The sequence below is a fragment of the Benincasa hispida genome, chromosome 8 (genome assembly GCF_027475165.1).
Source record: "Benincasa hispida cultivar pf3 chromosome 8, pf3_genome.v1.1, whole genome shotgun sequence".
In the NCBI taxonomy this organism is placed as follows: Eukaryota; Viridiplantae; Streptophyta; class Magnoliopsida; order Cucurbitales; family Cucurbitaceae; genus Benincasa; species Benincasa hispida.
The window spans coordinates 50,555,187-50,618,936 of NC_143485.1; the positions used below are offsets into that span (position 1 = coordinate 50,555,187).

General features: G+C 34.7%; 7 protein-coding genes and 1 long non-coding RNA gene across 12 annotated transcripts; 6 read left to right on the top strand and 2 right to left on the bottom strand.

Annotated features, from left to right (window-relative positions):
• The first annotated feature begins 1,501 nt into the window (after positions 1–1,501).
• Positions 1,502–2,831, top strand: LOC120083780 (uncharacterized). The gene is made up of 3 exons (XR_016531329.1): positions 1,502–2,204; positions 2,285–2,431; positions 2,601–2,831. It is a non-coding gene; the product is annotated as an uncharacterized LOC120083780 (long non-coding RNA).
• A 2,352-nt stretch (positions 2,832–5,183) lies between these two features.
• Positions 5,184–12,540, top strand: LOC120082523 (DNAse I-like superfamily protein). 2 transcript variants are annotated; one of them, XM_039037726.2, is made up of 10 exons: positions 5,184–5,692; positions 6,961–7,053; positions 7,534–7,678; positions 8,326–8,527; positions 9,084–9,162; positions 9,690–9,751; positions 10,088–10,174; positions 10,787–10,890; positions 11,707–11,798; positions 12,217–12,540. In XM_039037726.2, exons 1-9 carry the CDS (start codon positions 5,465–5,467, stop codon positions 11,784–11,786), a joined length of 1,080 nt encoding a protein of 359 aa, XP_038893654.1. In that variant the 5' UTR covers positions 5,184–5,464; the 3' UTR covers positions 11,787–11,798; positions 12,217–12,540. The 2 variants fall into 2 exon arrangements, with proteins under 2 accessions (XP_038893654.1, XP_038893653.1); XM_039037725.2 differs by lacking the exon at positions 12,217–12,540 and having other exon boundaries at positions 5,221–5,692; positions 11,707–11,974.
• A 6,211-nt stretch (positions 12,541–18,751) lies between these two features.
• REF6 (relative of early flowering 6) lies at positions 18,752–26,943 on the top strand. The gene is made up of 7 exons (XM_039038015.2): positions 18,752–19,921; positions 20,853–20,931; positions 21,207–21,274; positions 21,453–21,597; positions 21,938–22,611; positions 22,717–23,409; positions 24,552–26,943. The coding sequence occupies exons 1-7, from the start codon at positions 19,057–19,059 to the stop codon at positions 26,672–26,674; spliced, it is 4,647 nt and encodes a 1,548-aa protein (XP_038893943.1). The 5' UTR covers positions 18,752–19,056; the 3' UTR covers positions 26,675–26,943.
• A 785-nt stretch (positions 26,944–27,728) lies between these two features.
• Positions 27,729–33,125, top strand: LOC120083148 (Zinc finger C-x8-C-x5-C-x3-H type family protein). Its single transcript, XM_039038747.2, has 6 exons — positions 27,729–28,813; positions 29,961–30,026; positions 30,570–30,689; positions 30,852–31,106; positions 32,034–32,294; positions 32,602–33,125. Exons 1-6 carry the CDS (start codon positions 28,304–28,306, stop codon positions 32,803–32,805), a joined length of 1,416 nt encoding a protein of 471 aa, XP_038894675.1. The 5' UTR covers positions 27,729–28,303; the 3' UTR covers positions 32,806–33,125.
• Positions 33,126–33,359: 234 nt separating this feature from the next.
• LOC120083149 (RPM1-interacting protein 4 (RIN4) family protein) lies at positions 33,360–35,420 on the bottom strand. Of its 3 annotated transcripts, none has more exons than XM_039038748.2 (3): positions 35,236–35,420; positions 33,711–33,908; positions 33,360–33,631 (listed from the first exon to the last, which is right to left on the bottom strand). In XM_039038748.2, the coding sequence occupies exons 1-3, from the start codon at positions 35,242–35,244 to the stop codon at positions 33,608–33,610; spliced, it is 231 nt and encodes a 76-aa protein (XP_038894676.1). In that variant the 5' UTR covers positions 35,245–35,420; the 3' UTR covers positions 33,360–33,607. The 3 variants fall into 3 exon arrangements, with proteins under 3 accessions (XP_038894676.1, XP_090172410.1, XP_038894677.1); XM_090316284.1 differs by having other exon boundaries at positions 33,711–33,905; positions 35,236–35,417; XM_039038749.2 differs by having other exon boundaries at positions 33,360–33,628; positions 35,236–35,417.
• A 7,821-nt stretch (positions 35,421–43,241) lies between these two features.
• On the top strand, positions 43,242–45,283 carry LOC120082582 (phosphopantothenoylcysteine decarboxylase HAL3a-like). Of its 2 annotated transcripts, none has more exons than XM_039037821.2 (3): positions 43,242–43,406; positions 43,600–44,007; positions 44,753–45,283. In XM_039037821.2, exons 2-3 carry the CDS (start codon positions 43,663–43,665, stop codon positions 45,044–45,046), a joined length of 639 nt encoding a protein of 212 aa, XP_038893749.1. In that variant the 5' UTR covers positions 43,242–43,406; positions 43,600–43,662; the 3' UTR covers positions 45,047–45,283. The 2 variants fall into 2 exon arrangements, with proteins under 2 accessions (XP_038893749.1, XP_038893750.1); XM_039037822.2 differs by having other exon boundaries at positions 43,280–43,406; positions 43,529–44,007.
• A 975-nt stretch (positions 45,284–46,258) lies between these two features.
• On the top strand, positions 46,259–48,025 carry LOC120082478 (GDSL-like Lipase/Acylhydrolase superfamily protein). The gene is made up of 2 exons (XM_039037664.2): positions 46,259–47,127; positions 47,315–48,025. Exons 1-2 carry the CDS (start codon positions 46,495–46,497, stop codon positions 47,840–47,842), a joined length of 1,161 nt encoding a protein of 386 aa, XP_038893592.1. The 5' UTR covers positions 46,259–46,494; the 3' UTR covers positions 47,843–48,025.
• A 679-nt stretch (positions 48,026–48,704) lies between these two features.
• Positions 48,705–53,031, bottom strand: LOC120082479 (E3 ubiquitin-protein ligase AIRP2-like). The gene is made up of 4 exons (XM_039037665.2): positions 52,803–53,031; positions 51,918–52,060; positions 48,996–49,224; positions 48,705–48,872 (listed from the first exon to the last, which is right to left on the bottom strand). The coding sequence occupies exons 1-4, from the start codon at positions 52,892–52,894 to the stop codon at positions 48,836–48,838; spliced, it is 501 nt and encodes a 166-aa protein (XP_038893593.1). The 5' UTR covers positions 52,895–53,031; the 3' UTR covers positions 48,705–48,835.
• Positions 53,032–63,750: the final 10,719 nt, after the last annotated feature.

Genomic DNA, 63,750 nt, shown 5'->3' on the forward strand with positions numbered 1-63,750 from the left:
GTGTGTTCAATCACATGCATTGTTGTTTACTCCCCAATTAATATTGATTTCTATTTGTTGGACTTTCCTCATATTTCAAGCTCATCAGTGAAGGGGAGTGTTAGATGATATACAATTAAACTTACATTCACCCACTAACTTAAGCTTTTAGGTTAATTGATAATTTATAATACTAATTTACAATTTTAAACTAGGGAACTTCAAATAACCTGAACACCCCTGACTATGCAACCCAATATGTAAGAGTTGGGTTGAGTTAGTTTTGTTCTTGGATTGGGTTGGGTTAAGTTCTTTCTATATTAATTTTTGTTTAGAGTTTGATTACTTTGTGTTGATTAAGGTGTGAATTTTTAATATGTTTTCTTTTAACGTTGTTATGATATTTGTCTTTGTTTAAAGTTTGCAATAAATATCATAGATATTTGGTATTTAGCAATTGAATTTTATGATATTTTAGTTATTAGTAATGTATTGTAGATAAATCTGCATATTTTTAATTAAAAAGAAATAACTTATAACTCGACAACCCAACCCAGCCCAAATTTTAAGGGTTGGGTTGGAGATTTTACCTTGGTTCTTTGGGTTACCGATCTAACCAGCCCAAATTTTTGGATTGATCCAAAAACATCCTCAATCAATCTAACCCAACCTATCTACATCCTTGTTTTAAACGTTAACCAAATTGAAAGTTTTAAGCAACATAAACATAGATCAACTAGTATAAGCTTGTCCTATTGACTTTGAGAGCTTGATCTCACTCATAAAAAAAATAAAAATTTAAAGGAAATTTTCATAAAATAACCCAAAAAACAAAAAAAATTCTATGGATGACCTATTTCTAAAAACTTTTATATACCTGACCTTTTTCACGTGTGAAATACCAAATATACCCTTACTTTTTAAAACCAAACAAGTGCCTATTCTATCTCGTTTACAAGTGTATATATGCACATTCGAGTACTCCTCCAGCTTTCTCTCAATGTCTCCCTTCGTCTTCGACGTCGTTCATTGCCCGTCGATTGTATCTACTCATTTTTGCCTTCGTTTCAACTTCTTCTCTACTGTTCCAGTAATTCGAAAGGTATGGTACTCTCGTCAATCGTTGTTTGAAATCGTTCAGTACATGGGTTTAATTAGGGTCTAAGTTTCGTTTAGTACATGGATATAGACCACATATCTTTGAATAATCGATCGTATAACTCTATATAATTGATCGTATAGCTTTATATAATCGATCGTATAGCTTTTAATATTAGATCGCATAGATTCATATACTAGTTCACGTAGATTTATATAACCAATCGTATGGCAAAAACTGATCGATAGTATAGCCAAAGCTAAAAAATTGTTTAGCTTAATTTAGACAATCCTTTAGAAAAAGCTATACGATCATTTAGCTTTTGCTATAAGATCGTTTAGCTTTTCATACTCGGTCCTATAGCCTTTTATACTCGATTTCATATCTTTTAATACTTGATCATATATGTTTGTTATATTGTAGATGGCGCACTCAGTCCCAGTTGAGAAATATTTTCCTACTACTAACTTGCTTGGCCCACATTGGCAAGACGAATGCACTGATTAAGAAGAATTTAACAAAAACATAGGGCGTGTTCCAGAAAACGTACTTTGGTCCACTATTTGATGTCGACCTTGTATTCAATGGCCAGCTTATGCCTCATTTTCTTCTAAAGGAGGTCACCGATGAGAATCTAGATGTCGTAAGCTTCAACATCAAGGGGAAGAAGGTAACATTCACACAATATAATTTTAATTTGGTTACTGGGTTGTGGCCGACAGAGGAAAGATTGGAAAGGGATACCAACTGTGAGAGGCCACGACATCTCATCCTCATACCAAAGGTAGATAGCAAGCCAATTCTTTGTAAGGATGTGGAGGCTGCATTTGAAAAATTCAAATTTTCGAACGACGAAGATGTCGTGAAGGTTGCATTGGCATTGTACATTGAAATTGTGATAGTGGGGAAATACAAGAAAACCCAATTCAATTTGAAGACATTTAGGATCATCGATGACACTGAAGTCTTCAGACATTATGGCTGGTCCTCGATCATATATAAATGAACATTGGAAAGTCTGATGAATATTTTGCGCGGCAAAAAGGAGGTACACAAATTAAGGAGACAATCAAATCCCAAATATGTCACATGTTACTGCGTAAAGGGATATGCACACGCATTTCAGGTACGTATTGTTCCAATTTATTTCAATATCAACTGATTTATATGTTGTATACTAACAATGTTGTCTATTTAATTGTATAGGTATGGACTTATGAATTATTCTCCACATCTAGTAAGTTCATAGCTACCAAAGTTAGCAAGAATGCAATCCCACGTATTTTGAAGTGGACATGTTCGGTAGCGCCATCCTGGAACCTGCTACAAAGGGATGTCTTCCAACCCAAAAATGTAAGAATGTACTTCTGTATACACTGGGGTTTACGTGAAATTGTGAAATCGTTTAGTATAAGCTAAATGATCGTATAGCTTTAAGTATCTGATCGTCTATCTTACACTGTGTGACTGTGTAATTGGCTGAGTAATCTTTCATGCTAATGTTAACTACTTTTATATACAGACTATTGTTATGCTAAAACTTATACTGATGGAAGATGAGATAAGGTACAAAGAGGACCAACTATTAAGGCTTGATGTGACCCTTTGAAGAAAGAAGAATGATTGATGAAAAGGCGCCAGTTTATCATGATGAGGCTACTGTGGGACATGGTGATCATGATGAGCACCAAATGACCAATTCTCCTCAAATTCTTCAGTCTCATACAGAGCAGTCTGACACACGTAAGAAGAGGTTAGTTAAACATGCAGAGAAGCACACAAAATCCTCATAAAAACACAAGAAAAACAAGTCTGATAGGGTTATACGTGAGGAACTATCAAAAATTCGCAATGATTTGTAAACTTAACTAGCATGGTTCGTCGGGTGAAGAGCTAACAGAAGTTCACAAGCTCTGCATCTAGAGTTTAGGGAAGATAATAATTGTGTGTTGGTGAAGTCAACAATTTTGAAGTCAAATTAGACTTTTGACTATTTTGAAGTCAACAATTGACTTTAATCAAATTTTAATTAAATATAATTTTAATTCAAAATTAATTCAAAACTAATATTTGAACTTTCCACTTAGTGAAGTCAACTTTTGACTTTTGACCTTCAAAGCTTGGTGAAGTCAATATTTAACTTTGACCAACTTTGATTAATTCCATTTAATTTAAAATTAATTCAAATAATTAATTTTAAATTAAATTAATATTAAATAATTAATTAAAATTTTAATTAATTTAATTTAATATTCAATAATTAAATCCAACATTAATCTCGATGAATCCTTATTCATAGTTTTGTAATTTAAACCTTATTTAAATATCTTTGACTCTATCTTTATTATTCAATTCCAAATTGAATGATACGTCTTTAAATATATCACATATATTCCCTAATTCGAATATGAACAATTCAAACTCTCTCATCACACTATTCGAAGGTTTAGTCCTGAAGGAACCGTTGAAGGTCCTTGAACGGAAACGGGGACCAACCCAAATCCCAATTTTACAGAAAGTAAACAGAATGTTATGTATTTTAAATAAAATATACAGCCTACTAAAACAAAAATAAGAGAAAGAGAGAAATTAGGGTTTCTTACCTTTGAAGAACTTTTCTTCATTTCTCCTATGTAAAATGGCCAAGAACAAATCAATCTTCAAATGGCCACCATCACAAATGAGTCCTTTGTATTCTCTAGGATGAGAATTACGTAAGTTTTATGGGCTCTATGATTTGGGCGAGGGAAAGATTGAGAGAACAGATAGTTCTAAAATTTTGTTATATCTTGTAAATATTTTCAACAATTTTACCTTTTGAAATAATTTTCCTATTTTGGAGAGTATTTTTTATATTAGCATAGTTTTTTAAAAAATTAATTAATGTGATTAATCAAAATTAGGTGTCAAAGTCAATTTAATATGTGATATTATTTTTTATTTTATTTAATTAAAATTATTTTAATTAAATAATTTCTAAAATATGAAAATAGTATTTAATATTTTGTAAAAAAAAATTACTATAAATCTTTTTAATAAAAAATTAGTTAGTGGAAAAATCCAGATTTTCCCACTAACTAAGTGGGTTTTGAGGTGGCTCTTGCCAAGCTTGACACCTATCTTTTTCATGCTAATAAAGTTTGAGGTGGAACTCTCTATTTTTGAAATTAATCTTTCTCAAATTCTCTTTGACTCTCCAAATTAATTAACGAAACTCCCTATTTTTCAGTAAAAGTTTCGGTCCCACAACCATATTCTTCAATCGGAGAATAGCAAGGATTTACCATTGGTGGTGCCAATTGCTCGTGGATTCGTGGAAACTACAAAAACTTTATCTCTAACTCTCTTTACATGCGTAATCCTTAGTTAATTATTTGTAATTAGAGCATTATGATTCGTTGCTTCCATTGTGCATGCTACTTATTTCCAATACAAAGATGCATGGTAATGTCATTGATATGCAATACACCAATTATAATAACCGATCAAACATTGAAATTACATAACTAGAAATATGTGTGGTAAACGATCGTGTACCATGATGTATACGACCGTATATACAATGGTATACGATCTTGTACGCTCTAGTACACGATCGTGTATACAATGATATATGATCTTGTATGTTGTGGTACACGATTGTGTATGTTGTTGTATAAGATCATATATATGGTGGTATACAATCATATACCTAAAATATACGATAAAAAATACAACGGTACAAAATTGCATATATAATGATACACTTACAGTATTTGTTTCTAGGTATGTAGAAGGATTTTCTTCGAAGAATACTCGTTCTAGACCCATAAAATAAATTGATTGGAGTCGAAAGCGATTTGTGTTCAACTAAAAATGATAGAGCGATAGAGAAGATGATAGTGTTTGAGTGAAACTAAAGAGGCGTAAATGATATTCTTTTACTTTGTCCCATGGTTAAGATCCAATAGCATTGAATTCAATGTACAATGTTGGTTGAGAATAAATAGTTGCATTAAATTGTAGACCATCAATTGTAAACCATCCGTGGTTAAAAGGGAAGATCAAAGGATGAAGAAAAGTAGGAGAGAAGCTTTTAAAAGAGGGTAAAAATAATATTTCACACGTATAAAAGATCAATGAGAACAAAATTTCTAGAAACCCTAGCAGGCGGGTCACACTTACTATAACAATCATTTGAAAAAAGAGATCATCTATAGAATAGTTTTTGTTTTTGGGTTATTTTATGAAATTTTGGGACCAACTTTTGTAGATTTTGCAAAAAGGAAAAATATGTAAATAGTTTGTCGTCAAGTCCCTGGCTTACGGCTTTGACTGTTAGTGAAAAGCTTCAGCTAGACTAGAAGCTCCGGCGAAGCATATACGGCCATTGGAGGTTAGCCAAGGATGAAACGCTTCTTTAAACCAATTGAGAAGGAAGGGTCTTCGAAGAAAGCGGCTCTCTCAGCTTCGCTGAAAGATGATGATGATTCGGAAGCATCAGCGCCCGACAAGAAAGAGCCTCTTAAATTTGTAACTTGGAATGCAAATAGTTTACTTCTCCGAGTTAAAAACGACTGGCCGGAATTCACTAAGTTCGTCACCAACCTTGATCCGGATGTTATTGCCATACAAGTGAGTAATGCGTCAATGCCCTCTTTGTTTTACCTTGTGTGGACATTGATGTTTTATTCACTTTTTATTTGGTTTTGATTGTCTTGTGAATTTTCATGAATGTGTGTGTTCGAAAGTTGGCCATATTCGGACCATGCAAGATATTTCCCTAGTAAATGCGAGTTCCTAAATTTCTTAATGGGCTGCGAGGAAGTGGTAATTCCTGGAATGTGCTGGTTCACTTGTTTAGGTTTCGCATGATTTATCATTGTTTTAATTTTTTGACTGCAAGAAATCAGTAACTTGAATTACCGAATGTGTTGGTGTAATTGGTTAATTTGGTATGTTTTATGTCTGCTATCTCTCTCTTGCTTCTTTAAGGAAGTTTATGCATTAGCTCTCAAAAAAAGTTATGACAATGAAAATCCTGTCAATGATTTTCTTTTAAGATGGGTGTGGATGCATCTGCACTTGATGATATCATTTTGATGTTTCCAGTACATTGGAATCGCTACTTAAGATGTTTTACAAGACATGTTTGAAGGTCAGCTGTAATTGCTAATTTCAGGACCCTGATTGATGTTGTGCCCTATACCACGTACACACAGAAGATGAACTGCATTGAATCTAAAAGAAATGTAGAGGAAAGACAACAAAATTTAGAGACCTTAAGCATAAGATAAAATGGAAACTGAAGAATGCTGTCCTCTTTGCTGAAATTTAAAGGAGTAGCTTCAGAATTCCCTGGTAACTTGGAACCGATTCAAAATGCCAACCCTCATCCAATTCCAAATTTCTATTCTAGATCCTCTCTATAAATTGTATAGAAAATTATCCTATTTTTCTCTCCCAAAATCTCCTTTAAATAGCCAAAGTAGTCCTAATGACCTATCCAGGTCATTCTCTTTTTCTTTTTTTTTTTTTTGAAACATCCCCAGGGGACATAAAGTCGTCCACTTCATACGTGAAAGAAAAGGGAATGATTATGCTATCAATATCTTTGAGGCTTGAGGCATAGGGAGGGTCGGAGAGATTTTTGTTTTGAAGTAGGCCCCTTCAATTGAATCATTAGATAAGTTTACAGGACACAGTCTTAATTTCACTTTCCCACAGTCTATGATTTAACAATCATATGGACTATCTAGATTGCAGTTAATCAGATCAGTTATTTATTTGATGAATTCATCTGATACTGTTCGCGCTTCATCTGATACGTTATCTTGTACTACGCATGACTCAAGTTATCCACTTGCATGGACTATAAACTTATCGACTATGTTTACAACTAGGAAGTAAGGATTCCTGCAGCAGGTTCAAAAAGTGCATCTAAAAACCAAGGAGAGTTGAAAGATGACACAAGCACATCACGGGAAGAGAAGCAGGTAACAATGTTTTCAGTTACTTTTTATTGAATGAGACTCTAAATGAGTGGGAAAATTTGACATATCAAGCAGAAAGGGAGACGATTGATTGTGGAACATATTGATTATAGTCTTGTTCTGTGCAGTTATTAAATTTTTATGTGAATAAACTTATCAAGCATAGCATGTGAAGATGGGTTCCAAAACTTATTTGATGGAGTTGATGAACTAATAATGATCCAATTCATGAAAAGAAGAGCAAAATGATTTGTTTTTATTACTTTTGTTATTTTAAGGCATAGAGTTTTAAATTAATTCTTTAATTAAGTAGCAAAGTTGGAAGTCTATTGGGTGCCTTGAAGTTCTAATCTAATTAAAATTTTAGTTCAAATCTTGGGGGATCTGTAGGTGAGTTATTGTTTTCTGTAATTTGGCTGATAAATCAGTGTTCTTGGTGGAAAATTATGATGATCACTTATAATGCAACCCTTAAATATGCAGATATTGATGCGTGCTCTTTCCAGTCCACCCTTTGCAAATTATCGTGTTTGGTGGTCTCTTTCAGATTCCAAGTATGCTGGAACTGCATTGTTTATAAAAAAGTGCTTTCAACCAAAAAAGGTTTCCTTCAATCTAGACAGAATAGGTATCTTCTCTCCTTGATGTATTATAACATTTGATGTAGTGTTCTTCTATTGATGTTTTGATGCATTCTCTTTTTAAAGATAGGCCTAAGAGGAAAACACAAAAATTGTTGTTCTCCCAATTCCTAAGTGAGTTCTGCAGTCCTATGAATCCATCCATTAAAAATTTCTTTCACTCCTTTCTAGCTGCAGCTCCCAGAAAGCAGCCAAGTATTATTAAGCAATGGTTTTTATTTTTATATAAAATGTTTGAAGGAGACAGACAGACACGATCATTTCTCTGTGAAATTTTCAAATCTCTCTCTTCTGCAAGTTTCCTCAGAACTATGAGTTGACCCTAGAATAACATATATTTTTTTTATAAAAAAAAAAAAAAAAGAAAAAAAAAATACTTTTGTCGATAATCAAGACATGCTTTGTTTCTTACTTTTTCTTTTAATGTCAGTGGGGGACTTCCAAGTCGTGTATTGCAGCTTGTCTTCTTTACTCTTCACATCAAATACCATTGCCCCCTTTTTTATGGACGTAAATGGTTATGAAACATAAATAAATGTGTCTATTCATGTCCTCAAGTTTAGGATATTTAATCTGTTATTTTACATTTGCACGAGGAAGAGCTATTAAATGATAGAGGTGTCCCTGTTTGTAGCTTCAAAGCATGAAGTGGATGGTCGCGTAATTTTAGCTGAATTCGAGACATTTCGTTTATTGAATACATATTCACCAAATAATGGATGGAAGGAAGAGGAGAACTCTTTTAAAAGGAGAAGAAAATGGGACAAGAGAATGTTGGAGTTTGTTATCCAATCTTCTGATAAGCCTCTTATATGGTGTGGTGACCTGAATGTTAGGTAAGTGTTCTTGATTAATTTGAAGATTGGTCCATGCCATGATCTTTCAATTTCTTTCATTTATATTGTCATCTATGTAGACTATGTTCTATTCATCATTCAAGGCTAAGCTATTCATTTGCTTCTACCTTGGTTCTTGCGACCAGTTGTCAGTCACAGGATATTGTTCTGCCTCCATGAATCAAACTTCACACAATTTTTAACTTCGCTTATAATCTTGCTTAGTAAATCGTTGGTTACCACGAGCAATGCCTTTAGATCCAAATTTGTTTTGAAAGGAAAGAGAACCTTTTAAGAGCTCATATTATACAAAATTCTTTAATAAATTTCATGAAGCAACAAAAGTTCAAAGAATTGTATGCTAAAAAAAAGCAGCCAAAATGATCAAGCATCTGAAGAACCAGCTTACACTACAAAATGAGAACCTGTTCAAATTAAGACTTATTTACAAGAGTATACCTCCTTCTGTTGGTAACATAAAGCAGTAGAAAGTTTCCAACGGATTGTATTTAGATTCACTCAATTTTGATTTTGTTGCATTAAATTTATTGTGCAGTCATGAAGAGATTGATGTGAGCCATCCAGATTTTTTCAGCGCAGCAAAACTTAATGGGTATATACCCCCAAATAAGGAGGTACTGAAGCTTGTTGTGTAGAACTCTGCCACATTTTTTTCCCCTAGAATTTTCATAAATGGCTGTCTCTGTTGCTCTATTAATACCAGTGAAGTTTTTCAAAAATAGCCGGATACACTTTATCTTTTTGGACTTGCATTCATTTAAAAGTATTTAATCTTATTTTGCTATTCAGTTGTTTGGCCGTAGTATAGAGTGTTAAAATGATAGCCACCCCATCAATAATCTATGAGAGAATGAAAAATTTTATGGTGCTCCCAAATGGAAGTCATTGATTAAGGGATGCAATATTTTATGATGTGATTGAGAATTAGAACAAAACCAAGAACAAGTCGAGAGTCCTATACTGCATTGGTTTATCTTGAAGATTTCACTTAAATTATTGTTGTATTTTGTATTTTTTTTCCAAATATATATATTCAAAAAGATTATAACTAGAACGAGATCATGAATGTCATCTATCACTGGCTTGGTGTTGTATTTCCAGAATGAAAAACAATCTGAAAATTAGTTTCTTGATGGTGCAGGATTGTGGGCAGCCTGGCTTTACCTTGGCTGAAAGGAAGCGTTTCAATGCTATATTGAAAGAGTAAGCAATTTCAATATAAAAGTTCTATTTTGTTGTTTCTTGCTAGCATTCTCGTGGCTCCTTTTAATTATCTTTTCGCTGCTGGTAGGAAGTCCATTTCAAAAGTGAGCTATGTTGAGTTGTTATAACTTAAGCCGTTACTTATCCTTTGCCAATCTCACTTCACCTAATTCTATCTCATCTTTTGACCTTTTGATTTCTAATAAACACAACAACAGGTTTTACAATTTTCTTATTTGATCAAAGGAAGAAAGAAGTATATGAATTTTGGTTTCCTTTCTTGTTATGTTGGGAAAATGGCTATGTCTTTTGCCTTTTTTGTGTATTATGTTCCAGGGGAAAGCTGATAGATGCATACAGATTCCTGCACAAGGAGAAAGACATGGAGCGTGGCTTTTCTTGGTCTGGGCACCCCATTGGAAAGTAAGAAAGATACTGCATGGCTTGCTCTAAGTTATTACTTTTTATATATATATATATATATATATATATATCCTTGAGTATCCAGGATAGCTTACGCCCACCTCGACTAATCTCGACCCTACAATATTTGGTGTCAAGAAAACCCATAGAATATTAAATCTTAAGTAGGTGGCCACCATGGATTGAACTGAACTCATGACCTCTTAATCCTTTATCAAGGTCACGCACCCCTACCTACCACTAGGTTAATCAATGATGATTTGCTTTAAGTTATTACTGATTTAACTAGAAGTACCAATATCTGGTATTTTATTACTCCGTATTCCTTGCCTTGACAATTATCATGTAGTGGTCACTCTACCCTTAGAGCTGTTAGAGAGTGCTGGCATGCTTTAGTGCTTATATATGACTGAAGCACATATCTTCTAAATGACTAGTGTTTAGTAAAATCCTAATACAGTTTTTAACTAATCAAATGTACTTTTTAGAACTTTGGGAAAGTTACACTTTGATTTTAGAGTTTTGGGTTTGGTTTGTACAAGTGACATCTTGTTTTCACCTATATGAAATTTCTGTTTCTTGCTAAAAATAAATGATTACATATCTTTTCAGGTATCGAGGCAAAAGGATGAGAATTGACTATTTCTTAGTTTCTGAGAGTCTAATTGGTAGGATTGCTTCATGTGAGATGCATGGACAAGGGATTGAATTACAAGGTGTCCTCTCTTTCTTTTTCATCATATATGTTTCTTGATATAATTCTTAAGCTTATAGTATTAGTGCCAAGTTTGAAATTTCATGACAGGACCTACAATTTTCAAAACCATACTGATGGTTATATGTTTTTTAATAAGTCTATATTTATCTAAAACTTGCTACAGATGCAGTCCATTATTCTTAGAAATCTGACTCATGTAGTTTTAGTTATACTTTTATTGACTTCTGGGGTAATGACTAATGGTTTTAGACTCTCATTGGTTGTCTTTTTTAGTCAAGCAAGCCTAGATTTGATACAAATTTGCTTTTACCTCAAATTATGAATTTTCTGATCCTACAGATTGAAACAATAAAAATTATGGAAACCAAAGCAATAAAAGTTCAGACTTTTTGAAACTCATTCCTTTACATAGTTCATTGTATAATTTGTACTCATAGTGAAGCTCCAAACTCATGAACCAACAAAATGTCTTCTGGGAAGACAAACAATATGATTACTCTTATATTTTCTTTTAGTGTATGTTTGGGAGTAGTTATGAAATGGTTAAAATCAATTTTGGTGTTTAAAATCACTCCAAAACACACTTTTTAATCACTCAAAAGTCAAAATCGATTCAGTTTTTAATTTTACACTCTTAAATGTATTCTTCATACTATTAAAATTGATTTCGAATGATTAAAAATATTTTATAAATGATTTTAAAAAAAATTAAAAAGTGATTTTTAATCATTTTAGAATCACTTCCGAACATGCTATTAATATGACAAAAAAAAAAAGTGATATTACTTTTGACCGTAATCTTGAATTCATGCAGATTTCTACGGAAGTGATCATTGCCCCGTTTCTCTTGAGCTGTCAGAAGCCAGTTCTTGCCCTTCGCCTCAAAAAAACTGACTGCTTCATTTAGTAAGTTATTAGGAACCTCCTTTTATCGTATAGTTAACACTTTAACATTTATTTTTTGTATAGTAACACTTCCTGGAGTACGTGTATGAATACAACAGATCTAAAACTGTAATGCTGCTGGGAATATTGTTCCATTAGACTTTTTCTTGCCAAAATTTTAGAGTTCTTGAAGTTCACTTCTGTTTTTAGGCTACAAAATGAAGATCTCTCAGTTTTGTTATCAGTTGAATGCCCTGGTTTCTACTGAGGGAATTTTGAGTCGTTTTCATGGGACCAATTTTCATGGGTTTTGCTATGATTGGTGGACAGACACTTCTGGAATCCCATGATTATTTATTTTATCACCTTTATGCTGTTTTATTTTATTATAAATATGCAATTTTATATTTTATAATTTAGTTCTCTCTTTTCTGGTTAGATATTCGTCAGAGTTGCCTATTGAGCTAAAGACATGGTTGCTCCACTCTTGTTCCAATGCTCATTAAAATGGTTGCTCCACTTCATCAGTTCTGATATTCCATGTTCAAATAGTTTATTTTGAGCTATTTTTTAGTTCGTTTCTGTCAATTATAAACTTGTTTTTCACTTGTGTTTTTAAAAAGCCTCTCGAAAAAAATCAAATTTACTAAACTTAATGTAAAATTCCTTGTATTCAGGGTTGTGTTTGTGTTTAGTAGCACACTTCAATTCCTTAAATTTATTCCAACCTGAATATAATTAGCCTAACGATAATTAATATGTATTTATTTGATTGAGATTTCATATTTTTTTTTTATATTAAAGATATATAAACACAATGCAACTAAATTAAGCGTCTATTTTACCTTCAAAAGTTTTCAACTCAATTCGCGGTACATGGAGTTGAAAGGTTATATGTATATTAAAGAGGGGTGAATGAGACAAAGAGGAAAAGATAAAGGGTATTAATTTAATTAATGCTTGGCTGGTACACATTCATGTCAATGCTGAAAATACATTGTTAAAAATATTTTAAAATTTTTTTTAAAAGAAATGTTATTAAAAAAAAAAAAAGAAAAAAAGAAGAAGAAGAAACATTGTTGTTTGTCTAATTGCTCAGACATGTTGGATAAAAACAACTTAGTTCTTCTGTTATTTTATTTTATTTTTATTATTATATTTGTGAATGTTGCTAATTTGCGCCTTGACTATATTCTTCCTTTTCATTGTCTGTTTTTAGTGTAAATTTTCCTTTCAAAGTTCATCAAGAGTATTTTGTGGTTTGTTTAATTCTAGTTTGAAAATTTTAAATTTCTAATTTTAATGTATGTAATTCCAATAACTCTTAAATTTAGTCTCTATCGATAATTTACAATTAGATATTTGAAAGTATACGTATTAAAATTGAACGAAGTCTAAAGTTTATGACCAAAATGATATTTAACCGTAGGTTTAAATCAACAACTTTTGAAATGGTAATAGGTAAATTGTATATTAAACTATATTTGAATTGACCTATTTATTTATTTTAATGAAAGTCACTATCATTGCTTAGATAATATTTTGAATAAAAAAGTGGGGACAAATATCAATTTATACCCTTTTGTATCAATTAAAACACTAAATTAATAATTGTATCATTTAAATCCTGGACTTTCATGAGCATATCAATTTAAATTCTCTATAATGTTTTATTTGATAAATATCGTGTGACACTTATAATTTTATTAATTAAACTCTTAACTTATATAACGAATTAATTTAGACTCTTAATTAAGATTTTTTCGAAAATTCAAATTATAATTGTTCTATTATGTTAAATCGCATTTGAAAAAGTCATATAAGAATGGATTCATTTAAGGTTTTTAAATATAATCTCCATAAAGGTTTTAAATCGACTCACTTCTAATAATTTATAAGTGTAATTAAAAAAAAAAAAATGTCTCGCATGATAGCATTGGTGTAAATTGATACCATCATAAAAGTTTAGAGTTTAAATTAATATAACCCCAAAATTTAAGGGTATAAATTGAAATTTTCCCAAAAAATTATATCAATACCCCAACTCAACTTCCTCTATACTTATTGTTTTTAGAGTAATTTCATGTTTATTGTGGCTAAGGGGAAAATAATTTTTTGGTCCCTTGATTTTGGATCTAGTTTTCATTTGATCTTTAGGTTTCTAAATGTTAGGTTTTGAGTTTGATTTCAATTTAGCCTCTAAGTTCTATAAGTTACAATTTTGTCTTGAGTTTTGTTACAACTTGATCTTAAGTTTTAAAATTTACATTTTTTACCTCTTTTTTTTTTTTTTTTTTGCTAAATAATCATCTTCAGTCTTTCATGTAATGCTTATTAACTAATTTAATATAATTATGAACTGAACTCAAATTTAAAACTTAAAGTCTAGAAGTATAGCATTTTAAAATCTATAGACCAAATGTAAATTAAATCAAAATCTAGGGATCAAAAAGATAAAAAAAAAATTCTCTCGATTAAATTAATAATAACTTACTTCTTTTTTTAATTGTAAAGTAGCATGCTAATATCCCACTTGTGTTCTTAACTCATTAAGGGGGTGTTTGGCTCACAAACATAAGTTGATATACCAACTCGTTGTTTAACCCACTAACTTAAAATGTTGGTGAAGTTGAGTTGATATATTCTACTAACTCACCCTAACTCTTTCTTATTCTCATGTTTTCAATGGCTCCACCCATTGGCCATTGTCACACTCTGAGAACTAGGCTTCGACAACCACCTCCGATGACAACTTCAGCAACTAACTTCGGGCTCTGACAACCACATTCGATGAAAATTTCGACGATGAAATCCGGATTTCGACAACCATCTTTGATGACAGCTCTGGCGACCAACTCCGAGCTCTGACAACCAATTCTACCCTCGGATAACTACCTCCAGTGACCCAAACTCCAACGACCACCTTTGTGCTACCAACTTCGACAACCAATTGGCTCCGATGACCAACTCCAACAACCACCTTCGTAGGCTCCGACAACCACATTTGACTACAAACTCGGATGAAAATCACCTTCGATGATCGCCTTTGAGCGAGCAACTCTGACGACCAATTCATGACTTCGACAACCACTTTCGACGATAAACTCTAATACCACCTTCATGCAACTAATTTCAGGCTTCAACAGTCACCTCTGACTACAATCTCTAGTGAAAATCATCTTCGATGATCAAATTCGACGTCCATTTTCACCCGACCAACTCCGAGATTCGAAAACCACCTCCGATGATAAACTTCAACAATCAACTCCAATACACTTTCATGCAGTCAACTTCAGGCTCTGACAACCACCTCCAACTACAAACTTCAGCAAAAATCATCTTCGATAATCAACTTCGGCGATCACTTTCGATTACTATAAGACCGATGACCAAGTATGTTGTAGAGTTGTTGATTATATAAAAAATATTATTTTTTCCACATTAAGTGCAATATCTATACTTAATGAATTCACATATCAAATGAGTGTTAAGAATATTTAGATGAAAAGTATGTATGAAGTTGAAACGTATGTAACATATAACAACAAAAAAAATACCATAAAATGAAAAAAAAAAAAAAATTCCTTGAACATTTTCCAACAATAATTAATGACAAATAAAGTTTTGTTCTCTGATGATCTTCCAAATTTAGAGGAAATGAAAGTGAAACTGTTGAAGAAATGTAGTGACATTCAATTGACTATTACGATTACGAAATAGATTTAATTAAAAAAAATAATGACATAGTAAAAATATAGAGCAACAATAGGAAGAAAAAGAAAAAGAAGAAGATAATAATGAAATTCATTGAGAAAAATTAGCTATAATCAAAAGTTTTGATTTCGCTTTAGTTTCTCATTTTATTTAACCATATTTATACCTGAAATGTAATGGGTTCATTGCCCAAAAAATAAAGAAAAAAAGAAAAGTTTTAAAAACCAAAAGAAAAAAATTGCAAACCATATTTTATTCAAACAAAGATGGGTAGAATTGTTTAATAAAAAAAGTTTCAAAACAAAAATAGTAATCATAAATGTATATTATTTAGAATTCAACAAACTGCATCAGATACCCAAACATATGAACTCACCCAAACACAGACATGTAAACTCAGACTAGATAACTTGCACCCCAAACACAGACATATAAACTCTACAGACATATGAATTCTACGGATATATGAACTCCAAACATCCTATCTCAACTCGGTGCTTTAAATAGCCCCTAAATGACATATATAAACTAAAAGGTCGAATCTCAAGTCAAATTTTGTAGTCTCATTATACCTACTTACCACCTTTTTTTATCGTTGATGCTTGTAATTTGTACAAAAACATTGTTAATTATTTTTATTAGGGAAAAAAATCATTTTTGGTTTTTAGGTTTGGGGTCTAATGGGTGAATTTAGATCTCACAAGATATGTGAAAAATAAGGAAAAGATAAATGAAGATAAATACTAGATAAAGTTAATTTATTTAATCATATCTCATCCTTACTTAATAGAATTAAGAAGAATTCATCTCATCCTTATTGTAAGAAGAAAAAGTAAATTTTGTCTCATTTTTCTTATAAATACATCATTATAATTCTACAAAGGGGGGAGAGATTTTGATCTTGATATGGGATATAAGAACTTCTTACTTCTTCTCTATTATTTAGCTCCCTTAGTGACTTAGGCATCATAGCCATTTTTATTTGTTTTGTAAGTTTAGTCTTAGGATTCAAAATGTTGCATTTTACCCTTCATTTGAATTTTGTTTGAATTTGATCTATAGATTTCAAGATTTACATTTTAATATTAATTTTCACTAAATTCTCATTTTTTGTATTTAGTGTTAATGCAAAAATAATTAAATGAAATTATAATTAATTAAGTTTCACTATTTTTCATCATTTTTAAAATTAAAATTTAAAATTGTACTTAATAAATATTTTAAATCAATAATAAACATTCATGTCAGTGTTTGCAAATGAGTATTTAGCAAAAAATTGAGGTTAAATGTAAAATCTTGAAATTTAAGAACCAAATTCAAATAAAACTCAAATGTTAAAAATAAAATTACAATATTTTAAAATTTAGAGACTAAATTGAAACCAATTTCAAAACTTCATTTTGAAATCTAAAGACGACATAGAAATTAAACCTCAAACCTAGGGACCAAAAAAAGTATTTTTTTTCTCTTTTATTAACATACAAATACATGTAAATGTAACAAAGTCGTTTAAAAAAAGATCTAAAATTATGAAAATAAATACAAATATAAAAATCTAAAAGTTAATTGGGTTAAATTCTTTATATATTTCCCTTTCCTAGCGATATCAAAATATGAAGGAGTTGATAGGATATCCGGAGTTCATATGTTTGTATTTGGGTTGCAGAGTTATTTGGTCTGACTTCATATATTTGTGTTTGGGATGCATAATTGAGTTTACATATATGGGTATCTTATGTAGTTTTTTCAACTCTAAATAATATGCTTTTATGATTACTATTTTTGTTTTGAAACTTTTTTATTCAATAATTCTACTATCTTTGTTTGAATAAAACGTGGATTAATTTTTTTTCTTCGTTTGAATAAAATGTGGATTGTAATTTTTTTTCTTTTAATTTTTAAACTTTTATTTCTTTTTTTTTCCTCCATGAATTTCATTATCATCTTCTTCTTCCCATTGCTCTCTAATTTTACTATGTTATAATTTTTTTTAATTAAATCTCCCACATCATGTTAACTACCAATGGAATGTCACTACATTTGTTCAACAATTTTACTTTCAATTCTTCTAAATTTGGAGTATCATCAAATAACAAATCTCTACTTTAAATCTTTCATTTTATGGTTTTTCTTTTTGTTATATGTTACATACTTTTCAACTAGATATATACTTTTTGTCTAAGTATTCTTAATACTCATTTGGTATGTGAATTCAATTAAATAAAAATAATTTTTAACAAATTTTTACATATAAATATTGCATTTAATGTAGACAAAATAATATTTTTTATATAATCAACAATCCTACAATATACAGTCACCAGTCTTACAGTAGTCAGAAGCGGTTGACAAAGTTGATTATCAAAGTTGATTTTCACTGCAGTTTGTAGTCGGAGGTGGTTGTCGAAGCCCGAACTTGGTCATATGAAGGTGGTATTGGAGTTAGTTGTTGAAGTTTGTCATCGGAGGTGGTTTTCAAATCCTAGAGTGGTCGGAAAAAAGTGGTTTGTCGAAGTTGATAATTAAATATGATTTTCACTAGAGATTGTAGTCGGAGGTGGCTGTCAGAGTCCGAAGTTAGTTGCATGGAGATGATATTAGAGTTGATTGTTGGAGTTTGTCGTCATAGGTGGTTGTCGAAGCTCCAAGTTGGCCATCTAAGTTGCTCGCTCAAAGGTGGTCATCGAATGTGGTTTTCATCAGAGTTTGTTGTCGGAGTCAATTGGTCGTGGGAGTTGGTAGCGCGAAGGTGGTCGTCAGAGTTGAGTCATCGGAGGTGGGTGTTGGAGGTCGGAGTTGGTCGCACGAAGATTGTCGGAGTCCAGAGTTGGTCATTGGAGCTATCATTGGAGGTGGTTGTCGGAGCTTGGAGTTAGTCACTAGAATTTTCAATGAAGGTGGTTGTCAGAGCATGAAGTTAGTTTTCGGAGTGTGACAATAACCAATGAGTGAAGCCATTGAAAACATTGAAAGAAGGGAGAGATGGAGTTGAGTTGGTCCAACATTTAAAGTTGATGGGCTAAACAACCCTCCCGAAAAGATAAGTTATATAACCATTAGAAAAAGAAAAACAAATAAAATAAATAAATAACCACTAGGATTGGGTAACTGCGAGACAAGATTGCAATTACGAATTTGTAGAGTTATTTTTCTGGAATTGAAAGTATAGGTGGCAAAAACGTAAATTAATGGAGAAAGAAGCGTGATTTTGAGAACCGTTCGCAAACCCAGAATAAATCCCCCCACTCACATGTCTACTCTACTCCAACCTCTCACTCTCCTCTGCCCCCAAAATATAAAACTTTTTTTTTTCTTTTTTCTTTTATTTATTTATTTTATTTTATTTTCAATTTTTGCTCTTCTTCTCTTTCCTTTCCTCTGTATGATTGGAGAAACAGGGGAAATTCAAAATTGTATTCGGCAAGATTTCCAGAAAGAAGAAGCAGAAAATTTGAAACAGGGAATGCAAGAAGGCTGTTTTTTGTGTTTGATTCTGTGCATTCGTTGAAAATGGGTCTTGCATGAGAAACCCTGCTGTAGTTCACCTTCAACTTTGCTTCTATTAATGGCAGCCACAGCCATGGCCGCAGAGCCTACGCAAGAGGTACTTTCTTGGCTCAAAACCCTACCGTTGGCTCCTGAATATCACCCAACTTTAGCAGAGTTTCAAGATCCAATTTCATACATTTTCAAGATCGAAAAAGAGGCTTCCAAGTTTGGAATCTGCAAAATTGTGCCCCCTGTACCACCTTCACCGAAGAAAACTGTAATCGTCAATTTCAATAAGTCGCTTGCAGCTCGTGCCCCCTGTTCTGACTTGACTAATTCCAAGTCTCCGCCTACATTCACAACTCGACAACAACAGATCGGGTTTTGCCCGCGGAAACCACGACCGGTTCAGAAATCAGTGTGGCAGAGCGGTGAGTACTATACATTTCAGCAATTTGAGGCTAAGGCAAAGAGCTTTGAGAAAAGCTATTTGAAGAAATGTACGAAGAAAGGAGGGCTTTCGCCTTTGGAAATCGAGACACTCTATTGGAGGGCCACTTTGGACAAGCCCTTTTCGGTGGAATATGCAAACGATATGCCTGGTTCAGCTTTTGTGCCTGTAAGTGCAAAAATGTTTAGGGAGGCAGGGGAAGGAACGACGCTTGGGGAAACGGCGTGGAACATGAGAGGTGTGTCTAGGGCGAAAGGGTCTCTATTGAGGTTTATGAAGGAAGAGATTCCAGGAGTTACTTCGCCGATGGTCTATGTTGCTATGATGTTCAGTTGGTTTGCTTGGCATGTAGAAGACCATGATTTGCATAGTTTGAATTATCTGCATATGGGGGCGGGAAAGACATGGTATGGCGTGCCTAGAGATGCTGCTGTGGCGTTTGAAGAGGTTGTAAGGGTTCAGGGATACGGAGGAGAAATCAATCCTCTTGGTGAGTTGATGGCTTCATTGAAGTAGGAAACTACTACTCGCAATTTCCCCCATCTTATATGTTTTATGGTTACAGGAAGAAAGTTAGTTCTGAATATCATTTGCACTCTCACCCTACCAAATTAACTTCACTCCTAAACTTCATCTGGATCAGTTCTGGTCTACTACGCATGTTCAGTTATGTTCTTGGAAGCAATGTTATAGTTGCATTGGTTAAATTGGATTGATGTAACTGAGTATGTGTTTTTAAGCGGATAGCATTATTATAGACATGCTACTGAATGGGATCTTCCTCTGATCATTATCCCTTGCATAACGAGGTGTATAATTGTATATGCTATTGGCATTTGACTGTTCAAGGGAAAATTGGGCCCTGTTACTTGTCAGACCAATCACATTGTGATAGGTTCTGTAATTCACTTGACTTTTTAGGTTCATTCTTTTACCAATCGGACTGCCTGCACAGTTCCTTGTTTCCGTCCATCAATGCTTCTTGTGCATTTTATTTTTCCCTTTTGCGTTTACATTGGTGTTTTCTCCACAGAACTCTGTTCAACTATTTTCTTGTTCAAAATTCTGTACTATTATCTATTATTTATGATAATGATGGCTCCCCCATGTGGAACTTGTAGTTAAGTTTTGATTATAAGAGTGCTTCAGGAAGTGGATCATTCTTAGCTTTTCCCACTTTTTTCATATGTGTGTCATATATAAGTAGTACAATCGTCCCCTGCCCTCCTCTTTTCTCTTTCCACAATCAATATTTTCTTGTTATGTCATTTTTCTTTCTCGATGAAGATTTTTTTTGGAGTCGTCTTCATTTAATAAATTAAGTTCGTACAGAATGGCTATAATTTCAATTTGCTCCCAAAATGAGCATCAGTTTTGGATTTTTTTTTTCATAATCAGTTATTCTTCCTTTTTTCATCCAGTAACTTTTGCTGTTCTTGGTGAGAAGACCACTGTGATGTCACCTGAAGTTCTAGTTAGCGCTGGAGTTCCGTGTTGCAGGTAACCAGCATTATGTTAACCTTTTGACTTCCTTGAGTTAGGTATTGTTTCTCTAGGGTAGGCACCTGGGAGTTAAAACATCAGTCATTACAAATGGTCTTACTCTGACCAGTTGATGATATTGGCCCAAAAAATATTGCCATTTCTATTGTTACCACCTGTTCCCCCTGTGTGGATGTGATATTTTTCCCACTAATAGGAGTTCCTTCGCATCGTCATTTGATCTCAAAAGTAGTCAGAACTGTATACTCACTGCTTTAATTGATTTGCATCAGGTTAGTGCAAAATGCAGGTGAATTTGTTGTCACTTTTCCTCGAGCTTATCATACAGGTTTCAGCCATGGTGAGGTCTCTACCATAGTTTCATGATGCATATGTGATTGGTCTCTGCCGTTCATTTTATAATTTTTGTTTGTTTTTTCGTGTAAAAAATAATATATGTTTTTTTGTTGTTTAATATAAACTCTAAATCATAGTTATATCTGTTTCATGTATTATGTGTATTTGGTACTTTCCTCTAGGATTTAACTGTGGGGAGGCAGCCAATATTGCAACTCCAGAATGGTTAAGGGTTGCTAAAGATGCTGCTATTCGTAGAGCTTCGATCAATTATCCTCCAATGGTCTCTCATTATCAGTTGCTATATGATCTTGCTTTAAGTTCCAGGTTTGTTTTGCCTTTTATTTGTAACATCCATTTTACCAAAATGGTTCCTTTCATTTTCAGTTGCTTTCTTTGTTCTTTTAACTTTTTTGAATTAATTTCAAGTCTGATGAAATGTAAAATACTTGCTGTGCTAAAATTTGTTATCATTGCTGCATCAACTTTATGTTCCTTCTGTATGCTATTTCGAAGGTTTAAACATGTGTCATTTGGAAATCTACTAAGTAGCCATTGTTACAAATTCTTCTATCTTATCAATATTGGTCTTTTGGATTTTTTATCGCTCCTAATATATGACTTTCTCGCTCACTCGTTTGACTACATCTTATGTTTTAACTTACAGAGCACCTCTGTGCACTGGTGCTGAACCAAGAAGTTCACGACTAAAAGATAAAAGGAAGAGTGAAGGAGATACAGTTATAAAAGAGTTATTTGTACAGAATATTGTAGAGAATAACAGCTTGCTGGACATTCTTGGAAGAGGAGCTTCAGTTGTACTTCTTCCCCCAGGTTCTTTAGAATCTATTTATTCGAGACTGCGTGTTGGATCCCACTTGAGAGCAAAACCTAGATTTCCTGCTGGTGTTTGCAGTTCTAAGGAAGAAACGAAATCTCCTCAAAGTTTTGATTATGATAATCTTGCACTAGAAAATAGCCCAGGAATTAATCGAGTGAAAGGTTTCTATTCAGCTAATGGGCCATATTCTACTCTATCTGAAAGAAGTATGGACAATTTATGTGCTTCAAGTTCAAGGTCTTTGAATGCCAAGAATGAACGAGGTGGTAATGTTCAAGGCGATGGATTATCAGATCAAAGACTATTTTCTTGTGTCACGTGTGGTATTTTAAGCTTTGCCTGTGTAGCCATCATCCAACCCAGAGAACAAGCTGCTAGGTACCTTATGTCAGCTGACTGTAGCTTCTTTAATGATTGGGTTGTTGGTTCTGGGATAGCCAGTGAAGGGATTGCTATTAGAGATGGGCATGCAGTTAGCTCTCAGCCGATTAGTAACAGTGGTAGGTTTTATAACTAATTAATATTGTAGTTGGCTGCCTTTTTTAATTAATAATTTTGTCGAGGTTCCATTCTCTCTTAGAACGCTCATTTTACCAACAATGCAGGAAAAAGAGATATGTGTGTTTCTGATGGTTTGTATGACGTCCCAGTCCAGGCTGTCAATCGCCAGCTTCCAGTAGTTGATGAAAGTCATGAAGCAAATTTAAATACTGAAAAACGGAATGAGACTTCTGCCCTTGGCATGCTTGCATTGACTTATGGACATTCTTCTGATTCTGAGGAGGACAATGCTGAAGCAGATGATGCTAAACTAATGATTTGTTCTTCAGAAGACCAATATCAGTTTGAGAATTCTGGCCTTACTTCTAGTGAATATTGCAAGAACACTGCACTTTCGAATCACGATCCCTCGGCATTTCGTGTTAACGCTGCAGATCAAATGCAATTTCAAGTCAATGACTATGAAGAATTTGGACGAGCTAAATCTGATTCCAAAGACTCGTTCAATTGTTCTTCTGGGTCTGAAATGGATGGCATAGGTTCAATAAAGAAAAATGGCTTGTCAACTAGATATCAAGATTCACATGTGAATGGCAGATCTTCCTTAGATGCTGATACTGAAAAACCAGTGTTTGACAAGTCCACTGAACCAGTGGAGATTGAGAATATGCCATTTGCTCCAGATATCGATGAAGACTCCTCTAGATTGCATGTATTTTGTCTAGAGCATGCAAAAGAAGTTGAACAACAACTTCGGCCAATTGGAGGAGTACACATTCTTCTACTTTGTCATCCAGGTGCAATATTTAGTCATATACTTGTTCTGTGATATAGGGTTAGACGGATTGAACCCTGGTCTGTTCCACGTAACCTGCAAAATAATAATAATAATTATTATTGTTATAATTGTAACAACTAATTTTAATGGTAATAAACGTAAAATTTTTTCCTAAAATATCTTCTGCTTATCACTGATTTGTGATTTGATTGGTGTTTCAAACCATTTAAGTGGTTTAGTAAGTTTTCCATTATCTATGGAGGTGTTATGATATGATGGAGTCATCCCTTCAGAAGTTTGAATTTCTTTGGATTTTGGCACTGAAAAGGTTCCTTGTGACTGGACATTCAAAGGAAAGGCCTCCTCTTTCTTTCTTCTCAGTTGATAATGTGTAAATATAATGTTGAATCCTCGAATCATTATCTTTCCTGCTGGAGTTGGGTCTTGGCATCTTGCTACATGAGTTTTATGTTTTTTAGGTTTTCTTAGAACAACAATTTCAATCTCTTAGTTACATCTGGAGGCCTCTTGAGAAGGGTTACTTCTTTTGCTGCAGTATTTAAATCGTAGTTTTGGGTTTTGTGGTTGGGGACGAACATGGAATATTTTCAAAACAGGATCAAAGATCTTGGGTTAGTTTGGACTGGTGTCAAGTTCTGTACTGGCATGGAGCACAATGTCAAACCGCTAATTAATGTCAGTTTGATTAGTGTTATGTGGAGGCTTCTATGTAAAGATCTTGGTGACTTCTATGTTAGTTTTTCTTGTTATATGGAGCACAAGGTCAATTTCTTTGTTTTTCTGTTAGAATTCTTCAAGCCTTCTACCTTTCTTTTTGTGGTTTCTGATGTTGATGAGTCACCGAGTTGTACTCGTCTCAGGGCCATCTAGAGGTATTAGTCACTATTGCTAATGCTACAACTTTGAACCACACACCCTCAATATTTTTCATTTATGCCTCTACTTCCAATATAGAATTATTTCATTCTTATTCAAATATATCAAGTACGTTATCGGTAAATATATACGATTACTGTTCATAGAGTATGTTTTGGATTTTTATATTGGTTATTACTGTTTGTTAGTTTTTCTGACTATTATGCCAAAGTTGAAAATTTTGCTGCATCTAACATTGTCTGCATTACTGAAAAATTGTTACAGACTATCCGAAGATGGAGGCAGAAGCAAAACTGGTGGCACAAGAATTAAGTATGAACCATCTTTGGACCGATACAATGTTCAGAGGTGCCACCCAAGATGAAGAAAAGAGGATCCAGTTAGCTTTAGATAGCGAGGAAGCAATTCCAGGTAATGGAGACTGGGCTGTAAAGTTGGTAATAAATCTCTTTTATAGTGCCAACCTTAGTCACTCTCCTCTTTATAGTAAGCAGATGCCATACAACTCTGTTATTTATAATGCATTTGGCCGTAGTACTTCTGCTAATAACTCTTCTGGTAAGCCGAAAGTCTATCAAAGGAGGACTGGCAAGTTGAAAAGAGTAGTTGCAGGGAAATGGTGTGGGAAAGTCTGGATGTCAAATCAAGTTCATCCTTTGCTAGCAAAGAGAGATCCTCAAGAAGAAGATGTAGACATCTTCCCTTCTTGGACAATGTCAGATGACAAGGTTGATAGGAAATCAGAAAATATTCAGAAAAATGAGACTGTTATGGTAAATAGAAAGTCTGCTGGCAAGAGAAAAATGACTTATGGGAGTGGAACAACTAAGAAAGCCAAAAAACCTATAGAGTCAGAGGACATGGTTTCAGATGCTTCGGTTGATGATTGTATCCATCAGCATCATAGTATTCTACGGAACAAGCGATCCAAATTTGAAGAGAGCAATGATGCTATGTCGGATGATTCTGTGGAGGATGATTCTTATAGAAAACATGGAGTTCCCATCAGCAAGGGAGTGACATCTTGTGGGACAGATGATACTGGTTCAGATGATTCTCTTGGAGATCGTCATAATCTGCACAGAGGGTTCTCTGGATTCAAGCTGCCCAAGTGGGGTGAGATAGAACCTTCAGTTTCTGATGATTCCTTAGAGCACTATTCTTCTCAGCATCGGGGGAAAAAGATTAAAAGCAAGACATACATTGAGAGACAAGATGCACTTTCAGATGAGTGTCTGGAGAGTGGTTCTCTTAAGCAATATAGAAGGATTCCGAAAAGCAAACAAACCAAAGTTCTTAAAAAGAATGCCCTTTCACATGATATACGGGATGATAGTTTTCTTTGGCATCATCAAAGGCCTTCGAGAAGCAAGAAGGCCAAATCTATGGAGAGTGAAGATGCAGTTTCAGAGGACTCCCTAGAAAATAATTCTCATCAGCATAGAAGTATGCCTCAAAGAAAACCAGCCAAACGTACTGCACGGGAAGATGCATTTTCAGATGGTCCAGATGAAGATGATAATTCTCTTCTGCAGCATCGGAATATTAGAAGAAACATGCAATTCAGAGAAATTACATCAGATGACCAGCTTGATGATAGTGCTAATCAATGCAGTAGGAGGGTACTCCGAAGTAAGCCAGTCAAGACAGAGACAATTTCGCAAATGAAACAAGAGATCCTGCGACCCGCAAAGCGAGGAACCTCCCAAACTTTGAAAGAAGAATTTGCTCAATCTTTAAAACGTGGAGGCCGCCATACATTAAAATTAGAGACCCCTCAGCCACAGCATGCGACAAATAGGCGGGGTAAGCAAACTAAGAGGAATGGTAAATCGACTGATTTAGAATCAGAGGAAGAGCAACCAGGTGGACCTAGCACACGTCTTAGAAAAAGAACTCCAAAGCCTACAAAACTTTCAGAAGCAAAACTGAAAGATAAAAAACCAATTGGCAAGAAAAAGGCGAAGAATGGTTCATCTTTGAAGACTTCAGCAGGCCATAGAGATTCAAAAGCAAGGGATGAAGAATCAGAATATCTTTGTGACATCGAGGGTTGCAATATGAGTTTTGGTTCAAAACAAGAACTTGTCTTGCACAAACGAAACATTTGTCCCGTCAAGGGGTGTGGAAAGAAGTTTTTCTCACACAAGTACCTTGTGCAGCATCGTCGAGTCCACATGGACGACCGTCCCCTCAAATGTCCATGGAAGGGCTGCAAGATGACTTTCAAATGGGCATGGGCACGAACAGAACATATTCGTGTTCATACAGGTGCCCGACCTTATGTTTGTGCTGAACCAGGATGTGGTCAGACATTCAGATTTGTTTCGGATTTCAGTCGTCACAAGCGGAAGACTGGACATTCGACAAAGAAAGGTAGAGGTTAATATTGCGGCAGATGAAAATGTGTTTAACTTGGGTAGTTCTGTTGGTTAATCGACAGATTTAGGATTTAGATATAGGGATAGGTTTAGAACATCCCTGTAATTATTATCATTCAGAGTAACGATTAATTCTGTTGTGCTGTCTGTTTTCATTGGGGCTATTTATTTTCTGTAACCTGAGCAATTGCTTGGATCTTCAAACATTCTTCACCAATGAAGTCAGATGCTAATCCTGATCTTGGTTGAGGGTTGGACCTTACCCCTTCTGGGAACTTTGTGCAGTTTTCTTTTCCTTTCATTGATGCAATGATTTACTTTTACAACTGAAATATTGGTGCTATATTTGGTGGCACATCTTCTGGTTTATGATATTTGTACATAAAACATTTTAGAAATCTTCTTGGACCTACTCTGGAAGTTGTCTTCTCATCAAATCAAAATGATATTGACCAGTTGAGTATGTTCAAATTACTGAAAAAGATAGAACTTTTGTCTGATTTTCACCTGTTAAATTCTCTTCATATAATGTCAAAGGAGTCCTTTCTTTGTCTTCTATGGTGACAATTTTCATCCTTTTACTTATTAGTTTAAGCTATGTATGGATCTTGGGGTTCTCTTTTCACATTAAATTTCTCTCTTAGTTCAAATAAACTTTTCTGAAAATTTGTACTTTTGATCTCGAGTGAAGAATATAATAAAAAGATAGGATAAAAGATTCAAATCTTAACCTTATGTAGGAAGTTGTGGTTGATTTTTTAACATCAAAAGCTCTCTAATATTCAGAGCTTAACCTGGCAGGGAAATTGAATGCAAGAATCTATCATTAGGAGACAAATTTTGCGTCTGAATCTAAGACTCTCTCTACCTTTCCATGCCTTATTTTGAGGTTGTTTTTAGCAATTAAAACACTCGCTTTTAATTATGTTGCCAATTTCAGTTTAAATGCACTGTGATTCACAGAGCATTTCTTATGGAACCCAAAAGTCATCTTTTTCTATTAGTTAATCCAATTCATGTTTAATATAAATAAATAAAAACCACAAGTGGGAAGGTAGTCAAAAGAACTTTCTTTATATAAATATTGGGAAAAAAAAAAAGAGAGCTTAAAGTTTATATAAATATTGGGGAAAAAAAAGTTTAATATTCTTTGTTCTCTTATCAAAGGGATTTTTCTTTTTTTTATAAATAAAGTTAAGGCTTTACACATATTTATGTCATTTTTACTGAGATTCATGGAACCTTGGGATGGAAACTCCTCTCTTTAATGGCTTCATAATTTTTTTAATTTACAATTTTTCTCCAAATTTTTTTTGGTAAAAAAAATGAAATCCAATCCAACCCAATTTACTTTCCTATCCAATAAGGTCAAAGCACCACAAGAATCGTCCAGAAGAGAAGAAAAAAGAAAATGAAAATTTGAAAATTGTTTAGAGAGAGAGAGAAGCGCAAACGTACGCAGTGCAGAAAGTAACCTTTTTTTTGTGCAACTTTTCTTGTTTTTAGTTCTCACTAGCAATTAGCGTCAACCCAATTGATATTTGCTACAAAAGTTTATTTTTTTTCACTACACCCATTTCTCCATGTACTTTATTCTCTGTAGCTAGGGTTTTTGGGTTCAAATGTGAAGCAGAAATGGAATCTTCTGAGGCTGTTTCGGTCCCTAATCACTGTGAAGCATCGGCTTCTGGGTTTCAATCTTCACAGTTTCATAGTTCTGTTCTTGATCCTGCACCATTTGATGCAAAGCATGTAGCCAGAGATGATCGCATCCATGCAGAACTTCAGAATTTGGATTTGAAGGATGACAAAGAGGAAACTGTGAAAGATTTTGATGAAGGTGGAGAATGGGAAGTTGCGAAGAATCCCTGTGAAGATGAAGGAAATGATACGAAGAAGATCGATGAAAGTGATCGAGATAGAAGCGTTAGGAATGAGGATGATGATGATGTCGATGACGAGGTTGATGCAGGCGATGGTGACGGTGACGGCGGTGAAGTGGAAAAGAAAGGGGATTGGAGAGGCAGAAGCAACCAGTACCCTTTACGGCCTGAGGCTGAGGATTGTGCGTTTTACCTTAAGACTGGGACTTGCAAGTTCGGATCATTTTGTAAATTCAATCACCCTGCGCGAAAGAAAAACCAGGTGGGCTTTTGGCGATCTCATTCACTTGAGGAGCAAATACTTTCATCGTTTATATTTGTTTGTTGATCATAAAATCTCCCTTTTCCAGTATTATATTCAGCTGATAAGTTAAGTTAATTTTTGCATGTACAGTTTTTATACTCCTACATCTATAATCTATGCAAATGGGATGCCAGATAGTTTTAAATATTTTACCTGAGAAGAAACTATTCAATTCTGTTAAGAGAATTGACGACAGAAGAACTGGTCTGCTAGATTGCTGTACATTTCTGCATTAACTTTGTCTACTTGTTTAGATTAAAAACAAATAAAAATCATTGAACAAATTAGAAGTGCAAATGAGGAGGGCCAAGTCCAACCTACTGGAGATTGCAAAGACAACTCCATAAACTGATAAAATTAGCTGGAAAGATCATAATATTTCTCTTTTTCTCTTAAATTTGAGGAAGTAGCCTTCACTCAGGCATCATTATAAATGCTAGTAACATGTATCAGCCTGCATAGTTTTGTCCGAGGTGAGACTTTCCTGTTTCCGGTGTGTTGGCATCCGTCCATCTCTTGTTCTATCGGTAAAAATATGGATTTGGAACTGCTATCTTATGATATTTTGAGTGTACTCATTGAAGAATTGTTATTTTGGCTTTTTGGTAATTTTCTGGAGGAACACTCTAAAACAAAAGTGCTTAAATATACTTATATACTAGTTAAGTATGAAGTTAAAATTTGCAGAGGACTGTGTGGTTCTTAGCTATGCTTAGGTCTCTTGTAATTTTCTGTTTTCAATGAAAGATTCAACATGGTCGATGATGAAGGCCAAGCTGGTGCAAAGTGTAGAACCATTTATTATTTTCTCATCTACTTGTCAATCCAGTCCGAAGGGCTGAAGAAATGTCTCGAGTGCTCTTGATTTTTGTGTATAGTCGAATAGCTTTTTTTATGCATGTGAAACTGCTAATTATTTGATTGCAAGTTAGTATGGCTCTTCTTCTCAGCTTCTTCTTTTTTATTATTTCTCACTTCATTCAGTGATTTCTCAGTGTTACTTCTTGTTTTAGAAAATCTGGATTTTATCTTTCTGTTGTTAATCTATCTATTTATTTTTGAATGACGTTTTTCTTGATGGGTTTTGCTTTGTTTAATTTTAAAGGTTGTTTCTGAGAAATTGAAGTACGAGGATGATTCAGCTGGGATAGCAAGCAAGGCAGAATGCAAGGTTTCCATTGTGGTCTCATGAAAAATGTTTCAAGTATTTTACTACAATTATAGGGCCTCATGCATTCCCCCAGTTGTGAACTTTTCTTATATTCCTTTATAACAGAGGTTATCTTGGATTAATTTAATTTCCCATGCCACTCGGGAAGTTTTTCTTCTCAATTTCTTTTGCTGCGGTGTCTTAAGGACAAAATCTTTAACTAAGATGATGTTTTCAAACAATTAAAATTTGCAGTCTATTGCATACACAGACTTTCGTGGTTCTTGACGTTTTTTAGTCAAATGCTGAACAGGAATTTTCATCTTAAACGAATTTTGAGATTTGGTTTTTAAAAAATTCAACAATTGTTCATCCAACTGAATCTTTCTATGATCTTTTTCTGATACATAGATAGTAATTATGTTGAAATGTTGGACTTGAACGAAGTTCACATATTCTTGAATTCTCTTTACCGTACAAGATAGTGAAATATTCATATTCCTTTGCGATATGCATGATTTACTGATATCAGATTAACTGTTACACCTGATGAGCCATTTGCAGTTTTACTCGAGGACCGGGGGTTGTAAATATGGAAACGCTTGTAGATATAACCACACGAGACCAAGAGCGTTAACAAGCCCAATTCTAGAGCTTAACTTCCTTGGTCTGCCAATCCGACCAGTTAAGTTTGTTCTTTATTATTGTTTAAAGATGAACCTTTTCCAAATTTGAAGTGTGGATCATCAATTGTCTTGAAGTCACCTCTCTTTCATCATCAGCTTTATAGACTGGATCTCTTATCTCATTTGTTCTTGAAGAATTTAATGATCTTTTAATTGACAGGATGAAAAAGAATGTCCCTATTACATGCGCACAGGGTCCTGCAAATACGGAGCAAACTGCAAGTTTAATCACCCTGATCCTACAGCTGTTGCTATATCTGAATCTCTTTCAGGATATAATAATGGAGTGCCCTTACAAGGTGCATCACAATCACAGATCACATCCTGGACTTCACCAAGAGTACTTAATGAAACCACAACATTTGTACCTGCTATGATTTCACCATCTCAAGATTCAGAATGGAATGGGTACCAGGTACTATATTGATTTCATCTCAGATTCTCACTCGATTCGATATCAATGAGTAAATTTCAGTACCAATACTTCTTTGAGTACCAAAAGGAGTTGAAATTCCTATGACTGCAAAAATAACCAGTTTGTAGCTAGGATGTTGGATTTATTTTATAGTGACCTGTTTATTAAGGTTCTATTTGATGTTTGATTTTTAGTTTTTTTTTTTTTTTTTTTTTTTTTAAATAAAATAAAAAATTAAGTCTATAAACATTCCTTCCACTTCTAAATTTTTTGCTTTTTAATATGCGTTTTAGCAATGTTTTAAAAAATTAAGTCAAATTTTGAAAACTAAAAATAATCTTTAAAAACTTGTTTTTGTTTTGGATTTTGGCTAAAGATTCAACTCTTCTACTTAAAAAAGAGGTAAGTCATTGTAAGAAATTGAGAAGAAATAGGCTTAATTTTCAAAAATCAAAAACCCAAAACGAAATGGTCACCAAACGGGACATAAGCTTCATGTTTCCCCTCTTTTACTTACACCTCATCTTTCTGTCTGCATGATCTTGTAGAAACTAAAAATAGTCTTTAAAAACTTGTTTTGTTTTTGAATTTGACTAAGGATTCAACTCTTATACTTAAAAAAGAGGTAAGTCATTGTAAGAAATTGAGAAGAAATAGGCTTAATTTTTAAAAACCAAAGACCAAAAACGAAATGGTCACCAAACGGGACATAAGCTTCATGTTTCCCCTCTTTTACTTACACCTCATCTTTCTGTCTGCATCATCTTGGTATTCACGACAATTTCTTTATCTTTTGATGCGAATATGGGGGTATTGGAAGAAAAGTAATTCTTGTTGGACTTGTGCCTTGATGTGCCTTTTAGAATAATTAGGTTTTGTTTCTGGTACTCCTTGGCTGACTTCTTCCATGGTATGTTCAATGTTAAGGCTCCCATATATCCATCAGAAATCAGTGTGCTTCCACCTCCAACATATGTCGTGAACAATATAGCATCGGAGATGGATCTCTATTCTTCTCATCAGCAGGTGGATGAATATCCTGAACGACCTGGTCAGCCTGAATGCAGTTACTTTCTAAAGACGGGGGATTGTAAGTTCAAATCTCTTTGCAAATATCACCATCCAAAGAATCGGAACCTGAAGTTACCAACTTGCACTCTCAATGATAAAGGCCTGCCTTTGAGACCTGTAAGCTTGCCCTAATTTCCTGGTTGTTATGAAAGACTTTTCTGTAGAAAACTTCTAGGATCCCCTACTCCAAGGGACCAGAGTAATACGTATTTTACTGAAACAAATCATTATACTCAAACTTAGAAATTGTAAATGATTTTACATTGCTTTGTGAATTTTGTAGTTTATTTGCACGCCTTGTTCAGCCCCCATCTTCCTTCTCTTCCTTTGATTTGCTCTACATATCCAAAACTGAAGGATTGTTCTTATATATATTGGCTTTATTTGTTTACTAGATTTTTTTCAATTTTTGTATGGCGTTCAGGATCAGAACGTATGCACGTATTATAGTCGCTATGGCATCTGCAAGTTTGGGCCATCATGCAAGTTTGACCATCCTATTCTTCCAGCTTCTTCAACTGTGGGCGAGCTTGAACAGCAACCTCACCACGGCAACTTTAGCACTGCAGAAGGGGCTGAAATGGCTGGAGGGAGCGGAAACAGTGCCACAGTTGAGCAGTCTGCATAAGAAGTTTGTGCAGAGAGGCCTCCTAGATATAGGATTTTTCATGGAGCATTTGTTTGGGACAAGGATATATTCAACTTGTTTTCATCGGGTTGAGCTGCCATAAGCTTTTCAAATGATGGCACTTATTTTCTATAATTTACGTTGAACTAAGGAAAAATGTAAATTATACTTAAATTCCTCTCATGTACTGTCTTAATACACACGGTGGCTAGAATCTTGTAGCTTTAAGATACAATCTTATCTGGGGATTTCGAGATCAACATTTGACGGCCATGTCACCTGGCTAAACAGAACATGAACGATCAATGCTTTTGCTTCAAGACTTTCATCCAAAGCCTCTCTTTACATTTGCAGCTTTACTTGATCGTGGTCGATATCGTATATTATACACTATCTGTTCTATAGGTTGTACACGGGTCCTTGAATTTTAAGTCTCTTCATTCTTTCAAATATCTCGGTTCCTAAATCTAGGAAAAGCTTAACAATCTAAGCTTTTGAGAAGAATGATCGGATATCTGCTTTGTTTAGTTAAAGATAGAAACGACACCATGGAATTGAAACGTGATTTTGAAAATGTAATTTGCCTTTTCCATCCTGTATAACATTGCAAATAAACTGAGTACCATGTGATGTAAATAATTATATAACGTTCCAAAGTGAAAAGGGAAAAAGAATAGTATGAGTCATTTGTTGGTGCAACAACTTTGTGGAGTCAGAGTTCCGCGGTTGGATAAGGCTGCAAAATTTTATGTCTTCGCTATAATAGATTACACAACTTCAAGATCCTGAAACCACTGTGGCTTCAACCACAGCAAAACCACCTCTTCTGCGTCAAAATACCAAAATATAGATTAGATTTAAGATATCTAGAACAAATTGGTTATCAAGCCTTCTATTAAACAGACCTTGGGTGGAGGATACTGAGGGTAACTTTCATTGTTGAAGACAGGTTCACTTATTTGTTGAGGAACCTTATTGGCAGCAGTTCCAGTGGTCTTCTTCTCATTTCTAGCCTTGTTAAATATGACTGTAAATCCTTCTGCAGATGCAGGATTATTTACATCCCATTCACCGAACTTTGGCAATGGACGGCCCTTGTCCTGCTGTAAAACACAAATGATATCTACTACATGAGACTTTCTTTATTGAGTATTTTACTAACATCTAACGAAAAAGTTAAAAGTGATCTCTGCGAGTAAAAGCCTTCAGATAAAGGAAAGGCCACAATTACTTATTATCGACGCTGCAACTCTATATAGCCTACAGTAACTCTTCTACTTGCAGATAGAAGGATCGACAAAAGGAATCACAGGAATTAGGCATGGTACATGGATGGATAAAATGGCTTTTTTCACTCTTTAATCTGAAGATAAGTAATACAACCAATCCCCCTTGTCTACATCAGTATTTTTCAATATCCTGCATGGTTTTCCTGATTGGAAACCAAACTTTCATTGTAAAAAAATGGAATACAAGCTTATAAAAAGAACAAGCCCAATGTGTTTTGAGTAAGATAGAAGGTAGGGAGATTTGAACCACGGACCTTTTGGTTGCTAACACATTTATCTACCAGTTGAGGTATGCTTGCTATGGTGAAAAAACCAACATGTTGGGGACCTTAAACAAAAACATATACTATGAGGGTTCATTGGACAGAAATAAGGGCTAAATAATAATTTCAGAACTCCACAAAAACAGACCATAGAGTTGCATAGCTAAAGACAAAACCCTTTCAAGGCAGCCCGTCAGTTCTAAAAATTCTCCTATTCCACTTCACTATTCAAAAAACCTCCCCCGGTCTTCTTGAATACTAGAGATATAAATGTTGCCATTGGTCCAGTCTACACACCCAACGTATTCTATGTTTTGGAATGTTGTAATAAGCTAACATTTCGTTGCACGAATGGCGGCTATGAATATGATTCCCTACATACCCAAGCTAACTCCTCCCTAATCAGACTACCATGACTGAAAATTTGGTCAAGCAAGATGACACTTAAGAAAAAACAACAGTGAACATTCTATATTTTCATTCATATAGATTCTTACATTTCCCTGCTCGTAGCTTGTTAAACTTACAAACCAAACGAGATGAAATTTCTACACCAATTTTGTTCTCAACACGTCAAGCGAAATAGAACTAAGGAGAAAACAAACCACACGATTATTTATTGCATTATGGAGCACTGGTAGCTCCATAGGAACCAAAATCTCCCTTCTTCATGTCAGCTAATATTGGCATCATTGATTAAACAATATTAACTTGTGTCAATAACCCAATTCTACGACTACGATCACAAACCCTAATCAACAACCCATTCTGATCATCCAAATGTACACAATCGCATTTTGATAACGGAAATTGTAGCGCGAACAGCTCGGGTTGATGTAAGAAAAGAAAGAGCAGAGAAATGGTGTAGAAATTCTTACCGATGCCATGATTGCAGGACAAAAGGGCCGGGGATCGAATAGCAGAAGACCAAAAACGGAAAGAAACAAAAAGAGAGTGCGGGCAAAACAGGATGGAAGAGGAATAGTTTGCAAGAACAACACAGAATCTCTTGAGAGAGAGACAGTCGAGAATGAAACGACACGCAAGATAACGTGGGTTGCACGTCGCTGATTATTTCAATGAACAATCTTATAAATAAATTCCTTTTTTCAAATATTGCTCGCTTGGGGAATTTTTTTTTAAATAATGTTTTTTTATATATATGTAATGACAAAAATATGGTAAGATGGAAAGTTTTTCTAAGAATAGGTATTTTGGGGAAACTATTGACAAAATTGGAATAGTGAAATAGTGTACTCGGTCCAGCCAACACCATGTTGGCTGACTGGTTGACTGGTTAGATGCAAACTCGTGGACCCGGTCCATGATTTTTTTTTTTTTTTTTTTAAAAAAGTGTGTTAAATAATTATTATTTTTTAATTGGAGATGTACAACAATATTATGACCTTAGGAATGGGTCCATAAATTTCTTTATTATTAAACTCAATTATATATTTAATCGTGAAAACATAATTATCTTGCACTCATATTAAAAAAAAGTCATGATATTAAAGAATATTTACAATTAGTTCTTTATTTTATAATTTGAAAATGAAAGTTTACATGAAATTTAAAAACGACCCCCTAGCCCCTACTCTTCATCTTTGTGTCCCTCTAAATTAGGTTCTCCCTGTTGCCGCTGTCATCTACGATGAATACGTCTTCGATCGGTGTTAGTAACATCGAGTCGTCTTGTTTGTCGAATAATACCTTCTACGTTGACCAATGTTTGCTGACACATTGAACCTAAGTCTGGTGAGTTGTTTTGCATTGAATATTATTGAACATCTAAAAAAAAAATAAATATTAAACAATATTCATATCATATATGGAAAATGTCTGATTTTAAATCTCTTACAATGCAGTAATAATAAGCGCCATCAGGTGTGATAAATCGCCTCGTTGTTGAATTGTACCAGGAAAAGTAGTCGTCTGATATAACTGGTCCATTCGTTAATTTTCCATGTGCACAACGATCATGTCGTCCATGCCAGTAGGATATATATTCTGCATGGATTCGACTCCAATATTGGTCGTGTTTACCTCTCAAATTGATCTGGTGTAATGTTGGGAGTGTATAGGACAACGAAAGTATCGTTTGTCACAGACCGAACTGTCTTAACACATGATCTGGATGATGTCACTCTACTATATGGAAGCATATAAGAGGGTTAATAGTCAACCAGATATCTTCATCATCACGTCAATAATCAGGTAAGGATGACCAAATCTGTTGTGTGTATGACGTCCACATAATCTGACAAAAAAAAAAAAAGAAAAGATAAGTATACATTTAAAATGTTTTGAATATTCATTTATATATACATTTGCTACCTGATTGTGCATCAACAAGTCAAATATTTTTTTGCACACGAACATATTTGCTGACTGTTCAGAGGCAGCTAATACACCACTCCATCTAAAATTATAAAAAATACAATTAATTTATATTCTTACATAAAATGGTAAAGAAATAAATATATAAATAAAATAATACCTGGCACTAAGTGGACGATGATATGGGACCTGTAACGGGATTTGTGGTGCTATAATTGGAAATCTGTCATAAGCCCATATCTGTAGCAGTACAGTGGTCCCGCTATTTTCAACGCTAGTGCATAGGTAGCCCGACAAATTTCTCTATACAACCATGCAAGACATGCACCACCCCATGAGTACGTACCAGCGTGCTTGAAATCAGACAGTAGCAGGAGGAACATGAGATGCACCAGAGTATTTGACTTGTCAGTGAATAAAAATCCTCCAATAAGTTGCATGATGTATGCTCGTGCATACTTACGTACACTGATGTCGTTGACATCGGGAGGTAATTCTGGAAATTGGGATGCCAACCAGGGGATACTCAATCTTGATCCTTTCAGATCATCTGGTAGAATGCCTTAGAGCTCTTTACAAACGTTCTTCCAGTCATACTGTGTGAACCTGTCAATGGTTGCCCATCCACTCGTAACCCAAATTGTATGGCAACATCTTGTAGCGTAATCATACATTCCCCACAAGGCAGGTGAAATGTGTGGATTTCTGGTCTCCAACGCTCAAGTAGAGCAGTAATAAGGTGTCAATCAAGCTGGATAAAACCGATTTGTGCAACCCAAGAAAACCTGCCTGTTGAACATAGGGAATAGTGTAGTGTCGCATCCCTTCTCCGACAACTCAACACTACAGTGGAAGAACTATCCCATACTAATTGTGAACGATGCGTATTTTGTTGGTATAATTGTATAGGATTAGAAGGACCGGGCTCCATTACCTAAAAAGTTCAAATTACATTACACAATAAAATTCATGACATAAAAAGATACAATTACATAAAATAAATTCATTACATAAAAAATACAAGTACATAAAATATACAATTACATAAAAATTACAATTATATAAAATGAAACAATTACATAAAATGTATAAGTACATAAAAAAAACATAAGTACATAAAAGATACAAGTACATAAAATATAAAATTACATGAAAAATATAAGTACATAAAAAATACAAGTATATAAGATATACAATTACATAAAAAATACAAGAAAAAAAAAATACACCTAATGACCCCAAGACGAAACACCTAATGTACGTTGCGGACAAGTGTGTCTGTTATGTCCTTCTCTCTTGCAAATTGTACATCGCACTATTTGACTTGCCTCTCTCCAATCCATTTCATTATGAATGCACGTACTTTTTGGCCGACCTTGTTCTCTTAGTAAGTCCGCATTTAGACGAACTTCTGTAAATGATAATTATGGCCAATAATCTGGGTGTTGTATTGGATGGAAGTGGTCTTCATAACATCACTTGAAATTGGACAATTTGTAGAATTCATCAATAAGTGATATGTATGTCTTACGCATGTAATTACAAACTGCAATTACATGAGAGCATGGAATCTTGAATGACTGCCTTATTGCAAGAAAATGTTCCTTCTTTCAAGCTCAAAACTTGGATGTGTTGTCCTTTATAGGGAGAAATCATACTTATGCCAGTTTATACTTCAAAAGTTTGACTTTCCCTGTCAATAGATGTCACCGTATGTGTAGATGCTCGTTTTTCCCACCTCTTAAGTTTTTCTAGGGCATATTTTGTATACATGTCTCCACGATTGAGTGCTTCACTGATTTCTTGTCTCCAGCATTCAAAATACAGTATTGTGCGATAGAGTGTTAGCCTAACCAAAGAAGTAATTGGTAACATTCTAGCACTTTTGAAAACACCATTTATGCATTCAACTCATTGCTTGTCATCCACCCATAGTGGTACCTACCGTCATGTGACTGAGTCCATTTTTCCAAATCAATGTCTAAAAAATATTCAAGACATTCAAGGTGCAATTGTTTCAATTCTTTCATGCACTAAATGAACTTGCGCCTTTGGTGTTGATTTCCTGCCTTAAACATCAAATTTTTTAGTTGCTTTGATTTATATTTCATATTGAAATTACTGGCAATATGGCGAAGACAATATCGATGGTACGCTCTAGGTTCACTCCAACCAATTTCTTCATTATTAATTGCAGAATGCCCTTATGTCTATCAAAAATCAAGCAAATACCCTCTCTTTGTGTAACATATTCATGCAATGCCCACAAAAACCATGACCAACTGGATGAATTTTCACCTTCAACAATAGCAAAAGCAAGAGAAAATATATGTCTGTTTGCATTAATAGAGCGGTCAATAATTTCCTCTTATACTTTCCGTAGAGATGAGTTCTATAGATCTGGATTAATGACCTACAAAGGACCAAAAAACTCGACCAAAAATAGTCGTATCTGACACATCAGAGGGAAGGAAAAACCAATCTGTTTGTATTCCCCTAAAGTTTGGTGATTTCGAACATCCCATGAGTTTTACACCGACATGACTGTAACCTCAAAGCACAATTATCACTCCATGATTTACCTCTGACATACCAAAGATCTTGATTTGATTCTCTTCTTTGGTATTAAACAACATTCCATATTAAACTACAGTTATCTACACCTATATTCTTTTATTCCAAACTATTTGGGTGAACATATCCGACGGTACCAATTCAAGATTATGTTCATATCGTTTCCAAATAATTCATCCACTTCAATGTTAATTTCACTATCTCCATCATTTCCAAGTTCAAGAATAACTAAATTTTCGACATATTTATTATGATTTTTTCAACGGTTATAGTTGATAAAAAAATAGGTTAATAACCCAATAAAATCCAATTTTCTAAGTTAAAGATCTCAATATTATACATTTAAATTAGCCCAAATCTAAAATCCATAAACTATACATTTAAATTAGCCCAAATCTAAGATCCATAAACTATACATTTAAATCAGTCCAAATTTAAGATCCATAAACTACACATTTAAATCAGTCCAAATAAAAACAATATCCATGAATCATACATTTAATTCAGCTCAATTGCAAACCAACGAATTAATCATAAAAAAATAGCCCAACAAATAGACAAACATAATCCTCCCAAAAAATAGTCAAACAAAATCAGCCCAACAAAATCTAATTTCTAAGTTCATAAACTATATTAGACAAAATCAGCCTAACAAATAGACAAATATATACATATATTTCTTGATTCAACCGAACAAATAAATCATGAATCCATAAACATTCAGTCCAAATGCAAATAAAATGATATATATATATATATATATATATATATATATATATATATATATATATATATATAAAGATTATATATTGGAACACAAAGGGAAAGAATTTTACCACAGAAGCGTTCAGACGATTTTGGACGGACGAACAAATGGAGGTAAAATGATACGTTTGGATGCACAAGATGGAAGCAAACGGAGGAAGATTTCGGATGATTTTGGGGGGAGAAGACGAAACAAACAGTGGACGGAGGAAAAGGCAAAAGCGCTCGGATGAGGAAGAAGAAAGGCGTGATGCAGTTTAATGGAGGAGGAAATTTGTACCGGTATACGTGTATCAGATACACGACTTAAGGTAATCGTATACCGGGTACACGATTACCTCATGCCACGGCAGACTGCGCATGCCAGAACAACAGGAACTCGTGTACCCAGTACATGGATTAATCGTGTACGGGTGTAATCGTGTACTTGTACCAAGTACACGATTTAAAAACCTATTTTTGACAATATTTTCCCTCCTACCCTATTTTTATCATTATATATTAAAAAAAGATTATTTAAAAAAAATTCTCGCTTGGGCTAAAATTATTTTATTTTATTTTATTTTTAATTTTTATATGTTGACTTTCATTAGTATAATTTAATGAATAAGAGGTGGATTTCAGCCTAATTAAATTAGTTAAGACATTCACATTCGATCTAAATATTAAAGATTCGGTTCTTCATTTCTATGTGTTATTGAATTGAAAAAAATAAATAGCGAAAATATAGCGTGTGTCATCATTTTGTATTTTTTTTTAATTTACGCAACTAATGTTTAAATATGATTTTAATTCATAAATTTTCAAGTTTTTTCTATCTTCGTTTCTTATTTTTGAAATTGTCTATTTTGGTTTTTAGTCCTTGTTACATCGTGTTATTTTTTTTTTAAAAAAAGAAAATCTAATATTCTCTTGCCAAATGCTTATCTATATGGTTTAAAATCATGTTTACATTAATAAGTTAGAAACAAAATAAAAATAGAGAAATTTTCGAAAAAATGTCAAATTATTTATCGAAATAAAAAAAAAAGATAGACTTTCTATAAGCATCTATTAATGATAGACTTGTATCAATTTCTATTATTGATGGTATTAATGATAGACTTTTTTCTTAGTTTCTATCACTAATAGATATTGATAAACTTCTATTAGTTTCTATTAATAATAGATTTCTAACCGTTTCTATCACTGATAGACATTGATGAGCCTATCAACGATAGACTTGTATCAATTTCTTCCACTAATAGATGTTAATAGTCTTCTATCATTGATAGAGGTTGATAGAAGTCTATCAACGTCTATCTGTGATAGACATTGTCTATCACAACTATAATTAAATTTTGCTATTTATGTAAATAATTTTCTTATTTTTTTTTATTTTTGAAAATAATTATCAAAATAAATATTTTTTCAAAATTCAAGAATTTTAAAAGCTCAACATCAAAATGGAAGAAATTTGAAATTGGAATGTTTTTGAAATTGGAATGTTTTAATGAATAAGATGATTTTTTTAAAAGTTCATCGAGTAAAATGGAAGATCAATCTAAGCATGTCACACTCACAGTTATTGACAGTTATTGAAAGTGAGGGATAAAAATAAAATTTAACTTATAAGTACTTATTTTCATAACATTTTTTTATCCTTAAACTTTGGTAAAAGTACCAGTTTAATATTTGAATTTTAATAAGTGACGATTTAGTCTTTGTGTTGTATAGTCATATAGTGATTTAGTCGGAATCGTGAAAATATTATTAAGATTTTCTGAAATTTCTTACCCATATAAATTTAGAAACTAATTAAGGGTCACATTCGTTCTTAGATTCTAAAGATTAGATTGTTCTATAATAAAAATGATAATTAACTTTCTTAAAAATTTTTAATGATAGAGACTAAATTGTAACACATTTGAAAATAAAGGAACTAAATTGTTATAGACTAAAGTTCATAAACTAAATTGTATTTTTTATGAAAATTCACCAAAAGTATCTTTTTTAACTATATATAATTTAGGTTTTTTGGGTTAAATTAGGCATCCAGTCTCTAAACATCGAGTTGGTTTATGGCTATTTTGTCTATTGTTTAAAATTTCCATGGAAATCCCAAATTTTCGATATTTCGATGATCTCGAAATTTTGATTGGAGAAAATTTATTTCCCCCAATTTTGAAGAAATTTCGAGATTTCGAGAAAATTTTGAGAATATTCTTATTCCCTATTTGGACGAAATTTTCATAAATTTCTACTTTTTGAAAAAAAATTGATTTTCTTTAATTAAATATACTAGTTTGTTTAAATTTTTCGATTTTATGGTCCTAATTATATACAATTTAATACTTCCACACGCCAATGTCATTTGCAATAAATGATTTAGTTTTTCTAATTTCCAATTTTTCTCAATTTTTAGCTTTATTTTCAACCCAAAACTTTCAATTCTAAAACAATCGAATTTGAAAAAACCATAAAAAAACATAAGTTTATTTCTAACTTCATTCAAACTTTTCTCATTACACATCTTTTCACCTTAATATTAAATTGATGTGAGTTTTTTCTTTAATCATCCAAAACTTTCATAATTTTGACATCATTTCACCTTAAAATTATTCCTAAATTTTATATTATTTTGTAATTATTTTGTATTTCTTTTTAAAATTTTTGCTATCATATCAACATTTACACATTTAAATGTTATCTTACTTTACATAAATTGTAATTAAAAATGATTTATTATAGTCTAGTTAAGTCACAATCAAAGTTTCATTAATTAATTATAACAGTTTCCATCAATTTTCATAATTTTTTCTGAAATTTCTATCGATATCGGTATTTTCATTGATATTTTCATAAAATCAAAATCTCGATATTTCGAACCTTGATTTTGTCCCTATTTTTTTTTTAAAAAATAATCCATGATCTTGTAAATATCATAAACTTATTAGACATGAAATCGAAAATTTTAGAATTCTTTTAAATATAAAATTCAAATTTAGACCTAGGACACCAATTAATTATTAAAAATTTGGAATTTGTCAAAAACATATTACATTGATTTTTTTTTCCGACGATATTACATACAAAATGGAAAGTTTATTCCAAAACTAAATTTTAAATTTGTTTTTTTAAGGAAAAAAACGCTAAACTTTAATTACTACTACTATTATTATTATTATTATTTTGGAGTTGATAAAATGGTGCCCAAACGAGGAAACCCGAAGTCCGATTTAAGTGAACCGGGATCTCCAAGCTCGTATTTCTTCCGGTCTCTGTCCTACCCTTCACCCACCGGTTCCCGCTCTTCCCAAATTGCAATCATCTCCGTCTCTCTCTCTGTCTCTCTCTTGTTCCAGCCCTTCTCGCTGCAACTGCAAGTATAAAGGTATTGAAGTTGAACTTCCTAATTTGTACCTGTTCTTTCTCGGGATTTGTTTGTTCAATAACATCATTTGTTGATCAATTTTCTGGGGTTTCTTCTCTTTCACTCCATCGTTATCTTTTCAGTTCGAAATTCGAATACACAATTTCGCGGTTCTAAGTGCTCGAAAACTTTCCCAATTTCATCCTCTTTTTAGGTTCAACAATTGCTTTAACAATCCTTCAATTGGAGCCGGTCTTGGGAGCTTATTCCATAGGGCATGGCGTATCCGGAATCTGCTAATGCAGAACGGGAGGTGATGCAAGTCAACAATGCTCCGAGGAAACCCCGGATTTTACTTGCTGCCAGTGGAAGTGTAGCTTCGATTAAATTTGGGAATCTCTACCATTCTTTCTCCGAATGGGCAGACGTTAGAGCAGTTGCTACTAGGGCCTCTTTACATTTCATCGATCGAGCATCTCTTCCCAAGGATGCCATACTTTACACCGATGAGGATGAGTGGACTGGTTGGAACAAAATTGGAGACAGTGTTCTTCATATTGAGCTTCGCCGGTGGGCTGATATCATGGTTATTGCCCCTCTGTCTGCAAACACGCTCGGCAAGGTACAGTCGTTTAACTAAGATGAAAATTGTTTATTCCTGATCTCATTCTTCGGTATATTCCAAGACAGGGCTGAATGTTACTCACACTTGGCACCAAAAATACGGAATCTGGCTCCTCCTCAAAATTGGGTTGGTCCAGAAGTCTATCATCGTTGTGAATATCTGTATTGATTTCTGGTTTGTTTCTTTGTTTAATTGCTTCCATCTTGGTTAAAGATGTGTTGATATCCACCCTGTCTGTGTACATTTATGAATGCTGCTAGTCTGAACTGTTATTATTTGTTTAGATTCGCATCCATCTATATTGGATTTAGCTCACATGATCTTATGACTGGTAGTCTGGTACCATATGTCTTTAGGAATTATTTTTGCTGCTTTTCCCTGAAGCTTCTTCAGCTCAAGCGCTTAATCTCCGAAGATAATAGAGTACTCAAAATATTCTGCTCAGTAAATTGTACTCCCATCATTTGTAGCTTGCCCTTTAAATTTTATTAGATGATATAATATTAATTTATCTTCACCCATCAGCTTAAGATTTTAGATCAATCAATGATTTAAGATGGTAGAATATTAAATTCTCTTGTCTACAGATCATGAGGAACTTTTTTTTTTTTTCCTCATCTTGTTATTTATCTTTTCATGGTAGCTTCTGTCTGGATTTGTAAATACTATCGACATTGTGGCATTGCTACCTTGAGAAAAAATTCCTCTTGAAGTTGATGCTATAGCTTGCATTTTTTTCCAGATTGCAGGCGGATTATGTGACAATCTATTGACTTGTGTCGTGCGAGCATGGGACTATAACAAGCCACTCTTTGTTGCGCCTGCCATGAATACCTTTATGTGGACCAACCCTTTCACAGAGCGGCATCTCATTGCAATTGATGAGCTTGGGATAACTCTTATTCCACCTGTTACCAAGAGACTAGCTTGTGGGGACTACGGCAATGGTGCAATGGCTGAACCTTCCTTAATCTTCTCGACTGTGAGACTCTTCTATGAGTCACGAATGCAACAAAGTGCCAAAAATGGTGAATAGTTAGGACACGAAGACTTTGTCATGAGGGAGAAATGGAAATGGTAGAAGATTTTCCGTTTATTTAACAATTAAAAGTTGTTGTTTCTGCTCGCTAATCCTGTATAAAATTCGTCGTTGTTTACCCTTTGTGCTGAACCCTCTATTGTGCATTATGTAGAGGCACTCTAAGCCTTGGAACCTTATTTTAAGGATATTTCCTTAGCTTATCAATCGATCGACTTCATTTTTTTTTCCTCATATTTTTGTTGTAGGAAACAAGCATTTCATATCTTGATGTGATGAGCTTAAGAAAAAAGTTTGATAGTCCTATCAAGAGGATTATAAAATGAACTATTTCAATGAACTGTAAGAAAAGATATACTACAGTTACAAAATGCAGGATGCCAATACGAGCATAGTTTAGTGATAGTTGACATATACTTATTCTCTTGAAATTAGAGGTTTAAATCTCCATACTTCACATTTTTTGTACTCATAAATTACAAAATTCAGATCTCATTTTTCATTTATACTTAGGATTTAATATCTTATGAATTTCTTTGACACCCAAATATTATAAGATCAGATGGATTGTTTAGTGAGATTAGTCGAGGAGTGCATGGATATGAAAAATACTTGATAAGAGAGAAATTCAACTTCATATTTATTGATCTTTTGATCTCTATCCTCTTAATCGACAAAATCTAACCGCTAATTGTGCAGAACGTTAAACCTAAACTATTCAGAACGTTGGTTTTATTGTTGGTGGAAAAGGGTTGAGTTTAGGATTTTTGTACTTTTAAATTCAACAATTGCAAGGGTGAGGATTGAACTATCGATCCCATAAATAATAATTGATGTTTTATCCACTAAAATATATATGAATCGGTGATTGAACTTAAAGTTGATCTGCATGGAGGTGAGTTGGTAAATAGATGCAGAAAAATCAGGTGAGAGTTGTTAATTTCTCTGTGGGCCTCCACGTTTTTGTTTGAAATGAGGTCAAAAGAGGAAACGATCTGAAAGAGAGCTGCTGCATTAAAATCGCCAGCCAGAAAGGAACGATAGTTGTTGAAACATTTAAGGATGTGTACTAACGTGTGTAGCCATAATTTCATGGTCAATGGGTTTTTCACAGTGCCTTTCTCTAAAATTATCGAGAAAGTTCTTGAAGTAGGAATATAAAGACTAAAGTTGTTAATAAATCGTCCTTTATTGAATGCTCCAACTAAATTTTCTCCGTCCATCTACATGATATCCAGACTCCAAAGTTAAGGCTCTTATTTGAGAATGGAAAAACTCTTGTGATCTTTCTAGAGTTAACAATATATTCACATTAGTAATAAAGGGAAATGGAATGGTGTGAGATGAAAATTTATAAAAATATTGGTTATGTCTAATGTTCTTACTATATAAACCACAGAGAACATCCACAAATTAAGAACCGAGTAAACCAAAAGAACCTTGAAATGATGGTGGCTTTAACATCCTGCAGTGCAATCTTCATTCTCTTGTGTTTTTTTGCTTCGGCTTCACCGACCGCAACTGAGACGCATCCACATCTTTTCAATAAGATTTACGCCTTTGGAGACTCATTCACAGACACTGGCAATACGAGGTCTGTTTCAGGGCCAACCGGATTTGGCCATGTCTCTAGTCCTCCTTATGGCAGTACCTTCTTTCACCACTCGACCAACCGATATTCGGATGGACGACTGGTGATTGACTTTGTAGCCCAGTCACTGTCCTTACCTTTCTTGCCACCTTACAAATATTTGAAGGGCAACGACTCCTTTCATGGGGTAAACTTTGCTGTTGCAGGATCCACAGCTATAAACCATGAATTCTTTGTTAGAAACAACCTTAGCCTTGACATTACTCCTCAGTCTATCCAAACTCAGCTCCTTTGGTTCAACAAGTTCTTGGAAACTCAAGGATGTAGAGGGGAAGAGACAAAGCCACAGTGCAAAGCTGCATTTGATAATGCTTTGTTCTGGGTTGGTGAAATTGGAGTCAATGATTATGCTTATAGCATTGGATCTTCTATCCCTGAAGATACCATCCGTAAGCTCGGTGTCGCCAGCGTGACTGGAGTTTTGCAGGTAAATGAATTCTCCTCTGCGGCGTTTATTAAGCTGTGAAATACTAGAATCTTACTTATTTTGAAGCTTGAAATGAGATGTTGAGAAAAATTCAGAGAGCTTACAGATTACACATGAGATATACATGGTATGAATTGAGAACTTTTCTTTGACAATGTTATTCTTTGCTTTTGATTTGCTTTTCCAGTTTCTGCTGAAGAAGGGTGCAAAGTATGTGGTTGTTCAAGGTTTACCACCAAGTGGTTGTCTGGCATTATCAATGTCTCTAGCTCCTGTCGACGACAGAGACAATATCGGCTGCGTGGGGAGCTTAAACAACCAAACCTATGTTCACAATATTGCTCTCCAAGCTTCATTACAATCTTTAAGGGGGCAGTTTCCTCAAGCTGTCATCATATATGCTGATTACTGGAACGCATATCGATCGGTTATGAAGAATCCCAGCCAGTACGGTTTCAGGGAGCGTTTCAAAGCCTGCTGCGGTGTCGGTGAACCTTACAACTTTGACATATTTACTGTCTGTGGAATGTCTTCTGTCGGTTCCTGCAAAAACCCATCTGAATACATTAATTGGGATGGGGTTCACCTCACTGAAGCCATGTATAAAGTAGTTCATGACATGTTAATTGAAGGTGGATTTACCCATCCTCCTTTCAGTAACTTGTTGGACATGAAACGTCACCAAGGATATACTGTTGACAGTGAATCAGTTTGATGGTTTTGTTAAAGTTTATCTTTGAGATCTCTAAAATTTCGCTATGAAACAAACGTGAGCAGTACTAGTTGTAACTAGTGAAATGAACCATATTGGAAATCAGATCACACCATAATGTTCATTTTCAATTGAAAATTTTCACATTCACAATGTCATATCAACATAAAATTCCTTGTTCATAAAGTAGAAGATATGAGATAGTAACTTCAAACAAGAGCCTTCTTCAACCAAAGAAAAAAACTACTCATTCATGGCTTCTTTCAAACTTAACAGCTATAGATTAAAGTATGCAACATGGGAAAACAGTCCGTAAGAAGAGCTTAATAGTTAATAATACTTTATTATTTCAGCCGACGGTAAAAAGAGAACAAGAAAAAACGGTTAGAAATTAATTAGAGAAGAATAGATGGTTTGAAGGACCAACTACTCAACAGATAGGCACCCATAAAAGTCATTCATTTAATATGTAGTCGAGGTTAAAATCAACAGAGGAAAAGAAGTGTTCCGATTTTTAACAAGTGTTTCAATAACAAAATTCCTGTATCACCTCCATCATTGGACTTTTCCCCAAGAGAAGACAGCAAGTAAACTGATGATAGAACATTTATTCAACTATTCTAATGGCTTTACAGAACTCAAACTTAAGAACTAATATATTACGTAAGAAGGGAACCTCATATACAAACTGCATTACTGCAAACGAACGTGTGCAGCATTCCACACGACAAACAGAACGAGAGCCGATATAAGAACGAAAACCAACCCTCCAAATTTGTGGATAATTAGCAAAGTCCTCTAATGTACAATGTTCTAAACATTTGGTTTGTCACAACAAGTGTTCATAATACATTAAGAATAGAACACCAGGTGTATCCTCAGATAGGCTGTTTATAAAAATATAGAAGCGTAACATATCTTCTTCCATGATAGTATGAGTGTCGACCACGTCGTTACTGCATGTGAGAACCCACAGATCCCCTGAGGCTACTCTCTTCAAATGTCCTCGGCAGAACGGGGAAGATTTGATTTCCTGTAATAGATGAGGGCAAGGAACATCAAAGGTTTTTTTATTTTTCTAATAGTACATTCAGCCATTAAGAATGTACCGAGTCAAATGCATGGATATGAGAGTGAAGTCTTGATTAGAAAATACCAATCATGGTAGCAATTTGTGCACATGGCATGGCAACAATGTGGCAAGACAATTTTGGTACGTGACTCCAAAAAGATCCCACATTCATCTTCTCTTCCTATGTTCAAATCTAAAAGTTCCCTCTTGTGCTCTAATCTCTTTGAGATTGCCATTCCCTTGTCGAGATCTTTAATGCTATCTACCTGTGATGCATAATCACAAAGCCGTTGTAGGGATGGTAATATAACAGCTGCATTCATGTTAAAGAGTATTAATATCATTTTAACTGTGAAGTACAAAAGAACTGAAGTTTTCTGGTTTGTTTAGCCGTACAATAAGCAAGCACATTTTCAGCCATTTGCCACAACTCTTTTCCAGACGAAAATTGATACATGAAGATGATTGTTTTCTACTGATGTACAAAAGAACCGTGTCAGTTGCCCAGCTCTCCAGCCGCGCCTTCCTTGCCGTCTTCACGCCGACCGCCGCGCCTCTCGCTACCAGTCGCACCACTATCCAGCCCCAACGTGCCATTTTCACCCAGGTCCGAGCCCAGCCACCGGATCTGTGCGTCCGCCGCCCTGCTGCCGCCACTTGTTCACCGTCTGTCACCGCCGTCATCTTTGGGTTTCGTCGGATCTGGCAATTTTAAGTAGGTCCTTTTGTGAAGTTTTGGGTGGAAGTTTGGGTCCATTAAGTTTGGAATGAAGGTTGACTTATTCAAATTATTTTTGGCTTTAGTTTGAATCTTGGAAACTGTTGGAGTGGCTGTCCAGTGGGTTCGAGATCGTTCGACAAGAGTTTTGGTAAGGATTATAGTCCTTATTGTTGGTTTGTGGGCACGTTTTGATTTCTGAACTAAGTTTGACTTAACCCTTGTACCTTTAAGGTTCTAAGTTGTTGTCCTTTGGGAGTTAAAATCTGTTGGAAGGAGATTTTAGAGTGGTCGTTAACCAAATTCCTTGGGTAAGCTATTGGATGAATGAGAGTGCAGGTTTAGCGCCATTGCCGTAGTGCTTTTTGATTGTGGTAAGGAGAATGCTGTCCATTAGTTTTCCAATGGGTATTGTGGTTTTGAATATGAGTTGTCGCAATTATTTTTGGACTGAAACTTAACGATTGTATTCATATGGTACTTCAAACCGTGGTCACCGTTTGCTTGTCTGAGTTTATCTGTGGAATTTTGATTAAGGTAAGTAATCTTACCACTAGAACTGCCCACGGGCCAGGTTTTATTTGTATGCTAGCGTGGTAAGTGTATGTTATGGTAAATATTAGCATGTTGACTGATAGTATGACTTGAATCAAGTATGTTCTAGCATGGGTTCTGTTTTGTTTAAAGATACACCTAGGCACTTGATCGTTAGTATGTGATGGTATGTGTTTCACTATAAGAATTTTGGGCTTTAATGTCGGTGAAATCGGATGTATAATGTCGGTTTAAAACCGACATTAAAGATCCGGTTTTCTTTTTTTTCCTTAAAAAAAAAAAAACAAAACCCATTCCCTCCCATTTTTTTTTCATTTCCCGCTTCTATCCCTATCTATCCTATCTATCCCTTTTCTAAACCCTATTTTCCCCATCAACCATTTCCTCCCCAGTCCCCCCCCCCCCCCCCCCCCCCCCCCCCAATTTTTGTTTCTTACGAAGATGATATTAGGTTACATTTTGTTTCTCTCCTTTCTCTCTCAGATTTCAGACAAACTTTCGTAGATGGTGAAGAGAACTGAAACCGAAAGCTATCAAAAATGGCGACCAAAAATGCCAAAAAAGCCAATCTCTTGGATCATCACTCCCTCAAACACCTACTCAATGAATCTGTTTCTGAGGTAGAGAAGTAAGAGATTAAAGACCTTTAATGTCTTTAGTGATTAAACTAACCTACAAGAACATAAGGTAAATCACACAAGGCAACCAACAGGCTTTAATCACTAAAGACCTTTAATGTCGGTTTAAAACCAACATTAAAGGCAACTGACATTAAAGGGCTTTTATAATACTATCTTTAATGTCAGTTGCCAACTGACATTAAAGCCCGAATTTCTTCTAGTGTTTTCATATGTTGATATCTAATTTGTTGATGTTGAGGCATACTTGTATGTTGTGGAATTATGATGTTAAGGTATACATGAATGTTGTAGAATAGGTTGTTGAGGATTATGTGTATGTGGTAGAGCCATGGTATCAAGGATTACATGTATGTCATAGATTCATACGGTGTTGATTTTTGAACGTTGAGACTGTGTGAATATCCTCACTGATTAGTTAGATGCTCACTAGTTTTGTGTTTCCTTCGGGATTCACCAGTTTTGCGTTTCCTTCGGGATTCACCAGTTTTGTGGGCATCCTTAGGATAGGACTCAGTCTCTTACCTATTTCATGTGTTTATGTGCCATAGGTGGGTATATAGAGGACATAGATGTCTAGCTTGACCCTAGTGGTGGGGTTACTTACTGAGTATTTCATACTCATTCTTTCTTATGTTGATGTTTCAGGTAAAGGTAAAGATGTACTGGCGATGGCGCAGCGGAATTCGTGATCGTGTCACTGGGACTAGTTTTTTTCGCTTCCACATGATGAAATTTAGAGTCTTTATTTTTCCCTTAATATTTAGTTTTACCGTTTGAAATTTATTACTAAAGATTATTTCTTTTACATACTTTTATTAGTCTTTACGAATTTTGGGTACTCTATTATTGTTTAACAATTGCATTTAATAAATGTCTTTTGAATTTCTCTTGTTTAATTAGCATTTATTTTAACATAACTTAGCGTCATTTTAAATTCTACGCATGCATTTATTTTAGTAACGGCCTAACCAAGTCCTAGAGGGTCGGATTGTTACATAAATCAACCAATCAACTCAAAAGTTTAAATAGGTGGGGTATGGTACATTTAATTCATATAAAATACTTGTAATACGTCTTAGTCAACTTGCTCACCTTGTGCAGAACTATGTGTTGGTTGAAGTAACTCATAGATAGGTATGTCCATCCATTGAAGCAAGTAAAGAATAACTGGTGTCAAATAATACAAACTAATTTCACCTGGAAGGATGAACCATCCTTGCCTCTTGGAAATGAAGCTGCACTGCGTCATAATAAAGATATTTCAATATGAGATAATTGCTTCATTTCCATTTTTAAACTAACATTTTTAGTTGATAGAGCTCAACATATCTTGACATTGCAAATAAACTCCAGAACTAATTACTAGGACAGCAAATGCATCTAGTCCCTACTAGAAATAATTGAGAAACTGAAGGGAGCTGCTATTAACTTTTGTCCTCAAATAACTTTTTCTATAACTGGGATATCGAGATCTCAACCACTTGCATTATGCTCATATCCCACCTAACTCACTCCGGAGAGGCTTCACCGACACCAAAGTCGAGTTACGACCACGAGGATCATAATTTATTGAGATTTTAGTCTTCTTTTTGAGCAATAACATCTCATACCAACACAAATAACTTTCTTTAAAGTATCATCAAAAGATAGAAAGATCAACTTCTTTTTCTCCTCTTCAAAGTACAAACCCACCAACTGTAGAACAAGAATCAGAACACCATAAAGGCAAACCGTGGTAACTCTTACCAATCATATTTCCATTAACTTTAAGGGACATGAACAAATGATTCATACCACTACCTAGTAGAGTAATTACAACATACAAATTTTTTGCATTGGGTTACAAAATCCCACAACAAAAGATGCCATAACCAAGCTTCACAGAGAGCCCCAAAAGATATGGCATCAACCAACCAACCATAAAGAACTCAGAAAAGAAAAATGTATATACAAAAATTCAGAGAGAGAGAAGCTCACAAAGCATTGGAATGGAGCATGTCAGCTTCAAGAAACTCAAGGAAATCTTTGTAAGAATGACCAGAAGAAAGCCTCTGATAACAATCCAACATCCTCTCTGTTTGAAATTGTTGTTATCAATGTAATGCCAAAGAGCGACCCGGATGAATATGATCGAAGAGAAGAAGAATATCAAAATTGTTTCTTTATGTATCCCACAGTCCATAGAGGCCTTTTTTTCTGGGAGAAATGCTCTATTATTTAACTGTGAGAGAAAGAGACCGAGTCTTCTCCTCTGTATTTCTTTGAAAATTCAAACCTCTAGCTTACAGACTGTGATGAAATGATTCTGTCTATATACTTGGATCAAAATACGATACCCATGGTTAGTCGTCGTCAATTTCGAATCTCAATCATTGTTGCGTCGTGAAAGATCCACTGCCTCGAAAGCAAAATCGGTACAACCTCGGTGCTAAATCGCCAGAAGCCAATTGCTCCCCAAGATTAACACAACACCCCTCTCAGAGGTGCACTCGTCGAAGAAGAATTAGAATCGGGTGAAAACTTTACTCAGAATTAAGTCACTTTTAAGAGAGAGAAATATCATGCCAAACTCAAATTTCACCCTTCAGAACTAAAATAACCATTTTTTCTTTTTATAAGAATTCAACAAAAACATTTTTCTAAATTAAATGTAGAAAAAGTTTCAGATCTAAATTAAATACAAAAAAGTTTCATATCTAAATTAAATAGGAAAACGTTTCATATCTAAATTAATACAAAAAACTGTTTTCAAATCTAAATTAAATATGAATATACATTTAGAAATTTTGGCTAATTTTATGACAAGTCATTCTAGCAAATGACTAATTGACTAGTCATTCCCAACCAACCCCCACGAATGACAAGCAAATAAAAAACAATAAATAATTTATTCAAGCCGTTAAAAATAAAAAAAAAAATAAGGAAGAGAATAACAACAAGGTTACGTGGAAACCCTAGTACAGGGAGAAAAACTACGATATAAAGACTTTTTCTTATTCTTTTAAATCTGATACACTGAATACACAGGGACACGCTGTATAAATAGCAGTAAAAAACTCTAGGGGTCTACACAATTACATAAATGCGCCTAGGTTAATAACTCTATTTTCAACACTCCCCCTCAAGTTGGAGCATAAATATCGACAAGGCTCAACTTGCTTACACAATCATCAAAGCTTTATCTCAGTAACCCTTTTATAAGTACATCAACAACTTTTTGATTTGAAGGAATATAGAGATGCATATGTTTCCATTGTCCAACCTTTCCTCAATGAAGTGTCTGTCTATCTCTACGTGTTTAGTTCTGTCGTGTTGAACTGGGTTATTTGCAATAATGATGCCAGTTTTATTATCACAAAACAATTTCATCGGAAGCTCATTATCTTGCTGGAGATCTGATAATACTTTCTTCAACCAAATTTCGTCACAAATCCTTAGACTCATGGCCTGATACTCAGCTTCAACACTACTTCTAGCAACAATTCCTTGTTTCTTACTTCTCCAGGTGACTAGATTACCCCAGACAAATGTACAATACCTAGACGTCGATTTTCTATCAACAACTGACCTTGCCCAGTCAGAATCAGTGTAGGCTTCAACAGATCGTTTATCGATTTTTCTGAATATTAGGCCTTTACCAGGAGTTCCTTTCAGATATAGAAAGATACGTTCAACTACTGTCATATGATCCTCACAAGGAGCTTGATAAACTGACTCATAGCACCTACTACATAAGAAATATCAGGTCTTGTGTGAGACAAGTATATCAACTTCCCGACTAACCGTTGTTACCTTTCTTCATTAACAGGAACTCTATCATTCTTATCACTGAGCTTCGCATTGTAGTCTACTGGTGTGTCAACAGGTTTACACCCAGTCATATCTATTTCTTTTAGCAAGTCCAAAGTATATTTTCATTGAGAGACTGATATACCTTCTTTTGAGCGAGCCATTTCCATTCCCAGAAAGTATCTTAACTTCCCGAGGTCTTTAATTTCAAACTTTCGGGCCATCTCTGTTTTGAGCCTCATGAACTCTACATCATTATCTCCAGATAAAACAATGTCATCAACGTAGACAATAAGAACAACTATCTTCCCTGATGTCGATTTTATAAAAAGAGTGTGATCAGAATGCCTCTGAACATACCCTGTGCTTTCACAAAAGTTGTGAACTTGTCAAACCAGGCCCTTGGAAACTGTTTTAATCCATATAGCGACTTCCTCAATCTACACACCTTGTTTTTGAATTGACTCTCGAACCCAGGAGGGGGACTCATATAGACTTCCTCCTCAAGTTTCCCATTCAAAAAAAAAAAAAAAAAAAATTTAACATCAAGTTGGTGTAGAGGCCAATCTTTATTCACAACGACTGACAAGAGCACTCGGATAGTATTAAGTTTAGCCACAGGTGAAAAGGTTTCAGAATAATCTACTCCATAAGTTTGAGTAAATCCTCTTGCAACTAGTCTAGCCTTGTACCGATCAATCGTCCTATCTGACTTGTATTTTATAGTAAACACCCATTTACATCCAACTGTCTTATGCCATTCAAGCAAATCCACAGGTTCCCAAGTTCTATTCTTCTCGAGAGCTCTTATTTCTTTCATAATAGCAGACCGCCATTCTGGTTTTTTCATTGCAACACTTATGTCATTTGGAACCACCTTAGTGTCCAAACTAGTAGTGAATACTTTGAACTCGGATGCCAGATTACTATACGTCATGTAACTATACATAGGATATTTAGTACATGAACGAGTGCCTTTTCTCAAAGCTATAGGAAGATCAAGCGATGCATCACGTTCTTTCACCTCTCTAGACTCCTCACCATGATCGACTATCTGTATATCAGAAACTTCAGTAGTATCCTCCACATCATCATTAGCAATAATCATTTCATTCTTTGCAGTTTCCCCTTCGTCCTATTTCATTATTACTGCTTCCTTCTCACTTGTCTTGCCTGCCTTCATCAGTCTTCATACATATATCAACATCATTAATTTCAGGAATATACGTACTTGGACCTGGTGGCGATTCTGACTCCTGCACTGGAGCCAGTAGTTCTGGTTCAACAGGTGACACTGCTTCCTTCTTAAGATTCTTCCTATAGTAAGTTTTCCAAGGGACTTAATTGGTAGGAAGGACCAGACTATTATGCTCAGAACTAGGGTTAGACAAGTTTTGAATAGATGCTGACTCTAAAGGAATAGCAGAAGATGACCCGTTAGTCTCTTCATTTATGTTCTCCCCCTGAAGATGACTAATAGGGAAAAACGACTGATCTTCGAGAAAGGTGACATCCATGGAGACATAATACTTATGAGATGACGGGTGATAGCACTTATATCCACGTTCATGGAGTGGATATCCAACAAAGACACACTTCTGAGCACAAGGAGTAAATTTTGTGCGGTTTGGACCATGGGAGTGAAAAAAGGCAACACAACCAAAAACCCGAAGAGGAACATTAGAGATCAATCGAGTAGTTGGAAAGGACTCTTTAAAAAATTCTAAAGGAGTATGAAGATTAAGAATACGAGAGGGCATCCGATTAACGAGGTGGGCAGCAGTGAGAACTGCATCTCCTCAAAGGTATGACGGAAGAGTGGCAGATAACATAAGGGATTGAGCTACTTTAACCAGATGCCGATTTTTATGCTCAGCTACTCCATTTTGTTGCAGAGTGTAAGCATACAAGCTCTGGTGGACAATACCCTTAGAAACAAGAAAATCCCTGAAGAAGGCATTGGAAAATTCTCGCCCATTATCACTTCGTAAAATCCCAATCTTTGTTTTAAACTGAGTTTCGACAGTTGTATAAAATTATTGGAAACAGGGGACACTTCAGATTTGTCAATAAGAAGGAAAACCCAGGTAAGGCGGGTAAGGCAGGTGTGATCATCTATAAATGTGACAAACTAAAATTTTTCAGTGGAAGTAGTAACTGGTGAGGGACCCCATACATCACTGTGAACAAGGGAAAACGGACTCGAGGGTTTGTAAGGCTGAGACGGAAAGAAACACGATATTGCTTAGCACGAATAAATTCGGATGTCCTAAACGGAAATTCCACAACATAACATCATGTTCAGAAACAGAGAAATTTAAAGACATAAATCCAGTTTGATGATCATTTCTAGAGGAAGCTTCATCAGAAAGGAAGTATAGTCCTCTATCGTGTCGGGCAGTGCCAATCGCCATCCCCGATTTCAGATCCTGAAACAAAACGGAATCAGGTGAGAAAATTGCCTTACACTTCAAATCTCTTGTTATTATACTGACAGATAACAAATTATACGATATTTTAGGCACATGTAAGGTATCGCGCAGAATTAAACCGTTAAACGGAGAGATATTGCCTTTCCCCACAACAGGGGCAAAAGACCCGTCTGCAATGCAAATATGCTCATTACCAGCACTTGGGTTATATGACATAAACAATTCTAAGGAACTCGTCAGATGATCTATGGCCCCTTAGTCCACAATCCATGGCTTTTTACCATTTATACTAATCAGGTCAAAAGAAGGGAAATTACCTGACTGTGCAATTGCACTCACCCCAACTGTACTCAAGTTGTGCTTACTGTCAACGAAAGATTGCTTCTGAATCTGTTCATCTACTAAGTCACTTAACAGGGCATGACTAGTATTAGATTTGTCATGAGACTGTCGTTGCTTTCTGTTTGGGGGCTTCCTATGCAATTTCCAACATTGGTCCTTTATATGCCAAAGCTTCTTATAATGTTCACAAACATGTGGGATTTTTTTTATCACCATCAGCACTGGACGACTTTGAGATGAAAGTGGCTGCATCAGTAGTGGGAATGGGATTATTTATGGCACACGATCGATCCTCTTCGAACCGTATTTCAGAGCAGACTTCTCTGAGTGAAGGAGTCGGGTGCTGGCTCAATATCCAACTATGAACACCATCAAATTTAGGGTTTAATCCAACCAAGAACACGTAAACACGGTCTGCCTCCTCAATCTTCAAGTATTGGGCCCTATCTTGTGCACAGTTCCAGACAATCTCTCTACACAGGTCATCTCTTGCCACAACATTAATAGTTTGTTAAAATAAGAAGTCATGGACCCTTGTTTGCATTCATGGACCTGTTTGTGGAGTGTATATAGCCGAGAGACATTCTGTCTTTCTGAGTATAGATCTTGGCTGCTTCCCAGATATCCTTGGCGGTACAGCATATAGTAGTGATCTTCCTATTTGGGGTTCAATACTATTCACCAAAACAGAACGTAACAACGAGTCTTCTCCTTTCCAGATTCGTTCTTGTGGATCACTTGGAGCCGGCTTTGGAATTTCCCCCGTCAAGTACCGAAATTTGTGACGCTCTTCCAAGACCATTCGAATTGATTGGTACCAGGAGAAATAATTATGGCCATTTAATTTTTTCCCTACAATAAGTCCTGCAGAATTACCCATCGAACCAGATAAGTAGGAAACATTTGGTAAAATAGGGAACGAGTTTACTGGATTTTCTGAATAAACTGGTTGAACTGGATGAGGATTTGCACCGAACATTGTATTCAAATCAGAAATCTGTTGTTGCAGGTAAGCCAACCGTTGTCTCACATCGTATGGGTAATGAGTTGAACTACAAGCGGCTGGGAACGTTGCCGTCACTGTCGGCTGGAAAGAGGTCACCGGCTGGAAGGAGGTCGTCGGTCGGCTGGGCTGTTCGAGATAACTGGCTCATTCTCTGCCCAAAGGGTTTGTCGTGGAAGGATTAGCTGGTGCAAAACCCACTGGAGCAAAAGTCTACGAAAATCTGGAATGGAAGTCGACAGGTTCTGTCTCTCCTTCGAGGATCTGCCTAGGTTCAGCACGGAATGACCCGATTTCGACCAGATAGGTGCTGATTCTGCCCAGTTCAGAGGGACTTGCCTGTTCTTCACGACTGAAGTGGTCGATTTTGCCCAGATCGGACCGACTCTTCTATTCGTGGTTCGTATGTTCTTCGCAGCCAGCCTCGATTGCGACCAGATGATTCATATGCTCTTTGCGGCCGAACTCGATCGCGACCTGACCTCCTTTGCGGGTTCGATTAGTTTCTGCATGGAGACGTCCAATCGGCACAGTCTGGTGCGATGGCTTCCACTGACGGCGACTCTCCAATGACTGCAACTGGACGACAGAAAGTAACTCCGGTAGGGCTGCGTGAAAACACTCCTTTACAACTGCTTGAATAGCCGTTTTCATGTCAAAACTCAAAGATCCATCAACAGAAGAAGATTGGGATTGATTCTCTTCCATAACGGCTAGGGTTTTGTCACCTAGCTTTGATACCATGTTAAAAATAAAAAATAGGGAAGAGAATAACAACAAGGTTACGTGGAAACCCTAGTACAGGGAGAAAAACCACGATATAAAGACTTTTTCTTATTCTTTTAAATCTGATACACTGAATACACAGGGACACACTGTATAAATAGACAGTAGAAAACCCTAGGGTTATGCACAATTACATAAACGCCCCTAGATTAATAACCATATTTTCAACACGAGCAGATATAGGAGAATAACTTAAACATCAATATCTTTCGATTTGAATTGATGCATAGTGAAGTAGGGCAACAACTTGATTAGAGAGAGTGAGTTACCTCTTGAACTTTCAATAACTATGGTAGAGACTCATACAACACGTTTTATTCCTTAAATTTTGATTGGTTTCACGATAAAAGGGTACTATTTAAGGCCATGCACATAGAACCTTAGGTCAACCTGAAAGCTCTAGAAAAAGACCCTTAAACTTTTCCATAGAAAACAACCACACCTTTACAATCATGTTAATTGTTTCATCAAGTCTATCGTAATAGACCACTCATAAACTAAACTATGTAGACGTCATATTTAGTCCATAACCAACTTCATCAAGTATGTGAAAGACAAACCACTCAAAAACTGAGCTATGGAGATTTTACAATTATCCATCAAGTCCATACCAGGACCACCGAAAGGAAGGGTTGTGAAATTTTTAAAGGTTTTAGTTCTGTCCATTAAGTTCGTACTAGGACTACCCAAATGAAGGGCTATATACCATCAAGTCTATTGCAATAGACTACCCAGATAAAGGGATATAAACCATCAAGTCTATCGCAATAGACCACCCAGATAAAGAGTTATGGACTATCAAATCTATAACAATAAACCACCCAGATAAAGGGTTATGGACCACTATAATAGTTTGAGTCCCATACTTGTTGAAAATTCTAGAATTACTCTCCTTGTTAGGCCTTTTAGTGAGAGGATATATAAAATTCCTCTCAAATCTTACAATGAAGTAATCCTTCTTTCAGTAATTGTTTCATAGCTCCATGCCTGTAGCGTATATGCCTCCTCTTGCCATCATACACACTATTCTTGACAATTTCTATGGCAGCCTATGGATCATAGTGCAAAGAGTATGATACTAATTTCCATCCACAATGGTACTTCTCCCATTAGTCTTCTAAGTCACTCATATTGATGCCCCCCACAATAGTGCATCTCCCAATAAGCTTTTAAGACACTTAGCCTCTTGTCCTACTAATTCTATTGCAATAAATTCAAACTCCATGGTGGACTTTGTTATACAAGTCTGTTTTGTAGACTTCCATGAAATAACTCCTCTACCTAATAAGAATACATCCACTAGTAAAGCTTACTTCGTCATTCTAATTATCCAGTTTGCGTACATTATCCTTCTAGTATGGTGGAAAAATATTAAAATACAAACAACAACCTATCATACCATTAAGATACCTTAATAAATGATGAAGAGCAATCAAATGATCTTTAATCATAGGTCTATTATAGTTCATAAAAACATAACACTTCCCATAATCTTTGCATGTTTAGATCGAGAAACACTATTTTCCTTATTTTTCTTAAGATTCATACTAGCATCATAAGGTGTTCTTATAGGAGCATTATCAAAGCAATCAAATCTCATTTTTCAATGTGTGATTGATATAAAGAAAATCTATTTTCAGTTTTCCTTATCCACCAAGTGCCACATCATCCTCACCTAAATCTTTCATTTCAAATTGTTAGGTCATAAATAACTTAGTATCATTACTTACATCTATGTTTGTATAAAAAATCAGTATATCATCAACATGAAAACGGATAATCACACAATCAGCTCAAATAAATTTGAGTAAACATATGTATCAAAGGATATTAACAAATATTCACATAATCATCTCAAACAACTTGAGTAAATACTTATTTACATCCATGCGATGTATTATACAAATGCTATCAAGGGTTTATAATGGTTATTTCAAATATTTTAGTCATATGAGAACATGCATAAAAACATTTGAAGATTCATTTAAACCTAACTGGTTTTTTTTCTTTCAGAAATTGAAGATCCGTATTTAATTCATAATGTCTCTTCAAAAGTTGCTAAATCTTATAAAAATCGTAAATCATCGATCTTCATTTTCTTTGTTCAAGATCCTAGACATGCATACTTTTAATAAATTGAAATTATATATTACTAATGATCATCTCCTTATCTAACCAATGTGGGACTTTGGTCGCATTCCCAATATTCCTTCCCTCAAACAAAGGACCATCGAGCCTCCCCTCAAATAGTCATTCATCCGTCTAACTCTTATCTAGGCTAACTCTTCTTCATTAGGGCACGTTGCCTATCTGACAGATTTCAACTCTAGATCGTACCATGACATACTTTTGAGGCTCTACTACATCTTTGTTCAACATAGCTAAACTAGGGGCATGACTCTACTACCACTTACTAGGGACAACAATCCTCTAAATATCTCCACAATGGTATGATATTCTATCTTGGGCATAAGCCCTCACGACTTTGTTTTTGGTTTCACCTCAAAAGGACTCATACCAATAAAGATAATTATCCTCACTTATATACCCATCGAGATCTTGAAAAAAAAATTAAAAATATTACACATTTTATAGCTTGACAATGTCTCAAACTACTATTAATTCTACAAGCTTTCTACAAAAGATGATGGAATTTACATATTTTCATACTAGAAACATGCTAGGTGATAGTCAAAATAATGTTTTCAACTTCATGAAAATTTATGGCCAAACATGATAATTTAATCATACATAATCTTTGTCAAATATAACATATGCATGGAATATTATTTCCATTCATGCTAATATGAGACATGCTCAAGTAGATCACGAATAGCATCTCTTTTAAGACAATACACTTTACTATAATATTCAAATATGTACTAATAAAATTATATTGAATACCATGCTATAAAATAGCAATAAAATAAAATTGTTAAATTTTCATACCATATGTAAAAATTAAATTTGTAAAACAATCTGACAAACCACCAACCACATGAGCTAACTATATCAACAGGCGCCATATCAACCTCATCAATCAAGAGCAAACTCAACTAATCCATTCAACAAAGAGATTGCAGTCCAACAGATCATCAGTCAACATCTCAAACAATGGAATGATGCATAATTTCTTGTCAAATTTTCAATGGCTATAATATCTAGTATTGCAAATTCTATTTTCCTTGTTTGGATATTACACACAGCAAACCTCACAATTTTCCTTACATAATAGCTCTCACCATGAGCATATTTCTCTACTTTATATTTCCTTCTTTTTGAGAAAATAGTTCCTAATACATTTTTCAACTAATGTATCGTTGGTCTTTGCTCAAAACCATGGTGAAATAATTATTAGAAAGATTATAATTCTTTCCTTGTATACAAAGCTCTCCATTGAGCATTATAGTTTGGACTTTTCAGAAAACTTGTAGACAATTGGTCACATAAGAAAAAAGAAAAATTTTTAGTCATTGTAATTGTATGTCAAGATTGCCTAAGTAGAGTTCAAGAAGTCTCTATTACGTTTAACCCAATTTTTAACCCATCAAAATATCCAACATATATGAAACTTAATCAAATCAAGAAAAAGATCACTAGCATCATCATCCAAATTGACAGTGATGGTTAACTACAAAATTCAATATCATGCTACAAGACCCACATATTACAAAAATTTTATTACAAGAACATAACCAACATAAATTAATCACCAATTTGTTCATTACAAAGTGGAAACTATATATGTTGAGTTGTCTCTCCAAGTTCCTCAAATCATGTCTCTAGCCAAATGGTTTTGTCAACAAATTATTATTATTTAAAATTGATAATAATAAGTGCATCTATTTTCTTAGTTTAGTTTAACAAAATTAATACGTTCTATATTTTCTTAATTTTCCTTCTTAATCTGGAATGAAAGTCTCTCTTAATTTTAGATCATCCCTTATCTATCTCAAAACAAGAATTAAAGTATAATATCGCTCAAAATTTCTTCCCAACATAATTCATTCATAAAGAACAAAGCAAGCTAACAATCCAATTATACTTATATATTAAAAAGGAAAATTACTCTCTTAATTTTGTACCTTTTCATTCATTGAATCCAAGCTAATCCATAATTTCAAATTCGAAATTCCTTATCGATATCCAAAGAGATAACTTTCTCCTCAAACAAGAAGCCATCCATTATTGCCTCCACCGACATCCATTGCGGACTCTAATCAAGATTCTTCAAGTTCCAAATTGATCGATTCGACTGAGATTATTGCAAACATGGATTCCAATTCGAACTCGGCCATGAGATGAACCTTTTCGAATCCAATTAAGTACTTTTCCGGCGACCAGATCTGGTTTGAAATGTTTGCAAAGATGAGAATGGTGTGAGATCCGTTGACTGTTCCAGTATTCTTGATTCGATCTGGAGAGGGAGATCGAAAATGGAGATGCAATCGATCGGTATTCTTTAATTTTTCTTTCAAATTGTTAGTCATCGTCAATTTCGAATCTCAATCATTATAACGCAGTGGAAGATCCACGACCTTGAAAATAAAATCGGTATGACCTCGGTGCTAAA

Bases quoted from the DNA above. Each gene is read 5' to 3' on its own strand.
- REF6 (XM_039038015.2), top strand. From the start codon at position 19,057: ATGGCAGCCACAGCCATGGCCGCAGAGCCTACGCAAGAGGTACTTTCT. The intron at 19,922-20,852 runs GTGAGTTGATGG...TTTTTCATCCAG, and splicing joins AGGAGAAATCAATCCTCTTG to TAACTTTTGCTGTTCTTGGT. The intron at 21,598-21,937 runs GTTTGTTTTGCC...TTTAACTTACAG, and splicing joins GATCTTGCTTTAAGTTCCAG to AGCACCTCTGTGCACTGGTG.
- LOC120082479 (XM_039037665.2), bottom strand. From the start codon at position 52,894: ATGTTGGATTGTTATCAGAGGCTTTCTTCTGGTCATTCTTACAAAGAT. The intron at 49,225-51,917 runs GTGAGCAAGTTG...ACATGAATGCAG, and splicing joins AACACATAGTTCTGCACAAG to CTGTTATATTACCATCCCTA. The intron at 48,873-48,995 runs GTATTTTCTAAT...CATCTATTACAG, and splicing joins ACAAATTGCTACCATGATTG to GAAATCAAATCTTCCCCGTT.
- LOC120083148 (XM_039038747.2), top strand. From the start codon at position 28,304: ATGGAATCTTCTGAGGCTGTTTCGGTCCCTAATCACTGTGAAGCATCG. The intron at 30,027-30,569 runs GTTTCCATTGTG...AGCCATTTGCAG, and splicing joins CAAGCAAGGCAGAATGCAAG to TTTTACTCGAGGACCGGGGG. The intron at 30,690-30,851 runs GTTAAGTTTGTT...TTTAATTGACAG, and splicing joins TTGGTCTGCCAATCCGACCA to GATGAAAAAGAATGTCCCTA.
- LOC120082523 (XM_039037726.2), top strand. From the start codon at position 5,465: ATGAAACGCTTCTTTAAACCAATTGAGAAGGAAGGGTCTTCGAAGAAA. The intron at 7,679-8,325 runs GTATCTTCTCTC...CCCTGTTTGTAG, and splicing joins CTTCAATCTAGACAGAATAG to CTTCAAAGCATGAAGTGGAT. The intron at 9,752-10,087 runs GTAAGCAATTTC...ATTATGTTCCAG, and splicing joins TTCAATGCTATATTGAAAGA to GGGAAAGCTGATAGATGCAT.
- LOC120083149 (XM_039038748.2), bottom strand. The intron at 33,632-33,710 runs GTCTGTTTAATA...ATTTTGACGCAG, and splicing joins CTCAGTATCCTCCACCCAAG to AAGAGGTGGTTTTGCTGTGG.
- LOC120082478 (XM_039037664.2), top strand. From the start codon at position 46,495: ATGATGGTGGCTTTAACATCCTGCAGTGCAATCTTCATTCTCTTGTGT. The intron at 47,128-47,314 runs GTAAATGAATTC...TTGCTTTTCCAG, and splicing joins GCGTGACTGGAGTTTTGCAG to TTTCTGCTGAAGAAGGGTGC.
- LOC120082582 (XM_039037821.2), top strand. From the start codon at position 43,663: ATGGCGTATCCGGAATCTGCTAATGCAGAACGGGAGGTGATGCAAGTC. The intron at 44,008-44,752 runs GTACAGTCGTTT...ATTTTTTTCCAG, and splicing joins CTGCAAACACGCTCGGCAAG to ATTGCAGGCGGATTATGTGA.